The sequence below is a fragment of the Eulemur rufifrons genome, chromosome 2 (genome assembly GCF_041146395.1).
Source record: "Eulemur rufifrons isolate Redbay chromosome 2, OSU_ERuf_1, whole genome shotgun sequence".
In the NCBI taxonomy this organism is placed as follows: Eukaryota; Metazoa; Chordata; class Mammalia; order Primates; family Lemuridae; genus Eulemur; species Eulemur rufifrons.
The window spans coordinates 14,447,875-14,511,305 of record NC_090984.1 but is presented as its reverse complement, the minus strand read 5'-3'; the positions used below and the strand labels follow the sequence as shown (position 1 = coordinate 14,511,305).

At 45.6% G+C, this 63,431-nt stretch overlaps 1 protein-coding gene and 1 pseudogene across 1 annotated transcript; both read left to right on the top strand.

Annotated features, from left to right (window-relative positions):
- Positions 1-6,952: 6,952 nt before the first annotated feature.
- On the top strand, positions 6,953-8,048 carry LOC138397523 (elongin-C-like; annotated as a pseudogene).
- A 7,993-nt stretch (positions 8,049-16,041) lies between these two features.
- LOC138401267 (adhesion G protein-coupled receptor E1-like) lies at positions 16,042-62,088 on the top strand. The gene is made up of 25 exons (XM_069496679.1): positions 16,042-16,075; positions 18,513-18,575; positions 30,694-30,840; positions 31,472-31,627; positions 31,751-31,870; positions 33,426-33,581; positions 33,705-33,824; positions 35,286-35,441; positions 36,368-36,514; positions 37,234-37,383; positions 39,371-39,514; positions 39,603-39,749; positions 40,843-40,931; positions 42,237-42,320; positions 46,353-46,530; positions 48,975-49,094; positions 49,517-49,716; positions 50,183-50,353; positions 52,204-52,398; positions 53,674-53,909; positions 54,931-54,997; positions 56,485-56,576; positions 59,557-59,725; positions 59,833-59,937; positions 60,882-62,088. The coding sequence occupies exons 1-25, from the start codon at positions 16,042-16,044 to the stop codon at positions 60,885-60,887; spliced, it is 3,252 nt and encodes a 1,083-aa protein (XP_069352780.1). The 3' UTR covers positions 60,888-62,088.
- The last annotated feature ends 1,343 nt before the right edge of the window (positions 62,089-63,431 follow it).

Below are 63,431 nucleotides of genomic sequence, written 5' to 3'. Positions count from 1 at the left end.
GCATGCACACACATGTACTGAGTGCACGCACGCATACACACATGCATGTGCACACACGCATGCGCACACACACTGTATTAGTTTGCTGGGGTTGCTCTAACAAAGTACCACAAACGAAGCGGCGGAAACAATAGAAATTTATTCTTTCACAGTTCTGGAGGCCAGAAGTCTGAGGTCAGGGTGTTGGCAGGGCCACGCTCTGTGTGAAGGCTCCAGGGGAAGATCGATTCTGCCTCTTCCAGCTTCTAGTGGTGGCCAGCAATTGGTGGCGTTCCTTGGTTTGTAGACGCATCACTCCAATCTCTGCCTCCGTCATCACATGGCGTTCTCTGCGCCTTCCAAGTCTCCCTCTCTTTTCTTCTATAAAGACACCCGTCATTGCATTCAGGACCGATCCTAAATCCGGGCTGATTTCATCTCAAGATACTTAACTAATCCCATCCGTAAAGACCGTATTTCCAAATAAGGTCATGTTCTGAGGTCCTGGGCATTAGAGTTTCAACATGTGAATTTTTGGAGGGATGCAATTCAACCCGTAAGACAGACAGACAGACAGACACACACACACGCACACACACACTCTCTGTATACAAAGACCCTCATAAAAATAGAAGCACAAATGGCTAAAACAGTCACACAGATGTTCATAAAGAAAACAGCCCCAAAGATACACACAAACACACGCAGTAAATAGAGACTCACAGATATAAAGATTCTGTCCCTCTCGGGTGAGAAGAAGCACAGAGGGACACGGACCCAGACAGACGAAGAAAAAAAATATTTGCCCACCTACAACAGGCAAACACAGCAGACGGAAAGCTGTAGAGACACACAGACAATGTGGCCCATTGCAACATGCCAACAGACCCCAGACCCAAACACTTCTCTCTGCCCCCCACAAAGCCAAGAAAAACACTGAAAAATGAATAGAAACACATACACATAGATGCAAAAATACACACACCCTCTTCCAGCAGGCAATTGCATGTGTACACACACACACACACACACACACACACACGCATACACACAACACACTCACAATGCTGCCTGCATGAACATCAGGTAGTCCCTGTTAAAGACAGTCTCTCTCTCTCTTTCTCTCTCTTTCTCTCAAACAGACTCACTCTTACACCCTGTCCTAGGAATTTAAAAACTCTGATAAACACATGAAATGGGTGGAGAGAGAGTTCAAACACAGGCAGACAGACAGATACCCACTAGATCAAACAGGGACATTTGTGATCAAGCATCACAAAGACAGATAGGCAGGCAGACTGTCTTCCCGCAGACAGCCCCAATGTAAATCCATGCTTGCCCCCTGGTGGACAGTAGCAGTAGTGAGCCAACCTCAGCATACCTCCCCAATTATAATATATACCCCCCATTTATTCCCCCAACAAGCCATAGAAAAGGACCCACCCAGAGGCACCACATGGGGGTCTCATTCAAGGGTTTTGAAGAGGAAAAAAAAAAAAACCTCACTTCCTCATAATGGGGAAGCACAGGGTTGGAGGAGTCTAGAGGACTGAAAGTTTTCCTGGAAGGGGAGGCAGGATCTGGGTCTTTGAAGGCGAAGTAGGAGTTCCTGTTGTTGAGAAGGCAGAGAAATATGGTGTAGGTGGAAGGGGCTCTCTGTGGCCTGAAGGTTCTTCCAACCTCTTTTAACCTCTAGTGCTTTACAGAAGTCTCAGCTTGGGCTATTTAATTGGTACCCTGCCTTTTCTGGAAGAGAAATATTTTTTATCCAAAGGAATGAATCCCTAATGGTGGAATTCCAGGCAGTGAAGTAAGGTCTGGGGCAGATTTTCACATAGGGTGCCGTCCTGTTTCATGGGGACCATTCACTCAAGGGAAGCTTGTCCTCAAGGAATTCTGCACACTGTTTTCCCTGGTGTTTGAGCCTGGGGTGGGGGGTTCAGGTTCCAAGAGATCATTTTCCATGCTGTCCTCTGAGCACCGATTTGAAGTTTTGTGATGCCCTCTCGTGGCCTTTGCTGATTTGGCTTCAGCACCCAAAACGCTGCCTAGGCTGTTCTGAAAGATCAGGTTGGAAGGGTGGGCTTTGACATTTGAGAGCTCTAAGCTGCAGGACAAGGGGAGCTTAGAGTGGGGGGATTGAATCAACAGATGTTGACATAGCATCTGCCCATTCCCATGGTGTAAATACTCCCCCCACGTCTGTGTATTTCAAGTCATTGGTGTTGTTATCATCACCTCCCTTTTTTTTTTTTCTTTTTCTTTTTTTCTTTTTTTGAGACAGCGTCTCACTCTGTTGCCTGGGCTAGAGTGCCGTGGTGTCAGCCTAGCTCACAGCAACCTCAAACTCCTGGGCTCAAGCGATCCTCCTGCCTCAGCCTCCTGAGTAGCTAGGACTACAGGCATGTGCCACCATGCCCGGCTAATTTTTTCTATATATATTTTTAGTTGTCCATATAATATCTTTTTATTTTTAGTAGAGATGGGGTTTCACTCTTGCTCAGGCTGGTCTCGAACTCCTGAGCTCAAACGATCCACCCGCCTTGGCCTCCCAGAGTGCTAGGATTACAGGCATGAGCCACCGTGCCCCGGCCTATCATCACCTCCCTTATCTCTAGTTTCCCCCACTTCCACTCCACCCAGCAAAAGCACCACCAGCGTCAGAGAGCACCCAGGCACCAGGATAACCACAAGACCTTGCGTAGTTTGCATCTTTTTTTCTGCCCTGGCCACACTGGCCTAATAAAGCAGGAAGGGGCAGAGAGGGAAAGAACCGAGCAAGGATGTGGCCTCAGCGGGAGTTTATTTAGAGATCAGCTCCACGAAGAAAAATAAAGCAGTGTCACAGGCGAGAGAATATCTTTTTAAATTTTTTATTATTTTTTTTTCAAATGGACAAATAAAAATTGTATATATTTATGGTGTCCATCATGGGGTTTTGAAAATATGTATAGATTGTGGAATGGTGAAACCGAGCTAATGAATATATGCATGACTCATATACGTATTTTTTTTGTGGTCAGAATGCTTAAAATTTACTCTTAGTAATAGTCAAGAATGCAATACATTGACTGTGGTTTTTTTTTTGGGGGGGGGGTGTGGACAGAGTCTCACGTTGTTGCCCAGGCTGGGGTGCAGTGGCATCATCATAGCTCACTGCAACCTCCAACTCCTGGGCTCAAGCGATCCTCCTGCCTCAGCCTCCCAAGTAGCTGGGACTACCGGCGTGCACCACCATGCCCGGCTAATTTTTCTATTTTTAGTAGAGACAGGGTCTCGCTCTCGCTCAGGCTGGTCTCAAACTCCTGACCTCAAGCAATCCTCCTGCCTCAGCCTCCCAGAGTGCTACGATCACAGGCGTGAGCCACCGCACCCAGCCCTCTCACTGTGGTTTTGATTCCCTAATGATTAGTGATGTTGAGCATCTTTTTGTGTAATGGAGGGTTTTGAGAGAGAACAATGATTCAGACCTAAGAGTAGAATTGTTTGACTTGGAATTAGCATCAGATGTCCTGTCTACAGTTTTCAGGGGTGACCTTTGAAAACTGGGACAGGACAGCTAGAGAGGGATGGATTTGGGTATTTCCCTTCTCCCATGTCAAGGCTAGAGTTGAACAGAGTTGGGTATTTATTTTCTCCCAGATCATTTAGGTTTTAATATAATCTCAGCAGCGGCCGGGTGCGGTGGCTCACGCCTGCGATCCTAGCATTCTGGGAGGCCGAGGCGGGAGGATTGCTTGAGGTCAGGAGTTCAAGACCAGCCTGAGCAAGAGCTAGACCCTGTCTCTACTAAAAAAAAATAAAATAAAATAAAAATTAAAAAAGAATGTAGATCTGTGTTGTTCAAACCACCCAGTCTGTAGCACTTTTTATGGCAGCCCTAACAGAATAATGTAATGCAACTAGTTCTCTGCATGTAACAGGAAAGGGAAACCTCTAAGCTGGCAGAACATATTGCTCCTTATTTAGGCTAATTTTTGAGGCCCCTCTACCTTCTAGAACCTTCTTCCTTCTCAGAGGCTTAAGGCTAGAGACCCATTTCCTTTTTTGTGTAGATTCTTTTGAGATAGGAAACTAGCAGTCCCTGTTGGATAAAGAGTCCTAAATCCCAAATCAAGTTCTCTGATAAAACAAGAGACAGTGGTGTAGAAACCAGCCAAAATTAGCTAGAACCCAGATGGTCGGGAAAAATGAACTCCCCTCGCTGCTCATTATCCACTAGTTTTAATAGCATATTAGCTTACTAAGAAACTCCCTCCAGGGCCATGATCTGTTACAACGCCATGGCAACTCCCGGAAGTTGCCCTATGGGGTTCAGAAAGAGGAGGAACCCTCAGTTCTGGGAACTCCCCACCCCTTTCCCAGAATTTTTGTAAATACTTCTCCCTCTGCTCAACATAAAATTAAATAGAACATATAAAAGAAGACGTCAGAAACTCACAAGGTGCTACTCTCTGTTGCCCTGAGAGACAGCAGATGCCCAGTCTACGGGGCAGCCTCCTTTTTTTTTTTTTAAAAAAAAATATAATACTTTTATTACTTTAATAAACTTGCTTTTGCTTTGCATTGTTGGCTCGCTCTTGAATTCTTTCCTGCTTGAAGCCAAGAACCCACTGGGCCTTCAAACAGACTCCAGTTTGGGGGTCCACTTTCCTATATTTCTTTGAGACTCACTTCCTTCAAATCCAGGCCACTGTTTGCCTGGGCTCAGGGACCCTGTTTTGGGGGAGCAAGTCTGATGATGTATCATTTTGCTCTTTAGTCTTTGACACTTCTATATCCGCTTCTGGGTCTACTTCTGGTAATGTCCAAAGGCAGTCTAGAATAGCAGTTCCTCTAGCTGTTTCTTCTGCCCCTTGTGAGATGAAGCGATAATCAAAACCACTTAGGGAACTGGCTTGGAGCTCTGCCAGAAACCCTTGCAGAAATTTGCAGAGGGAGAGTACGTGCACAGTCATGCTTGTGCAGACACCCGGCATCCACTGCACGGGGGTGTGGACGAACAAATTGCACACAACAGCATACTGTATCACTTCGAAAGGATGTGGCCCAAGCTGTAAATAGGGATAGGGAAGGATTTCCAAGATATATTTTCAAAGTATATTTCTTATCACTCAGGGTACAGTCAGGAAACAGAAATTGCACCAGTTTTTGTGGCTTTATTTTTGTTTTTAAGGAAGTACATGGTTAGATTGTTGCTTAGTTTTATAAAGTTACATGCATTTATCATTGTGTAGTGAGATCAACTCTATATGAAAATGAATTCGAGGCCACATTTCATAGGAGAAACTCAAAACACATGATGTCTTTAGGTCCCTTTATATAGCATGCACCATAAAATAATTTGGTCACTTTATATAGCATGCACAATGAAATAATTTGGCAGGATGGTGGGTGCCCTTTGTTTTGGGGCCAGTCTCTTGGACGTTATTGAAAAGTAATTTATGTACGACACACAGTGTTCTTTTGCAGCATAAGATTTGATGTTTTGACAACCACTACCAGGGTCAGAATACAGAACATCTCCACCATCCCCCCAAATTTCTTTGAGATCTCTTGTAATCCACCCCTGGTCCTAGGCTGATTTGCTGACTTACTGATTTGCTCTTCCCACCCCCAACTATATGTGGTTTTGATTTTCTAGAGTTTCATATACACAGGATTGTGGGGATGAATTTTATGTGTCAACTTGGCTAGACCATGGGAAGATATATTTTTAAAGATATCACGAACGTTTATAGTCAGTTGACTTTAAGGAAAGCAGATGACCCGTCATAGTGTGGGTGGGCCTTGTCCAATCATTTGAAGGCTTTGAGAGCCAAGACTGAGGTTTTCTGAAGAAGAAGGAATTCTGCAACACAGAAATGTCGAAATACTGCCTGAGCTTCAAGCGTTTGGACTCAGGACTGCAGCATCAATTCTTACCTGAATCTCCAGCCTGTCAGCTTGCCTAACGGATTTTGGACTGGCAACACCTATAATTGGGAGCCAATTCCTTAAAATCTCTCTCTCTCTCTCTCTCTCTCTCGTTAGTTTTCTGTCTCTGAAGAACCCCGAATGATACAGGATCCTTTTACTTTTTATTCTTTTGTGTCAACTTCTTTCTTTTTCAGCACAATGTCTTTGAGATTCATCCCTGTTCTTGACTGTATCAGTGGTTCATATCTTCATTGCGTAGACTCATCATCTGTTGATGGGCACTTGAATGTTTCCCTGTGTGTGGCCATTTTGAACAAAGCTCCTGTAAACATTTATATATGAGTCATTTCGTGGGTCTATGTTTTTCTCTCTCTTCAGGTAAGCACTTAGGAGGAGGATGGCTCAACTACGGACACATTTTCACTCTAGGTGGTAAGTGGTCATGACTCCAAGCGCCCTGAATGTCCAGCCATTACCCTGAGACTTCCCGAGATCCAGCTACTAATGGGTTAATTAATGCCTGGCATCTCGCTTAGGGAGCGTAGCCAGCGTGCATTCTGATTGGTCCGTGCTCCACCTCTACCAGGTGTCCTATACTTCAGATACCACCTGTGCAGAAATGAGTTCACATAATTGGTTCTTGGTGGGGTCTGGGAATTTGGATTTGGGGATGTTTCCTACCATTTCCACACTGTTAGTGCAAACCCGAAGGAAAGACCTGCCGGGCTTTCCTTGGGCCCTGAGTCTCTAATGAGCTGTCCCGGTAGACCACGTTTCACACCTGCTGTTGCCAATAGTTGCTGGAGGAATTAATTACCTAATTGATTAAGTCGTGACTCAGCTGGGAGAGGACTCTTGGGTGCTTACCTGGTTTCCCCTGGATTTCAACCCACGTGCATTTTCCTCATGCTGATTTTTGGTTTGTATCTTTCTGCGGTGATAAATCCCAGCCTGACTGAGCCTGCGGGTGGCCTTGGGGACCGCAGGCAAACCACCCCTGCCTTCGAAGAGCCGTAGGGGCTGTGGGTAAACTACAACCTCTTCTAAGGAAAACATGGCCGTGCCCCTCAGCATCCACCTCCCTCCCAGGGCATCTGACCCTTCTGTCCAGCCAGAGGGCAGCTCCTGTTCAGCCCCCACCTCCTCAAAATCCTGGTCTGGGGCGGTGGGGCAGGGGTCCGAGGTCAGGAGATTCATCTGTTTCTCTTTCTTCCTTCTCTCTCATCTATTTCTTCATTTTCTAGGACATGGTAGTAAACAAAATGACTCCCCTGCTCCGAGGAAGCTCCCAGTCTTTTGAGGGAAACAGACATTCGAACAAGCATAGATAATACTGAGTGTGGTGATGGGAAAGCGTAGAGGAAGCCCCTTACCTTAAAGTGGGAGTCAAGGAAGGCTTCCTGGAGGAGGTGATATTTATGCCAGAAGGATGCATAGGATTTGGGGTGAGTGCTCATTGCAGATCTGGATTTAAGAAAGAGCTAGAGGGGAGGCTGAGGTAGGAGGATCCCTTGAGGCCAGGAGTTCAAGACCATCCTGGGCAACATAGCAAGACCTCATCTCTACAAAAAAAAAAAAAAAAATTTAAAAATTATCCAGGCGTGGTGGCACACAACAGTAGTCCCAGCTACTCAGGAGCCTGAGGTGGGAGGATGGCTTCAGCCCAAGAGTTGGAGGCTGCAGTGAGCTGTGACCATGCCACTGCACTCCAGCCTGGGTGACAGAGAGAGACCCTGCCTCTACTAAAAAGAGAGAAGTGGGGGCTGTGGCTGTACGCGGGGGGCCGGCTGTGATGGCTGCGGTGTTTGCGGGGCTGACGAGAAACTACTAAAGTTCCTGGGGAAGAAAGTAGAATTTCCTAAGAGCATAAAACGAATGGAGAGGGAAAGCCTATGGTGGCTGTGAAGGCCCTGATGCCACGGATGCCAAATTGGTATCTTCTGATGGGCGTGAATTTACTGTAAAAAGAGAACATGGACTACCATCAGGAACAATAAAAAGTATGCATGTATTTTACCCGCAAGCTTCGCTGCACTAACAGCTCCATGGAGAGTCCCGAATTCCCAACTGCACCTGAAATTACGCTGGAACTGCGGATGGCTGCAAACTTCCTAGACTGTTCAATCAAATACGTTATAATAAACTATTAGTTTTTTCAGTATTTACTACCTGTAGTTCAGCGAGTAAGTTTTTCATATGTAGCATGTTGCCTGTGTGCAATTAACTATGAAGTTCATTGCCAAGCAGATTCTCTTCTGTTTTTTTTTGCATAGCAATCAGGGTTAATATTTGTTTGCTACTTCAACAAATTAGGGACGTTTTCACAACTGGAAATAAACACATATGCCAGTTCAAAGAGAGAGAGACAGGGAGGGAGAGCGGTTGAAGCAGAGCTTGCTGCTGAGGAGTCTTGTGCATGGGGCTTATTGAGCAGAAAAGGCGTGAAGGAGGGGAAGGTGTGCAGGGCAGCGAAGAGGTGGTCTGAGCTGGAGCCCAGCCTCAGCCGGCTCCCACTGAGCACGAATGGCACCACCCAGCTGACCTCCCCTTGAAGGCGAGGGGCTGGCCTTTTGCACGCATGGGGTGGGTCCGAGGGTTTGTGCAGCTAAGTTCGGCTGAGGTCAGTCCTCCGGAGAAGGGGGAAGCTGTGAGCTATCAGTAGGCAGCTCTTGCACCAGCAGGGGGATGGGTGCACCAGCTGGGAAAGGGTGGCTGGGCAGGGCGTCGACCGCATTCACTACAGGGGCCTCAATTATTTTAGGATCACTAGAGTTTGGGGTGGGGAATGGAAAACAATGAAGCAAGATGGGGAGACCAGAGTAAGGCTAGGTAGGGTCTTGAGTGCCATATTAATTAATGAGGCCAGACTTTATCCTGAAGGCGCTAGGGAGCTATAGAAGAGTTTATGGTATAAGAGGGACATGGTCAGGTGAGGTAGGGGCTGCCCCGGAGCCCCCTGGGGTTTCCCAGGTTTCCTGCTCCTCCTCCACTCAGTGTGACAGGCAGTGATGTCCCTGAGGCTCCTCTGCCGGGCTGACTTCTTCAATCCTGAGCGTCCCTTGCTTTCCCCGTTTGCCAGGAAAGTCATGAGCGGTTAGACTTTTGCAGAATGGTTCATTTCCTCCACCCATCCTTCCCCTTCTTGTCTCCCATGCCCACCCACATCCCTGCAGAATCGCTGCAGTCTGGACTTTATAGCCTGAGTAAGCTCTCGTGGGTCTGAAGGGAGTCTGGAGTTTCTGGGTCCTCAGTTACTCACCGGGGACCCAAGCCCCGCATCTGTGGTAGGTGGGATCATGCGCTCCCCTCACCTCTGCAAGTCGTCCCCAGCCCACCTGATCCCTAAAACCTGTGGATGTGTTGCCTTCAATGGCAAAAGGGACTTTGCAGAGGGGATTCAGTGAAGGATCCTGAGAAGGGCAGGGGATCTGGGGTCACCTGGGTGGCTCTGTGTCGTTACAAGGGTCCTGATAAAATATGAAAGGCAGGAGGGTTGGGGAGAGAAAGAGAGATTGAGAGACAGAGAGACAGAGAGAGATTGATTGGAAGATACTACATTGCTGGCTTTGAATATAAAAGAAGGGGCCACAAGCCAAGGAACGCAGGTGGCTCCCAGAAGTTCTAAAAGGCAAGACATGGATCCCCCGCTAGAGCATCCAGAAGGAACACAGCCCTGCTGACATCTTGGTTTCAGCCCCATAAGACTCATGTAGGACTCTGACCTCCAGACCCATCATGTAGTAAATCCACATTTTTTTCAAGCCACCTAGTTTGTGGCAATTTGTTGTAGCAGCCGTAGGAAGCTCATCCCGTCCCCATCCCGAGGAGGGATCTGGGCTTGACTGCAAAAATTCTAATTCTTTAGCCCAACCTCCACCTTCCAACTTCTGTTTCAGACTCTCCACCCACATGCAGATGATCCCCAAATCCTGCTGTTCTTGCCTCCTGTGAAACTCTGTCCCTCCCCCACAGCCCCTGCCCTAGACCGGATAACCATAAAATAGCCATCACTCTTTTCTTTATCCTGGGAGCAGTCCCAGCCTCCTCCCCATCTGCTCACCCCTGGCCCCACCCTGTCCTTTACCTCTCTGCATGGCACAAGTGTTGTAAAATACGAGCCTGTGACTCCCTTGCTGAACTCCCTTTTGTTGTCCTGAGGGTAAAGTCTAAACTCTTTCACTCGAGATAGGGAACTGGCAGGCCTTGCACAAGAAAGAGTCGTAAGACCCGAACCAAGATCTCTGATAAAACAGGAGGTGGGGTCGGGTGTGGCGGCTCACGCCTGCACTCTGGGAGGCTGAGGCAGGAGGATGGCTTGAGCTCAGGAATTCCAGACCAGCCTGAGCAAGAGCGAGACCCCATCTCCACTAAAAATAGAAAAAATTAGCTGGGTGTGGTGGTGCGTGCCTGTAGTCCCAGCTACTAGGGAGGCTGAGGCAGAAGGATCACTTGAGCCCACGAGTTGGAGGCTGCAGTGAGCTGTGATGACACCACTGCACCCCAGTGTGGGTGACAGAGTGAGACTCTGTCTCCAAAAAAAAGCAGGAGGTGGTGGAAAACCCAGCCACAACCAGTTAAAGCCAAGATGGTGAGGAAAACCGACCTCAAACAACCTGCACTGCTCATTATACTCTAGTTATAGTGCGCTAACATGCTACAGGAAATTCCCGCCAGCGCCACGACTGTTTCCAAATGCCATGGCAGCTCCTGGAATTTGCTCTACGTTGACTGCCACACTAGAAAAAAAAAAAAAAAATTCCACCCCCCTCCCAGGACCACAGTGTTTTATCATGAAGATAGAATAAAAACTTTGAAAACACAATGAGCCTTTCTAATGTAATGAAAAATTTCTGATTTTTTATTGTTTCCTGTGTGTGAGTTATGTGCAACTCACGCGGGGCTAGAATCAATTTTTACACTGCACACCACTTGAGTTGTATGTGACTCACGACATACTTATTGATTTTGTTTTGGAGAATTGAGTCTTCATAGACTTCACAAGGCCCTGGGCTCAAAACTAGCATGAGTTAAATACAACTCACATGGCAGTTAATGTGTTAAATGGGAGAGGGACCCAGGGTTCTAGAGTCTCTCTACCCCTTTCCCAAGACACTCATGAACAATCCTTCCTTTGTTTGACACGCCGCCAAGAGATAACCATAAAACAGCCAGCCAGCAGCACAGAAATGCTCCTTCGTGTATAGGGCAACTATCTTTTTCTTTTTTTTTTTTCTTTTTGAGATGGAGTCTTGCTCTGTCGCCTTGGGTAGAGTGTAGTGGTGTCATCACAGCTCACTGCAGCCTCAAACTCCTGGGCTCCAGCAATCCTCCTGCCTCAGCCTCCTGAGTAGGTGAAACTACAGGTGCACCATGATGCCCAGCTAATTTTTCTGTTTTTAGCGGAGACAGGGTCTCGCTAATGTTGCCCAGGCTGGTCTTGAACTCCTGACCTCAAGTGATCCTCCCACCTCTACCTCTCAGAGTGCTAGGATTACAGGTGTGAGCCACTGTGCCTGACCTCTTTTTTTTTCCTTAACTCAGTAAACTTGCTTTTATCTTACCCTATTGGCTTTCTCTTGAATTCTTTTCTGCGTGAAGCCAAGAACCCACTTGGCCTTCAGGCCAGACCTCAGTTTTGGGGGTCCACTTTCCTGTATCACACCCACATTTTAAAGTCCTGCAGGATATGAACTTTGGTACCTTTTCCAATTCAGTTTTTGCTGGCATCAGGACTTCTTCCAGGCAGAGCTGGGACCATTTGGCATCATGGAGTAATTATAATAATAAATAACAACAATAACTGATAGTGTTAAGCATTTAATTTGTGCCAGGCAGGGTTTTATGATTGTACCACATTAAACCTCCAAATCCTGTGAAGTAGACACCTTATTATTTTGTTGATGGTAAAAACTGCTTCTGGGTATATTCATTGTCTCTTGCTATGTAACAAAATTACTCCCAAACTGAACAGCTTAAAATAGCAAACTTTTATTTTCTTATAGTTTCTGGGAGTCAGGAATCTGGGGGTGGCTTCATTGGGTGGTGCTGGCTCAGGGTCCTGCATGAGGTTATAGAGAAGCTGTTGGCCAGAGCTGCATCATCTAAAGCTCAGCTGGGGCTGGAAGATTTGCTTCCAAGGTGGCTCACTAGCATGGCTGTTGGCGGGAGCCCTCAGTTCCTCCACAGTGCTGCTTGAGTGTCCTCACAACATGGTGACCGTCTTCTCTCCAGTGAATGGTCCTGGAAAGACAGAATGCAAGGAGGAAGCCACAGTGCCTCTTTCCATCTGGTCTCGGAGGTGACATATTGTCCCATTTTCCTTTTTCTGTTCATGAGAAGCAAGTGCCGCCCACGTCCAAGGAGAGAGGAATTCGGCTCAACCACTTGGAGGGAGGAGGATCCAATACTTTGTAGATGTATGTTACAACCACTACACGGGGCCATCTGCCTCTAGGAGCCACAGTCCTGGATCTATTGAACAAAGATTACAGAAGAATGTGCAAGTCCCTGGTGGTCCCTCCTAGTTGGTGACATTACCCCACAGGGAATTGTCAGGGGAGAGAATTGGGGGGTCATATTACTAGGAGAAGGGAGGTGGGAGGAGAGAGCTACATCTGTGGTTTCTGCAGAGCTGATACGTGCCAGGGGAAATCCTCTTCACTCTTTTTGTGAGTCCCCAGAAGGCTATCTGGCCATCTGGGGCCTTCCCCTATACTATGATACTTCCTTCCCCTACAATCAGAAGCATCATGAGAGGACATGGGTGGGGGGATGTTGGTTAAGGCTGTGGTCCCCACCCCCAGCCTGTTAGGAACTGGGCTGCACAGCAGGAGGTGAGTGGTGGGTGAGGAGAGAGGCTTCATCTGTATTTACAGCTGCTCCCCATCACTGGCATCACCGCCTGAGCTCTGCCTCCTGTCAGTGGCATTAGATCCTCATAGGAGCATGAACCCTACTGCAAACTGTGCATGTGAGGGATCTAGGTTGCAGCTCCTTATGAGAACCTAATGCCTGATGATCTGAGGTGGAGCTGAGGTGGTGATGCTAGCGCTGGGGAGCAGCTGCAAATACAGATTATCATTAGCAGAGAAGTTTGACTGCACAATAAATATAATTTGTTTGAATCAGCCCAAAGCCATCCCCCCATCCCCACCCCCATCCACAGAAAAATTTTCTTCCATGAAACCGGTCCCTGGTGCCAAAAATGTCGGGGACCCCTGGGTTAAAGGATACAAAATTTCAGTTAAACAGGAGTAAGTTCAAGAGATCTATCCTACAACGTGTTGACTATAGTTAAGAACAATGTATTGTATACCTGAAAATTGCTAAAAGAGTAGATTTTAAGTGGTCTTACCACCAAAAAATGATGTGCATGTGAGGTTAAAGATATGTTAATTCTCTCGCGTTGGCCAGCCATTCCATATTTCAAAACCTCATGCTGTCCCCCATAAATGTATACAATTTTGATTTGTCAATTAAAAGCAGAAATTAAAAAAAAGAAGAAAAGGGAAACAAATGGAAAAAAAGAACACATAGATCTCATATCTCAACCAGGGGAAATGAGAAGTCAAAATAAACCAAGTCGGAGCTGGTGTTTCTGGTTGGTAGAAACCATGGAGGGAATCGGAATTATGGAAGTATGGAGAGATCCCTTGTTTGGAAAGCAGCTTCCGTTGAACTTTGTGGGCCTTTGCACGTGCTTTATTTACTTCTTCCCATGTTGTATTTTCTCCAGAGCTCGGGTGGCTACCGCTCATTCCTCAGGTCTCAGCTTGGATCAGACTTCCTCTGGCCAAGTCATACACCCCTCACCTCTGGCTTTCTGTTTCTCTCAATGAGGAGAACCAAACCTGTCTTTCTCCACCACCCTGGGGTGTTGGGGGTCTGCCGTCATCCGTGCCTAATAGCCACAGCCGATACTGGGGACTGGGCTCTGGCTACACTCTTGCCTGAAAGGCTATGTGCTGAGCACTTTAATACCTCCCTGGGCATAAGGATCTTGTGGGACGGGGCTGATTGGCTATCCCCGTGCTCCAGGTAAGAAACTGAGACCCAGAGAGTTGAGTCACTTCCCACAGACACTTTGTGAGCACCCTGTAGAGTCACGAGTTGAACCCATGGTTGTCCGACTCCAGTTTCTCCCGCCGTTATAGCTGACACTCCACTCGGAGCGTTGGCTGTGTGCTAGCCTCTGTTCTGGGCATGTCGTAGACACCAACTCCTCTGAGGCTCGCATCAGCCCCATAAAGTAGACCCGTACTCTTAATGGGCCCATTTTACAGATGAGAATGTTAAGGCAAGTGGAGGCAATGGGATTTGAACCCCCAGCAGTCTGGTTCCAGAGTTTGGGTTCATCCTCCAGCGCTTCTATAAACCATAATGCAGCTCTGTTTATCCTCCTCCCTGGTGGAATTTTTTTTTTTTGTATTTTCATGCCGGCTCTTCACTGTGGCCTCACCAGGCAGGGTCCCTTCATGCGCAAACAGGAAGCGAAGCCCTAGATGCACCTTCTTCAGGGTGATGACTCCAAGGCGGCTACTTTGCCTGGCAAAAGAGCAAAAAGGGAGACTGCAAAAGCAAGTGGAGATTTTTCTTTCCAAGAACTTAGGGGTGGCCCTTGCAACCTCCCTGGGAGCTTGTAGCAGACGCCGTTGGCGCTCCATGGCCCTGAAGCCTTCGGGAGACTCCAGCCTGATCTCTTCCGGTTGCTGCATTTTGTGGTCCACGGAGTTCTATCTACTGGAGCCCACTCGACCTGCGAGGCCAGGCCCCAGTGTCATTGGGTTGACGTCTGTCCCCCCACCCCCAACCAGGGAGCAAGCCCCAACCAATGACTGACAGTGGTTGGGGTAAAAATACTCCAGCTCTGCCACCCTTCAGCCGCAGTAACTCTAAGGAGTGTGTTCCATGCTGCCTCCCGGATGTCCCTGGAGAAGTTAAGCACCACTTTCTCACTGCATAACCTCTTTGATAACACACCCATTATCGATTCTTCCTTTCTCACTTTCCCTCACCACCCAGCTGGTGTCTTCTGGGGTCACCTCCTTATCTCAGGGTGTACATTTGGAAGACCTTTTTTTTTTGTTTGTTTGTTTGTTTCTTTTTTTTCTTTTTTTTTTTTTTTGAGACTGAGTCTCGCTCTGTCACCCAGGCTGCAGTGCAGTGGTGCGATTACAGCTCGCTGCAGCCTCCAACTCCTGGGCTCAAGCGATCCTCCTGCCCCAGCCTCCTGAGTAGCTGGGACTACAGGTGTGCACCACCAGCCCTGGCTAATTTTTCTATTTTTTGTAGAGATGGGGTCTTGCTATGTTGCCCAGCCTCGTCTCAAACTCCTGGTCTCAAGCAATCCTCCCGCCTCAGCCTCCCAACATGCTGGGACTACAGGCGTGAGGCACCACACCCAGCCATTTGGAAGACCTTAAGATATTACTAGATCTCCTTATTTATGAGAGAGAGAGAGAGAGAGAGAGAGAGAGAGAGGCTGGGAAACTGAGCATGGGCTGAGAGGGGTCAGATAGAGTTGAGCCCTGAAGGAAGATGAAATGGTTAAAGCTCTTGATCCTGGAGTCAGGGGGTCTTCGTTTCATATCTTGGATTTGAGTGACCTTGGACAAGTTATAACTCCTCTGCAAGCCTCGGTTTCCTTTTTTTGGTGGAAGGAAGGGAATTCCTACTTAACAAGGCTGACATGAGGATGCAATTAAATTTTGTTGGCAATGTGCCAGCACGGCGCCCAGTACATGATGGTTACGACGGTCGTTCGTTTTCATGGGGCAGGCTGGGAAGAGACTCTTAAGTCTGGGACTTGCTTCATCAGGGGCAGGAGGTGGAAGCTCATTTGCTGGGTGCAGTGAAAGAGGGTGATGAGAGATGGGAGATGGATGTCAGAGAGCAAGAGAAAAAGAGAGAGGGGGGAGAGAACAGCACACGTTAGCCAGATTAACTTCTCCTTTTTATGGAGGAAGGGGGAAATTAGGAGTTTTCCAGGATGTCCTATGGTGCCAACGACTCAGCAAAAAGGGCTGTGATGCGCTGGGGCCATTGAGCAAGCCTGGCCCCGCCTTCCTCTCGCCCCACACCTTCCGTTACTGAAAACCCTGCGGGAGAAGAAAAGGTTCCCCTGTAGGGATGGCAGGACGCGACATGATGTGGCGCTTCAACCTGCTGCTCTTCTGGGGTGAGTGTGCGGCTGGGTGGTGGGGGCTGCTGGGGGCAGTCTGGGCTGGAGATAGGCTACAGAACAAAAGGCAGAGCTACAGACAGTCTCCAGCCAGGGAGCCACAGAGTGTCTCCAGGCAAGAAATCCTAATTCTAGGCTGGATGTTGCAAACACCTTCCTTGGGGCATCTTTGACAGAATTCCATAGGGAAGTCCATCTGTCAGAGCAGATTTTCTTTGTAGTCATTCGCCTGCCCTGAGCACCTTCTGTGTGACAGGTGCTGTTCTAAGCACCAAGGGTATACAGCAGTGGACAAACAGACGAGGTTTCTGTGCTTGTGAGGTGAGAGCAGACAGAGAAGAAGACACGGAGGGTCATAGTGGTTACCCACTGAACACACTGCTCTAAGTCCTTTAAATGTAGAATGTATCCAGTTGCCACATACGATTTCTGTGATTTTCGGTCATTATGAGTCCTGTTTTGCAAAGGTGAGGAGGGAGGCAAAAGAGAGAAAATAACTTGACAAGACCACTTAGCCAATAGGGAGTAGAGCCAGGGTTCCAAGCCAGGCGATGTGATTCTAGAATCTCTATGCTGTATCATGTACACTATGTTGCCCCCAAATAACAAGCAAACGAAAGTAATTAGGGAGTGGTAAGTGCTATGGAAGAGGTTGTTATAGAATGTGACTGGAGGTTACATTGAAGGGGAAGTCAACAGTGGGGGTGAAATTTGTGCTGAGACCTGAACAATGAGATGGAGCCTTCCTGTTTGTTCTTCATTTCTCTTTCACTGGGCATCAGTTTGTCCTGCCTGGCTTTGTTTATCTCTCATGTTGCTGGATTTCCGTCTCTGTCTTGTGAGTTGGGGTCATTAGTTCAAACATAAGAATAAGGGACATATTTTTAAGTAGCAAGGCTGGGTTTCCTCTGCTGTGGCACAATGGATCTGATTCCCCTGTTTTACCGAGGAGGAAACTGAGGCACAGAAAGATTAAATCGATTTCCTGAGGCTACCCAATCAGTAACTGGTGAAGCCAGATTTTTATTTTATTTTATTTTATTTATTTTATTTTTTGAGACAGGGTCTTGCTTTGTCACCCAGGCTGGAGTGCAGTGGCATCATCATAGCTCAATGCAACCTCTAACTCCTGGGCTCAAGGAATCCTCCTGCCTCAGCCTCTCGAGTAGCTGGGGCTACAGGCGCGTACCACTGTGCTGGGCTGATTTAAAAAAAATACTTTTTGTAGAGATGGGATCTGGTTATGTTACTCAGGGTGGCCTTGAATTCCTGGGGTCAACCAATCCTCCTGCCTCGGCCTCCCAACGTGCTAGGATTACAGGCGTGAGCCACCGTATCCAGCTACTGTGGGACTTGTTGACGGGCAGGCTTCGTTAGAAGAAATCGTTGGCTTGTGGACATCAAATGTAGGGACGCAGAGTTGTTACTTTGGGGCGTCGGCACTGGTGTTAACCATTAGCAGCCCTCAGTCTGCCCTGAAGCTGATCAGCAAAGACTTGTGGTGATGATATTGATGATATTGGTGATATTGACGATGGCAGTGACGATGATGATGGTGTTGGTGGTGCAGCGAAGCCAAACGCTGCAGGGCTGCGCTGCCTTTTAAACATTAAAAAAACCAAAACTAATCACCCTACCCTCTCATGAAATTTTAATATCACAGATATACTGTATGTCTATATATATTATATGTAAATGTCCACATGTGTCTTTTTTTGTTTCAGCATATTATGGGGGTACAAATGCTTAGGTTACACGTGTCTTGTACATAAAAGAGCAAGACTTTTTTTTTTTTCTTAAATCTCTTCCTAAGAATCAAGTTTGGCTCCCTTGGGGGAGATATCACCCCCTCTGATAATGCATGCTTTAATGTGTGTGTGTGTGTGTATATATATTTTTTGAGACAGAGTCTCACTCTGTCACCCTGGGTAGAATGCAGTGGTGAGATCATAGCTCACAGCAACCTCAAACTCCTGGGCTCAAGCAATCCTCCTGCCTCAGCCACCCAAGTAGCTGGGACTATAGGCATGAGTCACCATGCCCGGCTATTTTTTTCTATTTTTAGTAGAGACGGGGTCTCACTCTTGCTCATGCTGGTCTCGAACTCCTGACCTCGAGTGAGCCTCCTGCCTCAGCCTCCCAGAGTGCTGGATTACAGGCGTGAGCCACTGCACCTGGCCCTAATGTGTTTTTGGGGAAAAAAAAAAAAAAAAAAAAAGCTGGAACTATTTTTGTAATTGAAAAGAAAACAAACAAAATGAAAAACAAAAACAAAGTGTAGAAAACCAGGAACAGTCGCTGGGGAGATTATGTGAAATAGTATATGTTTGTCCCTCTGAGGCCAAGCCTGGAGTCATTCTGCAGGTTGAGACCAAAGGGTTATTTAATTTTTTTTTTTGGTGGTTTATGGTGTTTTTCTTTTCTGTCTACACAGGGTGTTGTGTTCTATTCAGCTGGAAAATGCACACAGTGTCCACACTGGATCTAACGACAACGGGTAAGTTAGCTGAAGAGAATCCACATGCCTAATGTGGTGGAGGATGTTCCTGGGGAGAAGGGGTCCTCCATCTGGATGCTTTCTGGGAGCTCACTTGGATGCTTGCTGGGAGATATTTAGTGGCAGAACAAGGGTTAACATGCAGGTCTCCTGATTCCCACTCCCAGCTCTTTCCTTTGGAAGCGCTGTGTGATCTTAGGCAAGTCACATAACTTCTCTGATCTCCAGCTTCTTCAGCTGTGAAATACAGATAACATTGATTCCTATCCCCCAAGGATGTTGTGAAGCTTTAATTCAAAAGAGGTAACTTTGTAAACCACCTCGCGAGTAGTATGAGCTTTATAAACGATAGTGGAAGAGGAGTAGGGATGGAATTTACTCATACTACAACTCCATGTAAAAAAAAAAAAAAGTGGCCCCTTTATGTGTCATTAAATGTTCTCATCTCTACATAAGCTCTGGAAAGAGGGAGAAAGACACTGTCAGCTCTTAATTGCTCTCAGCATCTCCAATTCGTGGTTCAGACAGTCTCATTTGGGCAAGTCCGTCTCCACTGTGTGAAAAACTAATTTTTTGAACTTTCTCACCTTTCCCCTTGCTCTTCCCCAAGACAGCATCTGAATGTTTGGTGTAGGGGCAGCTGATGGAATCTCGTAGCTATGTGGCAGGGGAGCAGGTGGGCTCTGAAGGGGGTGTCTTATCTACGGGTGGGGTGTGGTGCCACCTCATTTACCCAGCAACCTTTTCGGAAGCTCTGCATCTCCCAGGGGTCCATGCAGGAGACCCTGGTCCCACGTTCAGGCTATGAGAAACCAGAAGTCTTTTTTTTTTTTTTTTGAGAAAGAATATTGCTCTGTTGCCCGGGCTGGAGTGCAGTGGTCTCAGCCTCACTCACAGAAACCTCAAACTCCAGGGCTCCAGTGATCCTCCTGCCTCAGCCTCCCCAGTAGCTGGGACTACAGGCATGTGCCACCACGCCCGGCTAATTTTTCTATTTTTAGTAGAGGCGGGGTCTCACTCTTGCTCAGGCTGGTCTCGAACTCCTGAGCTCAAGCGATCCTCCTGCCTCAGCCTCCCAGAGTGCTGGGATTACAGGTGTGAGCCACCACGCCTGGCCACCAGAAGCGTCTTGTTGGGCCACTTCCTAGCCATGTCTCGCTACTGATTCCAAAGCTCTGCTCCCACACCACGTCGGATGCAGCAACTGAAGAAGGCAGGCTTCTCTCGCAGTCTCAGGAGTTCCACCTGCCCTTTACTGGGAGAAGTCAACCTTTGGACTTTGTGCTCCTGGATTCATCCATTCCTATCTGGAAGTTTCTAAGGTCACCCATCTCCATCTGGGTTTAGCCCTGAAGTGAGGTGGTTGAGGAACAAGAATCCTGCGCTCGTATCTCCCTAGATTAGCTTTCCACAGCTGCTGCTTTCCCCCTGCGACAGATACTACTCTGAAATCATCTCCCGCCTCCTCAGTGAAAACTCTACCTTCCTGTCCTGCAAGCTTGGCTCTTGAAACCTTAATAAATAGGGACTTGGATATCTGTTTATTTTTTGCGAGACTTTGCTTTCGAAACTATTGTCTTGCTGAGAACTCCATGATCCAATCTGGCAATTAAAGCACGCACCTGACTGTTCTGTGCTTGTTGTGTGTCTGCTGCTAAAACGTCTTCATTTTTCTCTGAGTGAGTAGAAATCCTTTGGCGGACTGTTTGGGAGTGGTCACAGCCCATAAAAGTGGAAAAGAGAAAAATCACACTGATATGTTTCCAAAACAGGGCAACCTTAATGAAATAGTTATTATTATCATTGTTGTTGAGCGCAGAAAGTGGAAGGTGGGTAAAAGGCTGTATTAATCTTGACAGCCCCGGACCCAGCCCAGGCCTGGCACAGTATACACAAGTAAGGTAGATCAATAAAAGGAGGAGTATATGCTACATAGAGAGAGTGTATAAGGAACTTATAAATGGAAATTCAAAAGGCTTAATATTTGAGCAAAATTTGGCACTACAAGGATTAAAAATGCAAACACACAAGTTTTCCCACTTAGTGAGAATTCATTTATTGCACGATACACTTACAGTATCTTTTCTACACATATTACACTTAATAAAATATTATAAAAATGCACATACAGTTGTACACATCAGCGGCTCATCCAGAAATTTACTCCAAAGAAATGTTCCTGTAATGTGGAGAGATATCTCCCTGTGCATCTAAGGATATGCACCATAACACTCCCCTCGAATAAACTAAATGTTTATTTATACAAGGGGATTGGTTAGATAAATTGTTGAGTTGGTTCCAGTAACCCTAGCTGCTGTAACAAATAAACCCCAAGCTGTCAGTCCATTACTAAAAAGAAGTTGCTTCATACAAAAAGTTTAATTCTTGTTCATGTGGGATTTCAGTGACAATGTTTCTGGCTAGTGGGTGGTTTTTCTCCATGCAGAAATTCATGCACCAAGCCTCCTTTTGTCTTGTAGCTAAGTCATATCGATGTTTCAGAGTCTTCTGCAGACAGTGACAGAAGAGGAAAGAGACAGTGGAGAAGGCACAGCCACTTTATAAAAACCCAGAGCTGGTAGTCACACATGGCGCCGCCACTTGTGGTCACATGACCATACCTGGCTGCAATGGGATCTGGGAATTGTAGTCCATGATTGGGTGGCTGCCTCCTAGTGACAAAATGATACCACGGAAAAAGGAGTGTAAAATTTTTTTTTTTGTTTTGATATTTGGCTGCCTAGATATTTTGGCACAATTCTAGTCTATGGATGGATACAATGGAATATCATGCAGCTGTTAAAAAACATGAGGTAGGTCTATAGAAACGGACTTGGAAAGATGCCCCAAACATATTCTTTTCATTTATAGAACTATTTAAATATTCAAAGGTAGAGAAAAACAGTACAATACTCCCCCCAATTTATTCCTTAACCAGTTACAAAACTTGCCACGTTTTGCGGTTCTTGTTCTGCAAGACATACTATGAAATGAACGAGCAAGTAGTAGAACAATGTTCTCCAGCAGGACTCTCTGTGAGGGTGGAAATTTTCTAGGTCAACGCTGACCAATAAATACAGTAGCTGTCTTGGTTTGTTTTGTGCTGTTATAACAGAATACCTAAGACTGGGTGATTTATAGAGAACAGAAATTTATGTGCTCATAGTTTTGGAGTCTGGGAAACCCAAGACAGGGTGCTGGCATCTGGCAAGGGGCTTCTTACTGTGTCACCCCACGGCAGGAGGTAGAAGGAGGAAAGGGAGAATGTGTGAGAGAGCAAAAGAGGACCCAACTCCCTTTTATGACAAACCCACTCCCATGATAATGACATTACTCCATTCAGGAGGGCTCCTTCTTTATAATCTAATAACCCCTTAAAGCTCTCATCTCTCAACACTATTGTCTTGGGGATTATGTTTCCAGCACATGAACTTTGGGGCATGCATTCAAGGCATAATGTTTTGCTCCTGGCTCCCAAAAGTCATGTCCTTCTCACATGCAAAATACATTCATTTCATTGCAACAGCCCCAAAGTCTTTTTTTTTTTTTTTTTTGAGACAGGGTCTCATTCTGTTGCTCTGGGTAGAGTGCAGTGGCATCATGATAGCTCACAGCAACCTCAAACTCCTGGGCTCAGGGGATCCTCCTGCTTCAGTCTCCTGACTAGCTGGGATTACAGGCGAGTGTCACCATGCCTAATTTTTTCCTATTTTTGTAGAGATGGGGTCTCACTCTTGCTCAGGCTGGTCTTAAACTCCTGACCTCAAGTGATCCTCCCGCCTTGACCTCCCAGAGTGCTGGGATTACAGGCGTGAGGCACTGAGCCTGGCCTGTGCTAAGCTTTTGACAGTAATTACCTCTGTGTATAAGGATGAGGACTGAGGACTTTTAATTTTTTATATACTTCTGCATTATTTGAGTTTTTTTTCCAACAAGCAATTATTACCTTATTAAAAAAAAATAAAAACAAATGAAACAAAATGAGCAAAAATAAGGATTACCATCTGTTTTTCGTTAGTTTTCTTAGAAGCAGAGCCCGAGATGAGGCTTCTTTTGTTTTTTTCATGAAAACGTTTGCATTTTATTTATTTACTCTTTCTAAAAAATTTATTCCTAATTGACAAACCACACACACAAAAATGAGAAGTATGTGTGGCGATGGATATATGTTCATTAGCTTGATTTAATCATCCACACTAAATACAAATATCAAAGCATCCCACTGTACCCCTTAAATATACAGAATTAGTATTTCAGGTGAGGATCCTCGTGTGAGTCATTTATTAAGACGGGGCCCTGCAGAGACACCTGCTGGCTGTCCAGCCACCGTGATCATTGACACTCGGAAATGCAGAGCCCGGCCGGGCGAGGAGATGGCTCATGGCTGGATCTCAAAGAGATCCAATGGCTTCTCTCTCCTCTGCTTGCTGATTTCCACTTGCGGTCTAGGTGGTGGACGGTTTCTGGTAAGAGGCTTCCTCGAACTGAAAGTAATTAGAGCTTGGGCCAAGCACCTCCGTCTCTAAGTGTCGTCATCTGATTCACGGGTCTCGCAGGGGCACAGTTAGGAGAATTCGACTCCACGGTGGTGCTGTTAAGAGGTGGACTCTGGACTCGTGATTCCTCCCTGGGCTCTTGGAACCTTGGTGCCAGTACTTGCCACGGTGACATCAGGCTTTCTCAGTCAATTGCCTGAGACCTCAGTTTCCATGAAAATGAGGATAGGAGAACCAAGGATTCCATGAGATAAGACACAGACAGTGCCTCGACTGGTGCCTGGAATATAGCAAGTGCTTACGAATGTTAACACCCTCCTCCCCCTCCTCTTCCCCTTTCCACTCTCTTTCCTTCTCTTCCTCCTCCCTTGTCTTTAGGGTCTTTTATTTTTATTTTATTTTATTTTTTTGAGACAGGGTCTCACTCTGTTGCCTGGGCTAGAGTTGCAGTGGCATCATCACAATTCACTGTAGCCTTCAACTCCTGGGCTCAAGCGATCCTTCTGCCTCAGCCTCCCGAATAGCTGGGATGACAAGGGCATGCCACCATACCTGGCTAATTTTTTCTATTTTTAGTAGAGATGGGGTCTTGCTCTTGCTCAGGCTGGTCTTGAACTCTTGATCTCAAGTGATCCTCCCTCCTTGGCCTCCCAGAGTGCTAGGATTACAAGCATAAGCCACTGTGCCCAGCCAAGGGTCTTTTAAAAAATTATGTTATCTGGCCAGGCATGATGACTCATGCCTGTAATCCCAGGGCTTTGGGAGGCCTCGGCAGAAGGATCTCTTGAGCCCAGGAGTTCGAGACCAGCCTGGGCAACATAGTGAGACCCCCATCTCTACAAAAAAAATTAAGAAAATTTAGCTGGGGGTCCTGGCATACACCTGTGGTCCCAGCTACTGGGGAGGCTGAGGCAGGAGGATCGCTTGAGCCCAGGAGTTGGAGGCTGTAGCGAGCTATGATCACGCCACTGCACTCCAGCCTGAGAGACAGAGCAAAAGACCCTGTCTCAAAAAAAAAAAAAAAAAAAAAAATTATAGCATCCTACAAGAGTGGATAATAAAGAAGGCTGAGTCAAAACAGGGGCAGGGATCTGAAAAACTTACTTTTTCAGACAATAAAAAACCTAAATGCTTTATTTACTCTGTCTGGTAACAGAGCATACTATGAAGTATGGTGAACAAAGGTACAGAAAAAAGTTGGATCATTTAAAAATGTTTCTTTACCCCAGATATGTGTGTTTGTTGCTTTTTTCCTCCCAGACTTGCATTTGATAAAAGAGCTATTGTTTTTCTTTATTTATGATACACTTCAGACTTACCCCAACTTATTTTTCTTCTGAAAATTATTTAGGTTCTATTATATTTTTTTAAAGATGTGAGCTATCACTTGTGGGGATTTTTAAAATTTTTTTTATTTCTGGGGTACATATTAGGGGGGTACAAATGTTTAGATTACATATATTGCCTTTGCACAGCCCAAGCCAGAGCTTCAAGCATGTCCATCCCCCAGACGGTGCGTACTGCACCCATTAGATGTGTATATACCCATCCCCTCCTCCCCCTCCCAGCTGCCCGACACCCGATGAATGTTATTACTATATGTGCACTTAAGTGTTGATCAGTTAATACCAATTTGATGGTGAGTACATGTGGTGCTTGTTTTTCCATTCTTGTGATACTTCCCTTAGTAGAATGGGCTCCAGCTCCATCCAGGATAATACAAGAGGAGCTAAGGCAATCACAGCAACAACAAAAATAAGCAAATGGGACTTGATCAAATTAAAAAGCTTCTGCACAGCCAAGGAAACTATCATGAGAGCAAACAGACAACCTACAGAATGAGAGAGAATATTCGCATGCTACACATCCGATAAAGGGCTGATAACTAGAATCTATATAGAACTCAGGAAAAGCAGCAAGAAAAAAAACCAAATAATGCTTTGCCCCAAAAGTGGGCAAAAGACATGAACAAAAATTTTTCAAAAGAAGACACACTAATGGCCAAGAAACGTATGAAAAAATGCTCAACATCTCTAATCGTCAGGAAAATGCAAATCAAAACCACAGTGAGATATCGATCGCTTATCTCCAGTGAGAATGGCTTTTATCAAAAAGTCCCAAAACAGCGCGGTGGCTCACGCCTGTAATCCTAGCTCTCTGGGAGGCCGAGGTGGGCAGATTGTTTGAGCTCAGGAGTTCGAGACCAGCCTGAGCAAGAGCGAGACCCCATCTCTACTAAAAATAGAAAGAAATTATATGGACAGCTAAAAAAAAATATATATAGAAAAAATTAGCCGGGCATGGTGGTGCATGCCTGTAGTCCCAGCTACTCGGGAGGCTGAGACAGGAGGATCGCTTGAGCCCAGGAGTTTGAGGTTGCTGTGAGCTGGGCTGACACCACGGCACTCACTCTAGCCTGGGCAACAGAGTGAGACTCTGTCTCAAAAAAAAAAAAAAAAAAAAAAGTCCCAAAACAATAAATGTTGGGATTTTTTTTTTAAAGGGGGGTTTTATTGAGATGGTTTGGAAAACTTTCTTGAGGCAGTGATATTTCCGTGGGCACAGAAGGATGGGTTGATGGACGCCACCCAGGCAAAGGAAGAGGGTAGGGGATAGCGGGCCTGGCCAGCTGGAGCAGCAGGAAAAGTTCCTGAGTCTGGGAGGACTTCGGAGACCTGAGCAAAGGTGGGCTGATGGCACAAGGCAGGTGACCAGTCACTCAGGACTGGGCTGTTATTCTGGTTTTGGGCGAATCTGAGTCGTGAGGGATTGGGCTGGAGGAAGAGGGCGGTGTGTGGGAAGCTTGGATCAAGATACCACACACAGTAAATTACCGGAAGTCTGCAAAGAGAAATATTGCCTCTGCAGATGGAAGGGGAAGCTGAAATGAGAAGAGAGATATCATCGGAGCCCTCACGCAGGCAAGGGAAATTAACAAGGCACGTTGGAGGAGCCAGGAGCCTGGATCTCAAAACCAGCGTTACAAAAACAAGAGTAGATGTGGAGAGATAGGAACACTCATACACTGCTGGTGGGACTGCAAACTAGTGCAACCCCTGTGGAAAGCATTATGGAGGTATCTTAAACAGATTCAAGTAGACCTGCCATTCGATCCAGCAATCCCATTATTGGGCATATACCCAAAGGAAAAAAGGTCATTCTGTAACAAAGACATATGTACCCAAATGTTTATAGCAGCGCAATTCACAATAGCAAAGATGTGGAAACAACCCAAATGCCCATCAATACATGATTGGATTATAAGCTGTGGTATATGTATACCATGGAATATTACTCAGCTATAAGAAATAATGAAGATACGACATCTCTATGGTTCTCATGGAGAGAGTTGGAACCCATTATATTAAGTGAAGTATCCCAAGGATGAAAAAACAAGCATCACATGTACTCACCAGAAAATTGGTTTCCCTGAACATCACCTAAATACAAATCTGGGAACGACACCAATCGGATATCAGACTGAGGTGGGGGGTGGGGGAGGGGATGGGGGTATGCCTACACAATGAGTGCATTGCGCACCGTTTGGGGAATGGTAATGCTTGAAGGTGCTGACTCGGGAAGGGGGGGTGGGGAAGGGAGGGATATATACCTCATGATGGGTGCAACGCGCACTGTCTGGGGAACAGACACGCCTGGAGCTCTGACTTGGGGGGAAAGGCGGTACATGGGCAACATATGTAACCTGCAATTCTGTATCCCCCATAACAATAAGATGAAATAAAAATAAATAAATAAATAAAAAAACAAAAAACAAAAAACAAAAACAAGAGTGAAAAATGTCATAATATTACTACTAATAAGCCATCCTTTCCATTTTTGTCCTGGTATTTTATAAAGAGTTTTCTCATCCTACCAGTGGATGTTGGCATCATCACTGGTTCTATTCTTTTTGAACCTCACATCCAGTCCACTGGCAAATCTTGTTAGTATCACTTTCAAAAATAAATCCAGAATTTCATGCTCTCCATGCCCGCCTCCGGAATGTATCTGCCGACATCGTTCACCAGGACAAGCGCAGGTCACCTCCTCCTTGATCATTTTGCTTCTGCCTTTCTGTAGTTCTGACGAGTGGTGAGAAGGATCACGTTAAAACCTAAACCACGTTGTGCCCCTCCTCTGCTCAAAAGCCTCCCATGGCTCCCATCTCTCTCTGATAAAAAGGTTAACGTTAACTATAGTTGCCCTATTGTGCTACTGAACATTAGATCTTATTTATCCCACGTAACTGTATTTTTGTACCCATTAACTGTCCTCTCTTTACCCCCTACTCCCCTTCCCAGCCTCTGCTAACCATTATTCTTCTGTCTACCTCCATGAAATCAATTTTTATTTTTAAAGAGACAGGGTCTCACTCTGTTGCCCAGGCTGGAGTGCAGTGGCATCATCATAGCTCACTGCAGCCTCCAACTCCTGGGCTCAAGCGATCCTCCTGGCTCAGCCTCCCGAGTAGCTGGGACTATAGGCACATGCCACGAAACCTGTCTAGTTTTTAAATTATTTATAGAGCTGTGGTCTCACTATCTTGCCCAGGCTGGTCTCAAACTCCTGGTCTTAGGTTATCCTCCTGCTTCAGCCTCCCAGAGTGCTGGGATTACAGGCTGGAGCCACCGGGCCCAGCCCAGAGTTCAATTTATTTTTAGCTCCCACGTATGAATGAGAATACGTGATATTTGTCTTTCTGTGCCTGGCTTATTTCACTTAATATTACATATTCCGGTTCCATCCATGTTGTTGCAAATGACAGAATTTTGTTCTTTTTTTATGGATGAACAATATTCCATTGTATATATGTACATTTTCTTTATTCATTCATCTGTGGGTGGACACTTAGGTTGATTCCATATCTGACATGACACTTCGGATTTTTAAAGGCTTGGCTCTGTTGCTTACCAGCTGTGTGTCCTTGGGCAAGTCACTTAACCTCTCTGAGCCTCAGTTCTTCCTATCTGGATACTGGGAATTATATTCATTTTCTATGGCTGCTGTGACTTGTTGGCTTAAAACAACAAAAACTTATTATCTTACAGGTCTGGAGGTCACAAGTCCAAAATGGGTCCCACAAGGTTAAAATCAAGGGATTGGCAGGGCTGCACTCCTTTTGGAGTTTCTAGGGGAGAATCTGTTTTCTTACTTTGATCTTTAAAGCTACTGTTGGTTGATCAAGTCCTTCTCACATCACATCACTCTGACAGTGCCTCTCTTGGTTTCATCTTTTGCTGACAAAGACCTTTGTGATTACATTGGTTGCACCTGGATAATTCAGGCTACTATCGCCATCTTGAGGTCATCTGATTAACAACTTTAATTCCACTTGCAACCTTAATCCCTCCTTGCCACGTAGCATAATGATTTTGCAGGTTCCAGGGATTAGAATGTGGTTATCTTTTGTGGAGGGGTCCCAATATTCTGCTTCTCACAGGAAGGATAGTATCCAATGAGCATCTTCTCTATCACCTGGGAGCCTGTCCCCACCTGCAGCCTTGTCCTCCTGAAGTGCACAGTGCAGTGGAGCTGGTGGCCTTGGAGAAGCTAATCACAGAGACATTCAAGCAATTATAATGCCGTAAAGGGGGAGCTCAGGGCACTGTTGGAGAATCAAGGAAGGTTTCTTGGAGGAAGTGACATTAAAGCAAAACCTGAGGAAGGGGTAGGAGCGGGCCAGGCAAAGCAGAGGCTAAACAGGTAAACTGAGGTATAGAGAGGTGAATTAATTGACTTCCAGGCACCTTCCATCTTTTTGTCTGTCTCTAGGTGTGAACCGTATTCCCATGGCTGAGGATGGATCACCCCACTCTGTCCACCTTACAGCCCAGGTGAAAGGGGGAAGAAGGGTAGAGCATGCCCCTTCTTTTTAAAGAAGGTGCACACATCGCTTTTGTTCATTCCCATTGGCCAGAATTCAGCCATGTGGCCACACCTAGCTTCAAGAGAAGCTGGGAATACAGTCTTCAATTAGGTCGTCATTTTATTAAAAGGAAGAGGGCGGAATGAGTCTGGGGGAACAGCTACCATTCTTGGTTTTGAGGTTTACTGTTGGAACTTGAACCCAAGTCTGTCTTGCTTCCAAAGCCTGCAGTTTTGACTGTCATCCTTTTCTGTCCAGTGCTTGCATGTGTACAGTGTGGTCCATGAACCAGAACCATCCTCCAGTGACTTGTGGGAAATGCAGAATCTCAGATGCCCACCATCCCCAGATCTGTGGAATCAACATCTGATTCACGATCTCCTCGGAATCTAAGCAGAGGCAGATGCTGCTGGACCACACTTTGGGCAGCAACAGTCCAGAGCAGCATTTCTTTCTTTTTTTTTTTTTTTTTAATTTCAGCATATTATGGGGGTACAAAAGTTTAGGTTATGTATATTTCCCATGCCTCCCCCTCCCCGAGTCAGAGCGTCGAGTGTGTCCATTCGCCAGACAGTGCACATCGCACTCATCATGTAGGTCTACATTCTCAAACTTTCTTGTGGGCACAAATCACCTGGGAATCTTGTCCAAAATGCAGATTCTGATGCGGTCCATCTGAAGCTGAACCTGAGATTTTGCATTTCCATCAAACTCCCAGGCAGTGCTTATGGATCACACTTTGAGTAGCAAGGATCTAGGGTCTTTGAGGTACTTGATAAGCATAGTTGGTTGACATTTCAGAGTCCTAGGACTACCCTAACAAACACCTACAAACTGGATGGCTTAGAACAACAGAAATTTATTTTCTCACAGTTCTGGAGGCAAGAATTCTGAAATCAAGGTATTGGCAACCCCATTATCTCTCTAAAGGCTAATAGGGTAGAATCTGTTCCACACCTTTTTCTTAGTGTCTTAGTCCATTTTGTGTTGCTATAAAGGAATATCTGAGGCTGGATAATTTATAAAGAAAAGAGGTTTATTTGGCTCACGGTTCTGCAGGCTGTACAAGAATCATGGCACCAGTATCTGATACTGGCAAGAGCTTCAGGGAGCTTCCAATTAAGGTGGAAGGCAAAGAAGAAGCAAGTGTGTCACATGGCGAGAGCGGGAGCAAGAGAAGGAGGAGGGAGTGCCAGGCTCTTTTCAGTAACCAGCTCTTGCATGAACTAATAGAGAGAACTTACTCATGACTGTGGTGAGGGCACCAAGCCATTCATGAGAGATCCACCCTCATGATCCAAACATCTCCCTCCAAGACTGGGGATCAAATTGCAACATGAGATTTGGAGGGGCCAGACATCCAAACCATATCATGTAGCTTTTGGGGTTGCTGGGAATCCTTGGCATTCCTTGGCTTGTAGACACATCACTCCAATCTCTGCTTCCATTGTGACGTGGTGTTCTCCTGGTACCTGTCTCTCTATCTCTTCTTATAAGGACACCAGTTATACTGGATGAAGAGTTCACCCTACTCTGGTATACGTCATCTTCACTTCTATCTGAATTACATCTATGAAGACTCTATTTCCAAATAAGATTACATTCACAGGTACCAGCGTTTAGGGTATCAACATATCTTCTGGTGGGGGACACAACTCAACCCACAGCAGTCACCTCCACTGTTTTATGCTGGGTTCCCTTGCACCTCACTCTGATGCTCTAATCTTGTCCAAACTCTCCCTTCTGTGCTGCCTAGGTTTGAATGCGTGTGCTTACACCACCACATGCCCAGCTTATGCAACTTGCACCACCACTACGGACAGTTACTATTGCACTTGCAAAAGAGGCTTCCGGGCTAGCAATGGACAAATGCATTTCAAAGATCCAGGAGTAAAATGCAATGGTGAGTTCATAAGCCCCTAAAAACCCTCAAGCATTTGGTAGGAAAATCAGGTGAAAGCTGGCTGGGTAGTGGATGTAGGTACTGCCCCCTTTCCTCCAAACATGAACCCAACCTAACCTTTCCTTTCCTTTCCTTTCCTTTCCTTTCCTTTCCTTTCCTTTCCTTTCCTTTCCCTTCCCTTCCCTTCCCTTCCCTTCCCTTCCCTTCCCTTCCCTTCCCTTCCCTTCCCTTCCTTTCCTTTCCTTTCCTTTCTTCTTTCCTTCCTTCCTCTCTCACTCCATTCCCCCTCCTCTCTCTTTCTGATTATGAAATATGATGGTTGGGCTTCCTCACAATATGGTGGCTGGGTTATAAAGATGAGCATCTGAAGAGAATAAGGTGGAAGTACGAGATATTTTTATGATCTAGCATGGTATGTTTTTGACCTAGTGTCACTTCCATCATAGTCACAAGTATGCTCAGCTTTAAGAGCAGAGGGGACATACACCCCACCACTTGATGAAAGGAGTACCAAAGTCATGTTTAGGGAAGAGCATGTGGGATAGGAAATATTGTTTCAACCACTTTTGGCAAATACAATCTGGTACCTGGGATGAGGTATATTTGTAACTCCAGCTCTTTCTCTGTCCAGATATTGATGAATGTTCTCAAAGCCCCCCAGTATGTGGTCTTCATGCAGTCTGCGAAAATATGAAGGGCAAATACAAATGCAGCTGTTTGCCTGGTTTCTCTTCTCCCACTGGAAATAGCTGGAACCCAGGAAAGCAAGGCCATTTTGCCTGTACAGGTAATGCTCTCGGGCTCTCAGGCATGAGTCTTTGGTGGACATCTTCCATTGGGTTGAGTTCCTGTGTTTCTAGACTTCCACAGCCAATCTCTTGTCCACTCAATCTTCTCTACTCCTTCTCAGACATCGATGAGTGCCTCACCAGTGGGGTCTGCCCTGAGCATTCTCACTGTGCCAACTCCGTGGGAAGCTACAGTTGCAACTGCCAAGTTGGATTCATTTCTAGCAAGTCCACCTGTGAAAGTATAAAGGATCAGCTCTTCATTATTTACCTACTTAATTAATTAAGGATCACGTCATTAGAAGACCATATGAGGAAGGGATTTTCTCACTTTATTTTATTTTATGATTGTCTGAGACAGGATTTCACTCTATTGCCCAGGGTACATGCAGTGGCATCATCATAGCTCACAGCAACCTCAAATGCCTGGGCTCCAGTGGTCCTCCTGCCTTAGCCTCATGAGTAGCTGGGACTACGGGCATGTCAATTATGCCTCGCTAATTTTCCTATTTTCTGTAGAGACAGGGTCTTGCTATGTTGCCCAGTTTGGTCTTAAATTCCTGGCCTCAAGCAATCCTCCTGCCTTGGCCTCCCAAAGTGCTAGGGTTACCAGCATGAGCCACTATGTCTAGTCTGAATTCTCTTATTTTAGGGAGAAAACTGGGGCTCAAGGAGGTGAAGTAACTTTCCCAAGTGTTTGCAAGTATTACATGGAAGAGCTGGGACTTGAATTCTTTTTGTGGGCCTACTATGAATCAAACACTGGGTCACGCTGTACTTGAGTACAATAGAAAGCTCTTGTTACTGAGCAAATCAATGGGCTTGCGGTCCAATGTACATAGAAGCCAATACTATGGCACCAGCCTCTGAAAAAAGAAAAGTTTTATTGCAAGTTGACTGGTGACTGGGAAGGAGAGAGGAGGAAATGCTCAAATCTGTCTGCTGGACCTGGGGCTGCCTTGGTTTTATGAGCATAGGTTACTGAGGTGTGATGTGATTGGATCTTGCAATTAGGTGATGCCAGGAGGCATGATCTGATTGGGTCATGCCATGGATGATGCCAGGGCTCGATCTGATTGGACCCTGGATCCTGCCATGTGGTGTCCCCTTCTGAAGTCAGTCCCCGCTTCTCAGTCTGAGCACTTATGTTCTGCCCACCGTTGCATGCTTGGTTCAGCTGGGGGTAACATTCAACCTGGAGGTCCATGGCAACTGCAAAACTACTCATGATTTTATTACATAAACAAAGACCCTATTTCCAAATACTAATACATTCACAGATACCAGGGTTTAGGACTTCAACTAATTTCCTTCCTCCCTCCCTCCCTCCCTCCCTCCCTCCCTTCTTTCCTTCCTTCCTTCCTTCCTTCCTTTTCCCATTACTTTTCCTTCGTCTCTCCCTTCCTCCCTCTCTCCCTCTCTTTCTCTCCCCGTTTCTTTTTCTGCTTATGAAAATATGAAAGGTCACTGTAGAAGTTCATGGATAGTTGAGCTTCCTCACAATATGGTGGCTGGGTCTAAGGATGAATGTCTCAAGAGAACGAGGTGGAAGTACAGATATATTTATGACTTAGCATGGTATCTTTTTGACCCAGTGTCACTTCCATCATAGTCACAAGCATGTTCAGATTTGAGAGCAGAGGGGACATATATCCCACCACTTGATGAAAGGAGTACCTCAGTCATGTTAAAGGAAGAGCATGTGGGATGGGAGCTACCGTTTCAATCGCTTTTGGAAAATGCAATCTGCTAACCAGAATGAGGTACATTTGTTACCCTAACTGTTTCTCTGTCCAGATGTTGATGAATGTTCTCAAAGCCCCCCAATATGTGGCCATCACTCAGTCTGCGAAAACATGCCGGGGACATACAAATGCAGCTGTTTGCCTGGTTTCTCTTCTCCCACTGGAAATGGCGGGATCAGGGGCAAGCCAGGCCATTTTGCCTGTACAGGTAATGCTCTTGGGCTCTCAGGCATGGGGCTTTGGTGAACATCTTCCATTGGGTTAAGTTCCTGTGTTTCTAGACCTATGCAGCCAATCTCTTGTCCACTCAATCTTCTCTACTCCTTCTCAGACATCGATGAGTGTCTCACCAGTGGGGTCTGCCCTGAGCATTCTCACTGTGCCAACTCCTTGGGAAGCTATAGTTGCAAATGCCAAGTTGGATTCATTTCTAGCAAGTCCACCTGTGAAGGTATAAAGGACCAGCTCTTCATTATTTACCTACTTAATTAAGGATGGCGTCATTAGAAGAAGATATGAGGAAGGGATTTTCTCACTTTATTTTATTTTATTTTATGATTGTTTGAGATAGAATTTCACTCTATTGCCCAGGGGTAGATGCAGTAGCATCATCATAGCTCACAGCAACCTCGAATGCCTGGGTGCCAATGAACCTCCTGCCTCAGCCACTTACCACCGTAGTGGAATAATTTTTCTATTTTCTGTAGAGACAGGGTCTGGCTATGTTGCCCAGGCTGGTCTCAAACTCCTGGCCTCAAACAATCCTCCTGCCTTGGCCTCCTGGTACTTTGGGAGTGCTAGGATTACAGGCATGAGCCACCATGTCCAGCCTGGATTTTCTCATTTGAGAGAGAAAATTAGGGCTCAAGGAGGTGAAGTGACTTTTCAAGGATATGCAAGTGTTAATTGGAAGAGGCGGGACTTTAACTGTTGTTGAGGACCTACTAGGAATCAAACAGTGGGTCAGGTGTATTTGAGTGTAACAAGGAGTTCTTGTTACTGAGCAAATCAATGGGCTTGCCTCCGGTGTGCATAGAAGCCAATACTGTGGCACCAGGCTTTGAGAAAAGAAAAGTTTTATTGCAAGTTGACTGGTGACTGGCAAGGAGGAAAGGCTCAAGTCTGTCTTCTGCAGCTGGGGGCTGGGTCAGTTTTATAAGCATAGGTTAATGACGTGATTTGATTGGCTCTGACGATGAGGTAATGCCAGAAGGCATGATCTGACTGGGTCATGCCATGGGATGATGCAAGGGCTTGATCTGATTGGATCCCTGATGGTGCCATATGATGTCGCCTTCTGAAGTCAGTCCCCACTCCTCGATTTGAACACTTATATTCTACCCACCATTGCATGCTTGGTTCAGCTGGGGGTGGCATTCAACCTGGGGTCTATGGCAAGTGTAAAACAAATCATAATTTTGTTACATAAACAAATAAGATTACATTCACAGATGGCAGGATTTAAGACTTCAACTAATTTCCTTCCTTGCTTCCCCCCTGCCTCCCTCCCTTCCTTCCTTCTTTCCTTTCCCTACCTTTCTCCCCACTCTTGTTTTTCTGATTATGAAAATATGAAAGGTCACTGTAGAAGTTCATGGATGGTTGGGCTTCCTCACAATATGGTGGCTGGGTCTAAGGATGAATGCCTCAAGAGAATAAGGTGGAAGTACAGATATATTTATGACTTAGCATGGTATCTTTTTGACCCAGTGTCACTTCCATCATAGTCACAAGCATGTTCAGATTTGAGAGCAGAGGGGACATATATCCCACCACTTGATGAAAGGAGTACCTCAGTCACGTTAAAGGAAGAGCATGTGGGATGGGAGCTATCGTTTCAATCGCTTTTGGAAAATGCAGTCTGCTAACCAGAATGAGGTACATTTGTTACCCTAACTGTTTCTCTGTCCAGATGTTGATGAATGTTCTCAAAGCCCCCCAATATGTGGTCCTCACTCAGTCTGCGAAAACATGCCGGGGACATACAAATGCAGTTGTTTGCCTGGTTTCTCTTCTCCCACTGGAAATGGCTGGATCAAGGGCAAGCCAGGCCATTTTGCCTGTACAGGTAATGCTCCATGTTTACCTATAGGGATGATGACTACAGACTGTGAAAGGCCAGGAGTGATCAAGCCCTTATCACATGTCCCCTGGCTTAGTCTAAGAGATGTTGGATGTCATCTCTGCTTTTTCTCATGTATTTGTAACAGTGAGTTATGGCTGAGTAACAAAACACTTTGAAAATTAATGGCTAAAAACAACCACATTTATTTAGTTCTGGAGTCCATGGGTTAGCAATTTAGGTTAGGCTGTCTTGGCCAGTTCTTTTGGTCTCACCTGGGCTTGTTCTGTTGTTTGCAGTCAGCTTATCTTGGCTGGACTGTTTCACATGTCTGGGACTCATCTGGAAAGGTTCATTTCTCTTCCACTTGGTCTTTCATTCTTCATCAGGCTAGTCTGGGGTTTGTTCCTATGGAAGAGGCAAGAGGCCCAGGAGAATGAACAGTAGGAAAAAGATTTCTTAAGTCTCAAGTTTGGATTTGGCTTTTGTCACTTCTTCTGCATTCTACTGGCCAATGCAAGTCATAGGGCCAGCTATATTCAAGGCATGGGGAAACAGATCCCACCTCTTAGTGGCTGGCGTGGCAAAGTCACATGCATGCAATCTACATTCCAAGGTGTGAATACAGAGAAGAGTAACGGACTATGGCCATTTTTGTAATCTCAGTTAATTATGTTTTGAAATTATTTGCCACCCTTCTTCTTACATATCATTGGCCAAAATTTATTCTCATGGCAACGGCTAAGTGTAGGAGGCGACTGGGAAATATGTCCCACTGTGTGCCCTGGAAAAGGGGAGAACACAGATACTGGAGTGCATCAGCCCTGTCTGCCGCAAATGAACATGCAGAGTGAATCTCCTGTCTGCCATCTGCAGTCTTCCTTTCCTCATTTACCTTACCTGGGTTTGGGGTTTTCTCTTCCACTCCTCAGAGGTGAATGAATGTGCCAACCCCAGAGCTTGCCCGGAGAATGCGACTTGTTATAACACTCTTGGAAACTACTCTTGCGTCTGCAACCAAGGATTTGAATCCAGCAGCGGCTCCCTGAGTTTCCAGGGTGTGGGGGGATCCTGTGAAGGTAGGCGGAGATGTCTTTTGGAGACTCAGGTCCACGTCTGTTTGCAAAGATGCCAGTGACAGGGTTGGGGTGAGTCTTGGCTGAGTTCAAGACCTTCATCTGAAAATCTGGAGCCTATAACCATTCTTTCTTTCAATCACTCACTCACTCATTCAACAAACACCTCTTGAGCACCTATTCTATACTCTATAATAGTTAAGGCACTTGGGATAGAGCAGTGAATAACATCTCCAAATACCATCCTATTGGGGGTTTGGGCTTCAACATGTGAATTTGGGAGGGGGGCCACCATTCAGACCATCGCACCCAGGAACACCAAGCCCTTAAGTGACAGAGCCAGGCTTTGAACCCAGAAGAGAGTTCACTAGGAGAAAATCAACCTGTGTGGACTAAAGTTAATCTATGCACCTGCCTCATAAATTGCAAGGAGATTAGAAGCAAATGAATCAGTAGGTGAGCTTGGTTGGGGCCAGGTTCTCAGAGCCTTGCACATCTAATGAGGAGTTTGGATTTTATCCTGAGCTGTGGAGAGTATTATCAAAGTAGTTTATGGGTCATGGATATGCCTCTAACGGTTGCTCTCTGAATGGTGAAAATGTGGTTCAAGAAGGTGAGATTGGAACCAGGGAAACACGTTGGCTCCAGTCAGCAGTGAGGCTGTGAGGGGCTGTAGCCCCAGTGTCCTTCCTTCTTTTGACTTAGACTGGTTTTCTGCTTAGATGTGGATGAATGCTCCAGGAATTCAACTCTTTGTGGTCCCAATTCCATCTGCATCAACGTCGCGGGAGCATACAGTTGCTCCTGCCTGGCTGGCTTCTTTTCACCTGATTTTCGGACCCTCAAGGATCCAGGGGCTTTTGAATGTGCAGGTAAGTCTCCCAGCCATGCTGAGGACATCTCAATGGATATCCAACGACCTTGAAACATAGCGGCTTCAGAACAATGACCCTTTATTCTGCTCACTATTCTACAGGTCGAATGATTTTTAGGGCTCTTGGATGGCTGGCACATCCAAAATGGTCTTGCTTATGTGACTGGCAATTGGTGCTGGTCTCTGACTGGGATCTCCACCGGGACCCTGAGCTTTCCTCATGAGTCTTTCCACATCGCTGCTTGGGCTTCCTCATAGCATGGCAGCATCTCTAAGACAGAACATTTCAGGAAGAAGAAAGCAAAAACTGCCAGTCTTTTTATGGGATGGGCTTGGAAGGGACTTGGGACGAACATTCCTTCTACCACATTCTATTGGCCATGGGGCCAGGGCCCGTATAGATTTCAAGGAAGGGGAAATAAACTCCCTGTCTCACTAGAGGAGCAACATGTGCCTACAGGAAGTGGAGGAATTGCTGGAGGCCATCTTTGGAATATCTACTCTGTTGCATTTTATATTCTTCAACTGTGAAAAACGCATGCTTCTCTTCATTAAAAAGGCTGTATTTCTTGTTATTTGTTGATCTTCGCTAGCTGCTGATAGTGTTAGAAGCAGAATAATGGAGGGGTCAAGTTGAAAGGGACCTTATAAATAAGTTAGTACAGGTTTAGGTGCTCCCAGGAACCCAAGTGGGATCCCATCGAGACCAAGGCAAAAGCCATGCAGCCAAGGCCATGGGCTCTCCCATCCCGCTTTTGTCAAATTATCACCTGTTTTATTTGTTTTATGTATGTGGGTTTCACTTCACATAAAGAAAAGCTTGCTGGGCGAAAAAGTTTTGAAAATAGTGCATCTAGCCCAACTCCATATGCAAATTTCAGCCACTAGACCACCAGGGACATACATGCATTTCATCCGTGCTCCCTGTGAGCAGATCTCACCTAGTTTATGCTTAAATGTTTCTGGAAGTGGGGATCTCTCTCCTACTAAATGAGGAGACGTCTTCCGCGATACCAACAGGAAAGCCACTTCCCTTTACCTTCCAACGATGGCCCTTTCTTGTGTGTCTTTGGGGGCCTTCAAATTAATCCACATTCATGTCACAAAGACTTTTTATTCCAATTCTCCACAGTAATGCCCGGTGCCAGACAGCATATACTGGCTTGGGTCACTAGTCACTGTTGCCTGTTTATTCCTCCTGTTTTGTGAGTTGTTATAGAAATAAGAAAACTTTTGTCTTTACCACCTTCCTAATCATTTTTATCCCCTATAACATTCACTCCATGTATCTGCTGCAATTCAGAAACCCTCCAAGGGAGACCTAAGCCTCTGTTGGCATAGTAACCTGGCAACCCCCCGGATTAGTTAAGTCAGGGTGTCTCAACCTTAGCACTATTGACATTTTGGGTTGTATAATTTTTTGTTGCTGTGGGGAGGGTGTTCTGTGCATTGTAGGATGTTTGGAAGCATCGTTGGCCTTTACTCACTAGATCTCAGTATCACTCTTTGTTGTGATAACCAAAAATGTCTACAGATACTGCCTACAAATTGCCCCCCCCATTATAGCTTAATATAATAGAAATTTCTAACTCTTATAACAAGACAATATGGATATACCTGGCCAGTGGGCAGCCTTCCTTCACATGGTGATGAAGGCACCAGGTCTTTCTCCATCTTTTGGTCCTCCTATCCCTTAGAGCCTTGGAGTCCCTTGTTCTAGCCAGTGGAGGGGGAAGAGAGAAGAGAGAGGTCACACCTCCTTCTTGACCACTGTGGCTCACAAGGGACGTGTATCTCCTAAGTTCTCCTATTCAACGAGTGAAAACTAGTCACGTGGCCACAACTAGATGCAGAACGTTCTGGGAAATGTATTCTCTGGCAGGGACGCCATTGTCTAGTGGAGCATGACTCTATACTTTGGAAGAAGTATGGCTTGGTTGGACCGTTGGCCCACCTCTGCTTCCCACCGATTCCGTACCCTACAGATATCGATGAGTGTGCTGTCAAGACATGCCCCGTCAATGCAACCTGCACCAACACTCCCGGGAGCTACTTTTGCACCTGCCACCCTGGCTTCGCACCAAGCAATGGACAGACGAATTTCACAGACCAGAAGGTGAAATGTAGAGGTGAGGGAGAGTTTTCCGGGACAGCCCTGAGAAGTCATTTCTCCTGCTTGTTCCTCTGGGTTTCCTGATATTCCCCAGTTCCTTGCAGATATCGATGAGTGCTTTGGAGATCCATCGCTGTGTGGTCCACATTCTGTCTGCACCAATGCCTTGGGCTCCTACAGCTGCACCTGCATGGTGGGCTTTCGTCCTGATCCAGAACACTTCCAGAAATACGGCAACCTCAGCTGTAAAAGTAATAATCTCTTTGTATGTCTTGGCGATGGAATCTGTGTCTTGCTTTCGTTCTAAAATTTCTCACTCTACCCAACCCCTGGATCCTTCTCTTACTTCCACCCCATTCACTAGGTACTGAGGATTCTTCAGCTCTGGATATTATGGGCATGATTCTCATCCTCAGAGGGCTTATGATCTGGGGAAGGAGGCAGGGAGCTCCTTCACACACAATTATGTAATATTTAATAATTATTAGGATGAGTGCAATGATTGAAAATGCATAGTGTGCTTTGGAGTGGTCAATGGGATATTGAATTTGCTCCATGCAAAGGATATTTAAGTGGAAACTTGAAGGAGGAGTAGAAATTCTCTAGATGAAGAGAGAGGATCACAGTGTTCTGGGTTATAGCATGTGCAAAGGCCCTGAGGCTCACGCAAAGTGAGTACAAGAGGAAGTGGCATTAGATGTGTGCGATGAGGTGGAGAGAGGTCAGAGTCTGCAGGGCCCTGTGTGTGTGCCATGTGAGGAATTTTGGAGTCTTTTTTCCCCCCCAAGAACAATGGGGAACCACAAAAGGTTTAAAGTTTTAAAATTATGGATTATGGGATACATTAAAACTATGTTATTAATACTTATAGGGAAGCAATGAGGTATAACAATAAAATGAATATACCTGAGGCCTTTCCCAACATAAGAAAGAGAATATCGTCAATGCCATTGTGTCTTCTGCATGTTCCTTCCCACTCTGTCTCCTCCTCTGAGGGACCCACCTGGAATTTTGGGTTCATTATTCTCCTACTTTTAAAAAATATTCCCTCCTGGGTATGTATCCCTAAATAATATATCTGCTTAGTTTTGCTTGCTTTGGAGCTTTGCAAAAATGGTATCACGCTATATATGGTCTTCTCTGATCTGCTGTTTTTACTCAATATTGCACTCTGTAGAATCCCTCATGTTGTAGTGCACAGCTGTAGTTTGTTTATCTTCACCATTTTGTGTTACGGCCATGGGCCATTGTTAAGCCGGAGAGGGGGAACGAAATCTGACTTGCTTTTTTATCCTGCCTTGCTGTGGTTGATGTTTGGTTTGGTTGCTTTTGTTTTCTTCCTAGGACTTCCCTTCAAGTGTAAGGAAGATGCGATACCCAATAATAAACAGGTCCAGCAATGCCAAGGGGGAGGAGCAGTGAAACCTGAATATGTAAGTGTTTTTGAAGTTTCCTAGTTCTTGAGATTTTCCTAGAAGCCACTTAGGTAGGATGTTGTGTTTGCAGTTTTAACAAAGGAAAAAACAACAGTGGCCTAAACCAGATAGAAGTTTATTTCTCTCTTCTGTAACAGCCTGAGTGTAAGATGTGCAGAGCTGATAATGATGGGTCCATAAAGCTCCCATGGTGTGGCCCAAGATGGCTGCTCCAGCTCTTGCCATCACATCTGCATTCCAGATGGTAGGAAGGGGAGAAGAGGAAATGGAAGGCACAGTCTTTTCTCCTTTAAGTGCATGACCCAGCGTCACTTCTGTTTGTACCTGACTGGCCAAAAATTAGTCACATGGTCACACATAGCTGCAAGGGAACCTGGGAAGGAAGGATATTTGCTTATCTAAAACTTGAGGAAGAAGAAGTGGAGACTGTATTGGAGTCTCCCCACCAGGGAAGGTGTTGTTGCTGCATCCGAGTGATATGGGACGGGCGATATGCTCAGCCAGCCTGGCAGTGAGGAATTTGGACCTCCTGTCTAATGACGTCATTGCGGTGTGTAAAGACTCTATCGTCTCTTTAGAAATTGATGCTACTATTCTAAATATGAGCTTGTAAATTAGCTTTGGAACTACCACACACCTTGGACCACTGTTTTTATTTTTAAATTGTAAAATACACATAATATAGAATTTATCATTTTACATATTTTAAAGTGCACAATTCAGTGGCATTTAGCCCATCCAGTGTTGTGCAACCGTCACCACTCTCTGGTTCCAGAACATTTTCATCCCCCTAAGAAGAAGCCCTTCCCCATTAAGCACTCACTCCCCAGCCCTCCCTTCTCCCAGCCCACGGCAAACACTAACCAGCTTTCTGTATTCATGGATTCGTCTATCCTGGACATTTCCTATACATGGAATCATACAATATTAGTTCCTTTGTGTCTGGCATCTTTCCCTGAGCATGATGTTTTCAAGCTTCATTCACGCCATAGCATGTATCAGAAATCCTGCCCTTTTCAGGGTTGGGTAATATTTCATTTGAACCACTGTTTGCTTACACATTTCCCCATCTTTTTGTACCACTAAATAGTTTTGCTGTTTGTTCATGTTTGCTTCTTTTATTCATGGAAGAGAAAGGTGATGTGATTCTCATTTTGATCAAAGAATAGTTTTATTTTCCTGGGAATTCTAGATACTTGGGGATTCAGGACTACGATGGGCTTGGTGGCTCAATTTGTAGATTATGTGCTTGGAGGAATGGATGGGTCAGTGCTTACAAACGCTCTTTCTTCCGGGGCACAGGTCTCCTTTTGCGCACTGATAAATGGCATCTTCAGCATTCTGGATGATGTGTGTGAAAACAAAACCACTGTGGTTTCTCTGAAGGTAAAAATAAAATTTTTGTGTCTTGAGTTTCAAACATCTTGGGTACATTTGGGGGGTGCAGAAGGTCCTCTTTGCAATTCACGAGTTGTGAGTTAACATTTAATGTATTATAGTTGTAAGGTTTTAAAAATTAACATGAGGTAAAATTACCTTATTTATTTATTTGTTTTCTTGGTGTATAGTTCTATGAGTTTAATCATGTGAATAGATTTGTGGAACTACCACCACAATCAGAATACAGAGCAGTTTCATTTCCTCCAAAAATTCCATTTGGCTTTCTGTTTATAGTCAGATACCCCTTTTACCCCTAACCTCTATACATCTCTGTCACTGCAGTTTGTCTTTTCAAGAGCGTTATATAAATGGCATCACAGAGTATATGGCCTTTTGAGACTGACTTCTTTCACTCAGCACAGTGCATTTGAGACTCAAGGATGTTGCATTTATCAATAGTTCCATTCTTTCTTCTTCTTCTCCTCCTCCTCCTCCTCCTTCTTCTTCTTCTTCTTTTTCTAAATTTTTACCATTAGTGACATTTAATGTATTCACAGTATTGTGCAAACCATCACCACCCTCCGTCTCCAGAACTTTCTCATCTTCCCAAACTGACACTCTGTCCCCATGAAACACTCACTCCCCTCCCCATTCTCAGCCCCTGGCACCCACCATCCTACTTCCTGTCTCTGTGGCTCTGACGACTCTAGGGACCTCCTATGAGTGGAACCAAACAGGATTTGTCCTTCTGTGTCTGGCTTATGTCATGGACCATGATGTCCTCAGGGTTCATCCATGTTGTAGCGTGGATCAATGCTTCATTTCTTGCTTCATTTGTTTTTTATTGCTGAGTAATATCCCATTTTATAAATGCACTGTGGTTTGTTTATCCATTCATTTTTGAAGAATATTTCAGTTGTTTCCAGCTTTTTAAAAAAATAATTGTGGCCTCTTTATTTATGTAAATTTTTGTTACGTATATTGCTTTTGGTGGTTCTCGATAGAGCGGCTATAAACTCTCCTGTGCAGTGTTTTTGTGTGTGTGAACATGAATTTTCATGTCTCCAGGGTAAATACCTAAGAGCAGCCCAGTTATTACAGTTGCAGACATGGAAACTCAGTTTTTCTTAGGCCTTTAAGTTGGACTTAGGGATGTCGTTTTATTTATAAATCTGGTTATTTTTGTATGAAAATAAGAATAACACATTTACTTGTAATTTTACCAATTAAAGTTAATTTAACGTGTTTATTCATTAAGTTTTCAGATTACATTTTCATGAATGGTCGACCTTGTTTACACACTTAATTAAATTTTCTCAAATGTTTTATACTGTCTTTACAAATATCCTAATTTCCCCCCAATTTCAAGTACCTAAGGAGGAAGATTTCCAAATCTAACAGGCAAAGTCACTAGAGCCCTTGAATGACCTATAAATCCAATTGATCAAACCTATTAATATATTAATAATAATTCAGATTCCCTTAAACATTCAATACAGTTTATAAACAGCCATGTCGTCTGAAATTGTTCATTTTAAAATCACAAGTCTAATTGTTTTTTGCAGCAAAACCATGTGGTTAACTGGTGAGCTTCTCCAATGTGCCAAATTGTTCTAAACCCTTTAAATAACAGATGTTTCCAGATTATGCTAAAGATCTCAAAACTTTGTAAATTTCCCACAAAAGTATTTCCACTAGGGATATTTAATTTGCCTAATTTTTTATTTTTTTTTATTTTTTTTTTTTTACTTTCCTGAAGGTATGAAATAACCTTCCCAACTAAGAAGAATAGAGTCAACATTTCAGGGAGTGGTTTTGATGAGATTTCATCAGCTGTAGAATCGTGGACCACGTTTTTCTAGGATGCTTCTAGTTGAGATTTTTTTCTGCCGTGTCAGAGTTGTGGCGGGTGTGGACTCCAAAGCCGTGCCTTTCGGGGATACGGTTACAGAACTCAGGGCATCCTGTTCCTCCTGGACAAACACCGCTCAAATTTCACCCATATCCCATAACATGAACATTGCTATTATTATTACTGCTTTTCTTAATCCTATCCCTCCAGACATAACCAATGTTAACAGTTAGATGCTATCTTTCGATATCTTTTTGTGAGTGTGTGTATACACAAAAACATTTTAGAATTTTTTTTTTTTTTTTTGAGACAGAGTCTCACTCTGTTGCCCAGGCTAGAGTGAGTGCCGTGGCGTCAGCCTAGCTCACAGCAACCTCAAACTCCTGGGCTCAAGCAATCCTCCTGTCTCAGCCTCCCGAGTAGCTGGGACTACAGGCATGCACCACCATGCCCGGCTAATTTTTTCTATATATATTTTTAGCTGTCCATATAATTTCTTTCTATTTTTAGTAGAGATGGGGTCTCGCTCTTGCTCAGGCTGGTCTCGAACTCCTGAGCTCAAACGATCCGCCCACCTCGGCCTCCCAGAGTGCTAGGATTACAGGCGTGAGCCACTGCGCCCAGCCAACATTTTAGAATTATCTATTGAGCATTTACTATAAGAGGTTCAGGGCAGTTACTAGTGAGTCAGCCTCGGGTGCTGGTCTGCCAGGATTCAGGTCATGGGTCTCTCACCTACTAGATACACGTCCTTGTTTCCCTATCCAAAAATGAACATCATAATGGTCTCTATTTTATAGTTATCTTCACCAAATCAAACAAGTTAATATATATGTAAGATACTCAAAACAACACCTGGCTCTTAAAAAGTGTGTGTTATTTTTATTTCAATATGCCAGTACATAAATACCATAAATATAACTTAAAAATTAGAATTATTGTTTCTGAACTAAATGGGATAATACATACATGTCACTCTGTAATTTCCTTGACTTAACAATAGCCCATTTGCAAGGGTTGGTCACTGTCAAAAAAAACAAAACAAAACACAAAATGATAGCCCATGGACCTTTTTTCCCGTTAATACGTATAGGTATGCTATGACATTCTTTTTTTTTTTCAGTTTTATTTTTATTTTAATTTTTTTATTTCGGCATATTACAGGAGTACAAATGTTCAGGTTACATATATTGCCTTTGCCCCACCCGAGTCAGAGCTTCAAGCATGTCCATCCTCCAGATGGTGTGCACGGAACCCATTAGGTGTGAATATACCTATCTCCTCCTCCCCCCTCCCACCTGCCCAATACCCAGTGAATGTTACTACTATATGTGCACTTAAGTATTGATCAGTTAATCCCAATTTGATCAATGACATTCTTTTTTTTTTTTTTTTTCGAGACAGAGTCTCACTCTGTTGCCTGGCCTAGAGTGCTGTGGTGTTAGCCTAGCTCACAGCAACCTCAAACTCCTGGGCTCGAGCAATCCTCCTGCCTCAGCCTCCCGAGTAGCTGGGACTACAGGCATGCACCACCATGCCCGGCTAATTTTTTCTGTATATATTTTTAGCTGTCCATATAATTTCTTTCTATTTTTAGTAGAAATGGGGTCTCGCTCTTGCTCAGGCTGGTCTCGAACTCCTGAGCTCCAAAAATCCGCTCGCCTCGGCCTCCCAGAGTGCTAGGATTACAGGCGTGAGCCACCGCACCCGGCCCAATGACATTCTTTTTAGCAGCTGCATACTATCCCATGATTTGACTGTTTAATCTTCATTTATTTAACCAATCTAGTGGGCATTTAGGCTTTCCACAAACCATCCCAACATGAACATCACTGGACAAGATCCTTGTACAAATTTTAAGTATTTCTGGAAGGATTAATTCCTGGAAGGGAAATTGCTGGGTCCAAGAGCATGTGCAGTTTATGTTGTCATAGGTGCTAAATTACTGAATTCTATCAGGACAACACTAGTTTGTATTCCCAGTGGAGCATCTTGAATTGGGAAGAGAGGCCTGAGTGAATGGTCTTTTCAATTTGCCTTTGCTCTTGACTTCCAAACGTGTCTTCCTAAAGAGAGAAAGGACGGCTGATATTTCATTAGTGTGAGTGTGTATGTGTGTGTGAGAGAGAGAGAGAGAGAGAGAGGGAGAGGGGGGAGAACACTAACAAACACATCTTTCCTTGCAGAGTACGGCTAAGAGTCTTTCCCCTGTGCTTGAACGAATATCTACATCTTCCAAATTCGCCAAGGAAAAGACGTCTGCCCTGGGCACAGTCATCCTGGAGAGTGTGGAAAGCACCATATTGGCAGCTCTTCTGGACCCCTCGGCGAACGTCAGTCAGACTATTCGGACGGAAAACCTGGGTAGGATAAACCACTCATGACAGGGTTTGATTTCGAGGAGTGACTCTGGCAAAGGGATTTTCCGGGACTCTCCCACTCACCTTTTCCCCAACTGTTTCAAAACCCTGACCTCCCAGCAAAGCAAGTCTAATCATAATAACATTTCCCGTTTCTTGAGTGCTTGGCAAGGGCCAGGCACTGTGATAAGAGCCTGTCATTAATTTATTCAGCCAATATTTGTGCTGGGTTAAGGTACAAAGTGGTTATTTGCTGTGTTCAAATATTTCCAGCTCCCCCTGCTGGGAACATGGTAGGACTGCACTTCCTGGCTCTCTGGGATTAGCTGGGATTTTGTGACTAGTTCTGGCCAATGGACTGGGGAAGAGAATAATTGCCGGCGTGAGACATTCCAGAACCTTCTTTCCCTCTGACATAGTGACTGGCAGTGTTTCAGGTCACAGCTGCTCCAACTGCCTGGGTCCCAGAGTAAGGAAAATACAGAGCATGGCCCCCAGTCAATCCATGGCAAACACAAAGCATTAAGGAGCAATACCTCCTTGTTATTTTCTAATCTACTAAGACTGGGGCTTGTTTGTTACTGCGGCATGACTAATCCTTTCCTGACTGACGCATGCTTGATGGGTGGCCACTTGGGAATTCTGGGTGCTGTGGATCTTTTACAGCAACAACCCACTCCTGGTAGTAGTTCCTGTATCAGTCACATAAACCTAGGAAATTCCATCCTAATGGATGCCCAGGAAGCCAAGATGTAGAGTTTGAGTATTTGGTGGACTCCCAACAGTAGTGAACACAACTGGCCTCACCAATCTTTTTTTTTTTTTTTTTTTTTTTGAGAGAGTCTGGTGCTGTCACCCAGGCTGGAATGCAGTGGTGTCATCATAGCTCACTGCAACCTCAAACGCCTGGGCTCAAGCGATCCTCCTGCCTCAGCCTCCCGAGTAGCTGGGACTATAGGGGCATGCCACCATGCCCGGCTAATTTTTCTATTTTTTTGTAGAGATGGGGTCTCACTCTTGCTCAGGCTGGTCTTGAACTCCTAACTGGAAGTGATCCTCCTGCCTCGGCCTCCCAGAGTGCTAGGATTACAGGTGTGAGCCACAACACCCAGCCACAAATTTTATAGTTTAGTGAGTTGAGTCAGACAATAAACAAAACAGACATCTGGTATAACAGATAGAGATAGCTCTATTGAGGAAAATACAGCAGGCTAGGGAGGTTAGAGAGGGTCTGGAATTAGCGGGGGAGTTGCTATTTTATATAGTGTGGTCAGGGGATGTCTCATTGGGGCAGGGACCTCAAGGAAGGGAGCTGTGTAACTATCAGGAGAAAGAGCAAGTGTAGAAATACTTGGTGAGTTCAAGGAACAATGGGGTGGCTGGTGTGGCTGAAGTGGCATATGGCAGTGGTCCCCGACATTTTTGGCACCAGGGATCAGTTTCATGGAAGACAATTTTTCCACACACAGGGTGAGGATGGGGGGATGGTTTCGGGATGATTCAAGCACATTACGTTTATTGTGCAGTCAAACCTCTCTGCTAATGATAATCTGTATTTGCAGCTGCTCCCCAGCGCTAGCATCACCGCCTCAGCTCCACCTCGGATCATCAGGCATTAGATTCTCATAAGGAGCCACAACCTAGATGCCTCAGCACACACAGTTTACAGTAGGGTTCATGCTGCTATGAGAATCTAATGCCGCCACTGATCTGACAGGAGGCGGGGCTTATGCGGTGACGTGAGTGATGGGGAGTGGCTGTAAACACCGATGAAGCTTAGCTCTCTCACTTGCCACTCACCTCCTGCTGTGCAGCCTGGTTCCTAACAGGCCATGGACTGGTATTGGTCTGTTGCCTGGGGTTTGGGGACTGCAGGTGTAGAGGATGGTGAGCACAGTAAGAGAAGGGGTCAGAGAAGAAAGGAGGAGGCAGATTTTGCAGATAAATTAGGGACTTAGGGACTTTGAAGGAAGATGTGGGGCACTGGAGAATTTGGAAATAGGCATGGCATTATTTAATTTATATTCTGAGAAGACACTTTTGGTTCCATTATCTGTTTTATTTTCATGAAGAGTCAACGGGATAGGTCTTGCAATTGATCAAATTTGCACAGCTGGTGAGTGGCAGAGCTGGGTGCTCTAGTCACCACCATGTGACGGCACAACCTGAGCCCTTGTCCACTGTGCTCTGCGTGCCCCAGCCACTTCCTGTTTCCTCTGGCTTTGGAAAACTTATCTAAATTTGGAGTAGCCAGACGATCATGACTCTGTTGCTTTTCATTGCTGTTGACTTCAACTTCCTGTCTCCCTGGTGCACCCGCTACGATGTGAGACCTTTCTGTTCTTTCCTTTGCTTGCAACCGTGTCTGTATACCTTTCTTGGACAGACACTAAATTTGGGACCCGCTTTCAGGGTGATCTCATACAAAGTCTCCCTTTCTCTTTTTAGACATTGAGAGCAAAGTTATCAATGAAGAATGCACGAAACAGAATATAGTGTTCAACCTGAAAGCCAAAGGGGATGAGATGAAGATTGGGTGCTCCACCATTAAAGAATCCACATCCACAGGTACTGACCCCACTTCCTAGAATCCAGGCTGGGGCCCATTCCCTCAGCAAATATTTACCTTCTAGATGCCAGGACCAGCGCCAAGGGGTTGAGAATCCATGAGAGTGGAGGCAGAAGTGGCCCATGCCCTCAGAGCGTTTTCCACCTGCTAGGGAATCAGGCATTAATTAAATAATCTTACAATACAATTTTTTTATGGTTGCGGGAAGGGTCATCAGTCTGGAAGTTCACTGTGATTTCAACCCTCAGAGCAGCCCAGTGAGGTGCGTGGGATATTAAAGTGTGTCTTTGTGTGTGTGTGCCTGCATGTGTGTGTTCGTGCATGTGTGTGCGTGTGCATGCGTGTGTTGAGTCATCTATAATAACTATTCACCAAACGATTACCCGCCCCCCCCCTTTTTTCCACTGTGGGGAATCTGCAGGGACCGCCGGAGTGGCTTTTGTCTCCTTTGTGGGCATGGAGTCTGTTTTAGATGAACGTTTCTTCCATGACCTCCAGACCCCCTTGGCCGACTTCAAGACAAAACTGAAGATCAATTCTCGAATTATTGGGGGCATCATGACTGGGGAGAAGAAAGAGAACTTCTCAGACCCAGTCGTCTACACTCTGGAGAACATCAAGGTTTGTGAAATTCTCTACTGAGACCCCTGTCGACCTATCGAGAACTCCCCGACCCTCCGGGGCCTGAACTCCCATTTTTGATGGGACACCCATAAGGCAGCAGCTTCCGTCGTTCCCGGCACCTCCAGCCAATTCCCAAAATCCAGCTCCAGAGGGATGAGCTCTCCTGTTTCCCTGCGGGGCTCTTCCATTCAGCAACCGGCAGGATATTTAGGGTGGGTGAAGTCACATCCATGCAGGAACCTTTATGGGTAGTTTGTTTACACGAACTATGTTCAAGTCAGTGGTGGAAACATGTCTGGCCTCTAAGACATTTCATTTCATCACTGCATTTTGAAATATCAGCATTCTCCTCCATTCCCTACAGAGCACACCTTATATGTTCTTGCCTCTAATACTCTTGAGGTTGGCCACATCAACTTCATTTTGGGGAGATTCTCAGGTGACCAGGGCCTTTGTTTTTCAGCCAAAGCAGGAGTTAGAGAGTCCCATTTGCGTTTCCTGGAGCACAGATGTGAAGGGCGGGAGATGGACAACCTCTGGCTGTGTGGTTCAGGAAGCTTCCGAGACACATACTGTGTGCAGGTGCAATCGGATGGTGAATCTTGCCGTCATCATGGCTTCCGGAGAGCTCACGGTCAGTACGGATGGTCTGTTCTCTGGTTCCCTGAGTACCCGGCGCCAAATCCAACGGGGAAATATTGACTAAACATCAGTTGCGTGTCCCCCGAGGTGTCGGGTGTTGTGGGAGGGAGTCCTAGGGACTGAAGGGGTGTGTGCCACGCCTTTGCCCCGGCAGAATTCGCAGACCAGTGGGGAAGCCGTGATGCTCAAGTATAAAATGAGAAACAAGGACCCAAAACAGGTGTGGGCACCACAGCAATCACAGATCTTATTTAACGAACACTTGCAGTGTGCTGGGCTCTGTATTTTAAGGGAAGTGTTTTTGGACCCATTTCACAGGATGGGAGACTGAGATTCTTTAGCCTGCCCAGTCATGAAGCTAGGAATGGGTGGAGGTGGTGTTCGAACCCAGGGAAGTCTGGCTCCAGAGGTCTCTTCCCACCAAGCCATACAAATGGAGCAAGAGCTTGTGCTGTAGGAATTCAGAGATGTTTCAGGGAGATCTGATGGTAGGTCAGGGAAGACATGGGATATGAAGCGAGCCTGGGTGAATGAGTAGATTTGGTAGAGAGGAAAGACATCCTCAGGGTGCTGTGGAGAGTATCTTTGCCTGTCATGCTTTACTGGAGGCTCGATTCCCTGCCAGGATGTCTTAAATGCTGCTTAGAGGACCATGTGGCTTAGCATTGAAGACAAGATCCAGAGAAAGACTGATCTATTTTCAAATCCCATCTCTAGCCCTTCCCAGCTGTGTTTTCTTGGACACGTCACTCAACCTATCCGAGCTAAGCCCAGCTCTCTCATCTCAGAAATGAGAACAAGAAAAATAAAAATAACAATGACGCCTAACACTTATGTAGTGCATAGTATGTTTCACGCACAGTTGTGCTTTTAAGTATATTTGTTTAATCCTCCTAAAACAACCCTCTAAAGCAGTTACTATGAGCATTCTCATTTTAACAGATGAGGAAACTGAGGCACAGACCAGTTGAGTGTCTTGTCCAAACTCATACAGCTAGAAACTGGCAGAACTGTAGCCTGTTTTCTTAACCACTTTGTTGACAATACTATGAAATGAGGTCATGAGGTGGTGCCTGGCATATCTTTAACACAGAGGAAGCACTCAAATAAATTTAACATTAATTTTAAAATGAATTATGAATGAATGGCATAGGGGAAGGGCTGAACACGTCATGTTCCATGCCCAGAAGTTGAAGCATTCCTGAATGTTTGAGTGTCAGTCAGGATTCAGTGCAGGAAGCAGAAACCACTCCAGGTATTTCAACCAGAAAGAGATTTAATCCAGGGAACTGGGTGCTCATAAATCGCTGGAAGGTGATGAAGGAGTTGAAGTCAGGGAGCTGCCACTTGGATTTTGCCTTCAAGGTGACAACCCCACCTGCAGCTGTAATCCAGTGGTCAGATATTGCTACTGTCATGTCCCTGCCCTACCCCATAAAATTGGGAACTGAACAGTTGGGATATGAAATTTAGCCACAGCTGATTCCTGTCTGAAGAAAGCTGGTACTGGCTTCCATTCTGCCTTCCAAACCTTTCACAGTGCATCTCTTTGGAGAACCTCAATTACACCCATGACCTTATTCCCAAAGGATTCTGGGAGATGTAGTTTGTGGACATCCAGCCCCAGGATACACAGAGCAGAGCATAGGACACGGCTGGGAATGCGTGGATTGCAATGCATTGCAAAAGATGATGATGGACCTAGCTCGCTCTGAGTGTCCAAGGAAAAAAATGCTCTGTGTCCTTTCTACTCAAGCCAGGGATCTGGATAATTTTTTTTTTCCTGCCTGGGGAGGATTTGGATCCCATTCTGAGGCCAACAGCGGAATTTCTTCCTGACAGATGGAGTTCTCCTTGTATGTCATCAGCCACGTGGGCATGATCATCTCCCTGGTGTGCCTCATCTTGGCCATTGCCACCTTCCTGCTGTGTCGCTCCATTCAAAATCGTAACACCTACCTCCACCTGAACCTCTGCATTTGCCTCTTCTTGGCCGAGATTCTCTTCCTCATTGGTATAGACAAGACCAACAACCAGGTGCACATCCCTTGGGCTGTGTCCCCATCATCTCCCCATCTGCCTCAGCTCGTCCCTACTCAACTCCCTTGATGCTTGTTCCGACCTCAGGGCCTTTGCACGTGCTGGGCCCTCTGCCTGTAACACTCTTCCCCCAGGTCCTCAGTTTAAAATCACTTTCCTGATCATGTTATGGAGTTGTAGTCGTCCTCCTGGTTACTTTCTAAACAGTGGCTGTCATCCCTGGGGGATTTTGTCCCTCCAGAGGCAATGTCTGGAGACATTTTTGGTAGTCATGACCTGGGGGAGGGTGCCACTGACACCTAGTGGGTAGAGGTCAGGGATGATGCTAAACGTCCTATAATGCACAGGACAGTGTCCCACGACAGAGGGTGATCCAGCAACAGTGTTACAAATGTCAATAACAAGCAGCTGAGAATCTACTCCATTCTATCACTGTGTCTTGTCCCCCCCGCAGCACTTATGTGAAGCCATATTGATTATTCATTGATTTATTTCCTTATTTCTACCTCCTCCACTCGACTGTGAGCCCCACGAAGGCAAGAACATTGGCCAGTTCACGCCCTATAACCTTACCAGACACACAGGCTCTCAGGTTTCCCAAAAGGAGCACTATTCACATTTGGGGGGAGACGGTCATTCTTTGTGCAGAACTACCCCTCTCCCTGTGGGATGCTCAGCTGCTCTGGTGTCTTGAAAACCAAATGCTGGTAGGGACCCTCAGCCCGCAATCCTTTGGCTAGAGGTGGGCAAAGGTTTTCTGTAAGAGCTAGACAGTAAATATTTTCAACTTTGCAGACCACACAGTGTCGTGATGACTCAATGCTGCTGCTGGAGCGTGAAAGCAGCTGTAGGTCACACACACACACACACACACACACACACACACATATGCATGGGTGTGGCACTGTGCCAATAAAACTTTATTTACAAAACAGGCAGCCAGCCCCTGGGCTGCAGTTTGCTGAACCCCCACATCTTCAAACACTCCCTAAAGTAGGGTGATCAACTATCAGTTTTCCCAAAACTCTTCCAGGCTAGCACTGAAAATCACATGTCCTGGGAAACCTCAGTTCCAGACAGACCAGGACCATGGGTCCCCCTTCCAGGATCCGGCGCCGCCCCTGGTTAGGAACCACCGTGTGCCCATACATGTCTGTGAGGCAGGTGAATGGGCCAGGGTTGGGAAACTCCAGTCAAAGCAGTCCCTCCCCTGCCCGCTTCTCCTCCGTCTGCTCTCGGGGCGGGGGTTCCTGACGTGCCTCTCCTCCCCAGATGGGCTGCGCCATCATCGCGGGTGCTCTGCACTACCTGTTCCTTGCCTGCTTCTTTTGGATGCTGGTGGAGGCTGTGATGCTTTTCCTGATGGTCAGGAACCTGAAGGTGGTGAATTACTTCAGCTCGCACAATGTCAAGTTGCTGTACCTCTGTGCCTTTAGCTACGGACTCCCGGCACTGCTGGTGGTTGTCTCCGCCAGTGTGCAGCCGAAGGGCTACGGGATGGATGACCGGTGAGTGACATCTCTTTCTCCCCGAAGACCCTGCTGCCAGGGTTCCGGATAATTATTACTGAAGAACAACAAGAGTAATAACAGTAGCAGTAGTTGTGGCTACCATTTATTGAGCTTTTACTTTCTGTGCTGTTGATCCCAGGGCTATCATGTACAGCAGCACAGGTTGTGCACTGTACAAATCCAGAAGTCACTACTATAATACTTGAGGCTCACATTCCAGGGAGAGAATATCTGCTTGGCCTAACTTCATTATTTTCCTTCTCTCATCTGTGTGTGTGTGTGAATGGGGAAGGGGGAAGAATACTTCTGCTAAAGGAATATTAAGATGCTGTTATTGAACATGGAAAAATGGTTGTTGTATGGTAAAAGCAGCAAGTACGCACCAGCAACATGATAGAAAGAGGCAACCCAGTCTTCTTTCCTTCCTTCCTTCCTTCTAGGAAACGAGTACACAAGCCTTGTCCATGCCAGGCTTTGCCCTGGATGCTGGGCACACGGGGATAAACATTCAAGGTCCACATTCTTACGTAGCTCCTGGTCTAGCAGGGAAGCCAGTCTGCAAGTCCACAGACAGTTGTGTGAGATGATACTTACGATAGTGATAGCTGCCATTTGAAAAGAAGGCCGTGAGTTCTGCTAGAGAGTGGCCAGGGGTAGACATGGGATATTTTAGCTAAGGGCAGTCAGGAGTGGCTTCTCAGAGGAGGTGAGATTGGAATGACAATGTGTACCAGCAGGAAGTTTCGCATGGGGGGAAAAGGTATCACAAAGGTTATGAATTGAGGATGAACTCAAGATCGGGCACCAGGGGAACATTTCAGGAACGTTTTCCCAGGGAAAGTCTGAGAGAGGGAGAGCTGTGGTCCACAGGAAACCGAAACGCAACCTGAACCATCAGGAGAACCGTCTGAGTCTCACCCCGCAATGTGCTCCTCAATTCGTGCTGTTGCTGGGGCGTGAATAAGTGTAGGGTCAGGACTCTGAGACCAGCGCTGACTCCTCCTGTTTCTCTCCATAGCTGCTGGCTGGATACGAAGACGGGGTTCATCTGGAGTTTCCTGGGGCCAGTTTGTGTAATCATAACGGTAAGCAAATTGCTTGGCGAAATGTGTCCTGGAGCAGGAGTAAGGGGTCCCGAGGGATCAGGAACCGCCAGAGAAGTGCACAGCTGAGGTCACTTACCGCCTCAAATGTTCTCCTTCTGATCCTTGGTTCTGGGGATTTCCAAGTTAGAGAGTGATTTCTTTGACTTGTGATTTGTTTTTTTCATGCTGAAATGCAAATGCCTCTGAGAGGGACACCAATCTTATCCGTCGCACTTGTTCTTTGTGCTTCAGTGAGAATGGGTCTGTCAGTCCCTCCTAGATGTAGATGTTGAACAGTGCTAAGCCTGACACCTAAGGTCCTCCCCGACCAGGCCCTGCCCAGCTTCCCGGGTGTCCCTTTCTTCCCCAACCCTGCGAGTTCAGCCCTCCGGCCGTACCACTGTCTCCTCCCTTGGAACACTAAGTTCTCTCTTGCAGACCTTCCCCACAGAGGTGCTGGGGGGGTTCAAGCCACCCATGTGCGATGCTTAGTACAATGTCTGGCCTCGACCAGAGTGCAATAATATTAGGACTGAGCAACAATGGGAAAGATATTCATACTGATACTGATAATGACATGTTTATCTTGCCCATTCTGAAATCTTCACGGACATTGAGCTCTCCTGGAAGTTTTACTCACTTGGAAAAAACAGTCCCCCTGGAGCAATTGTTCTCAGCTGGGACAGTTTTTCCCCTCAGAGGAACTTGGCAAAGGATGGAGATATTTGTTGTTGTCACGAGGAAGAGGGTGGGTGCTGCCGGTATCTAGTGGGTAGAGGCCAGCGACGCTGCTCAATGGCGTGCAACACCCGGAACAGCACCCCCCGCCCCCTGCCACGAGCACACACCAAGAATGATGGGACCCCACATGTCAGCACTGCCAAGGTGGAGAAACCCTGCCCTGGGAGCGTGTGTGTCCCAGGCTCCGGTGGTTTTGAGGGAGAGCCTGAGAAGTTAACAACTCTCCACTCAAGCTCACAGTCTGTGTCCTAACTCATCAGATGCATCCTGTGGAAATAAACAAAGACCACGCAGCTGAGAACAAGTAAAGGCTATTTACTCAGAGACTGCGAGGGCACAGCAGTAAGGGAGTCAGACACTGTCATTTGCGTTTGTCTTAGACTCAAAGGCGGGCAGAGGAGTGGGATGTCTTTACAGTGGAAAAGAGAGAGGGCTTCAGGCTTGCCCTGATCAAAGCTGTTGGCACCGGGCAGCGGCAGGTGGCTAACTAGACGCGGGCTGTCCTACGTGATGGGTTAGGAGTGCATATTGGCTTCCCCCTTTGGGTCTTAAGTTGGAAGCAGGGATAAAAATTAGGAACGTTATCAGTTATTAAGCAAGACCTGGTTGTCCAGGGATGATTGCCACCGGGGTCAATGTTTGGCTTGCTGGGTTGGACTGTGGGTCAGGGTTCTCTTTGTATAGACGGTCTCGCCATTGTGCATTTGTATATTCAGTCTCTCGAACTTTTCTGCTTGACTTTGTAGGTCAACTTCGTCCTCCTGACTTGGACGTTGTGCATCCTGAGGCAGAAGCTTTCCAGTGTCAATGCCGAAGTCTCGACGCTAAAAGACACCAGGTGCAGTCCCCTTTCCTTTCCTTTCCTTTCCTTTCCTTTCCTTCCTTTCCTTTCCTTTCCTTTCCTTTCCTTTCCTTTCCTTTCCTTTCCTTTCCTTTCCTTTCCTTCCCTTCCCTTCCCTTTCCTTTCCTTTTCCAGCTTCCACGCCTTCTTCCCACAAAAGTTCTCTGTGCATCTTTTGTATGCTGGATCCTGTGCCCAACACAGAGGTGATGAGGCCTACTTAGAACAGCACAGGGTCTAGATCAGGAGGCTCCAACCCCAGTGCTGCTCCCTAATAGCTGTGTGACCTTAGGCAAGTTACATAACCACTCTGAACCTCGGTTTTCTCATCTGTAGAATGAGGACATCAACACTGCTTACTATATGTGGCTTATGAAGAGTTTAGCACAGTAACTAGGCGCAGTGAGTGTTGCATATATTACAACTATTCATAAATTTTCTAGTTCTTCTCTATGTATACTTATATGTGCATATTTACAAGAAATAGAAACATACTATTTTTGTAATTTTTAAATCTTAATAACATCATTAATATTTTACCACTTAATTAGAAATTATTCCACAATAATTTTTTTCCATAGCATTTCAGTGTAAAGATGCAGTTCATTATATTTATATTATCTCTTATTCATAGACATTTAAGTTGCTACTGTATTTGTTTTTAATAAACAATACTGCCTTGAATACCCTCGTAGGTAAATCCTTCTACATGGTGGTTATTTAATTACAGTGCTATGTGCAAAACTGCCTGGATATAGGATAGGTTGAATTAGAATGCTTTTAGTATATACATATGTATATCTTCCGAACTGGTTTGCAGTAAATTTGTTTCTAATTATGAGAGTGCTTGTTTACCTGCAGCATTGCCAACACTGGAGTTTATCATTGTTTTTGTTTTTTTTTTTTTTGGTTTTACTGATCCAATAGGTAAAATATACTATCTTATTATTTTAGTTATTAATACATATACATTATTTTATATTAAAGATGTGAGACTTCTTCATATTCCTATGTATCATTTGTATTTCTTAACTTTCTTACTCTCCTACTGTTCATTTTAAGAACCTACTACAACCATAGTCTAGGTTTTATTGTCCATAACTTGATCATATTCTTTGCTGTTTATTTTCTTTTTTAATTGAGACAGTGTCTCACTGATTCCTGGGTAAGAGTGCAGTGGCATTATCATAGCTCACTGCAACCTCAAACTCCTGGGCTCAAGTGATCCTCCTACCTCAGCATCCTGAGTAGCTGGGACTACAGATATGCATCACTGTGCCCAGCTAGTTTTTCTATTTTTTGTTGAGATGGGGTCTTTCTATGTTGCTGAGGTTGGTCTTGAACTCCTGGCCTCAAGCACTCTTGCCACCTCGGCCTCCCAAAGTACTGGGATTATAGTCATGAGCCGCTGTGCCCAGCCTGCTGCTGCTGCTTTTTTTTTTTGTCAGTATCTTATCCCATATCCATTTTAAATATTTTTGAAACATCAGTATAAAAGTGAAGAAGCTGAAACAAAGTTAACACACACGAATGGCAAAAATTTAAACAGCTCATTTCACATAAGATGAAATTTACCATTTTAACCACTTTCAAGGGTATCAGTGGCTTTTAGTGCATTCACAATGCTGTGCAACCACCACTGCTATCTAGTTCCAGAATATTTCAGTCATCCCCAAAGGAAGCTCTGCGTCCATTAACATTTCTTTACTTCCTGGTATACACCCAGGTCTCCTGATCTGCCCCAACCTGCAGCAACCATTATCACTCAAAGTGTGCTTCCTTCCAGAACATTTTATGGCTACACATCCACCTAATGTTGCATAAATGATAGGGTACCGTACATGTTGCTCTGCACTTTGCTTTTTCCAAATAGCATAGAGCTTGTTTCATATCGATACTTGTGGCCCATAACAGCTAACAAAAATGCTTACTTTGGGCCAGATACTGTTCTAAGCACCTTAAGGGTCTTGCTATCTCATCCTCTAATCTGGAGAACAAGTTGATCATACAGGTATTGTATTATTATCCCTATGTCAAAGTGAGAAAATTGAGGCACAGTGAGGTTAAATAACTTCCTGAGGCCACATAGTTAGTGAATAGACCAGCGAGACTTAGAATGCAGGCAGTCTGACCCAGAGCCTGTCCTCCTACCTGCTATAGCATATTGTCACTCTCATATTATTTTTAAAAATGTCTTTATCATCTTCTTTCAATCTCCATAAATTTGCCTATTGTGGAAATTTTATATGATTGAAATCATACAATATGTGGTCTTTTGTGTCTGGTTTCTTTTACTCCACATTAAGTTTGCAAGATTCACCCATATTGTGTCATATATCATTGTATCACTCCTTTTTATGGCTGTATAATATTCCATTGAACGGATATACTGCCTTTGTGTCTTCATTTATCCGTTGTTAGGTATTTGGGCTGTTTCCACTTGGGGGAGGGAGGGATGAGGAACAAATGCTTAATAGGTATGGCGTTTCTCTTGGGGTCAGTGACGATGTTGTGGAACTAGATAGTGGTGATGGTTGTTGAACACTGGGAATGTACTCGATGCCACTGAATTGCACACTTTACACGGCTAAAATGGTGAGTTTCATGTTAGGTGAATTTCCCATCAATACAAAGAAAGGCTTCATTGTGTTTTATTCTATGGCTTCACCATTTATTTGATGTGCCCCAAATTTCTGGACATGTGGATCCTCCTATCTTTTCATGACCACAAGCAAAAGTTCATTAAATACACGTGTCCGAGCAGCTCTGTGCCTGTGTGTGTCTGCAGCCCGCCTGCGTTTTCATTCCTGTAGCATTCACTTCCCCTGCATCTTGACTCGCAGACTCCACTCCACATTTGTCCCCACCCAGGTGGCAGGTCACACGGTGGCAGCCTCAGAGGGCTCCTAGCAGCGTGGCCCACAAGGACGACGGCCACCTCCTAGAACCATAATGCTCTGCAAATCTTCTCCCCCAGGTTACTGACCTTCAAGGCCTTCGCCCAGCTCTTCGTCCTGGGCTGCAGCTGGGTGTTGGGCCTTTTCCAGATTGGACCCATAGCCGGTGTCATGGCCTACCTGTTCACCATCGTCAACAGCCTGCAGGGAGCCTTCATCTTCCTCATTCACTGTCTGCTCAGCCGCCAGGTGTGTGGCCACTGCCTTCCCTGTCTCCCCGCCGCAAGCCCTCCACCCAACATGCCTGTACCAGCACTGTTTCGCTTCATCTGCAAACGATTTGTCTCCGTCTCCAGGTACGTGAGGAGTACAGGAGGTGGGTCACCAGGAAGCCCAGGCCCAGCTCCCAGTCGCAGTCCTCGGTGATCTTGCTGTCCTCTGTGCCATCCACGTCCAAGACGGTGAGGGACCGCGTGCTTCCCGCAGGCACGGGGAGGGAGGTGGGCTCGCTGCTTAGCGAGGCTCCGTGCTGCCAGGTGTCGAGCACCCCCTGGGAGCTGAGTGTGCCCACCTTAGTTAGTTCATGCATTAAAGTGAGGGTGGAGCACTGTGGGTTTGGAAGCCGGGCTTCCCTTACAATCTGTGTGACCCAAAAAAGGATAAAATCGTGACTCATACAGATATCAAATGAGCACATTAAGGATTTTATTCTATTCATTAATCAGTGAAGGAACCAGACAGGTAGATGTTAATAATTGGCTCAAAAGAGAATGCAAAAAACAGGTGTCTGTGTGTGTGTGTCTGTGTGCATAAACACATATACATACCCACATATATGCATACGTGCACACACATATACATTCAGCTCTCCATATCCAGGGGTTCTACATCCATGGATTCAACCAACTGGGGATCGAAAACATTTGGAAAAAATACTGGGTATGCACAGGCTGTTTTTCTTGTCATCATTCTTTAAGCAGTGCAGTTAACAACTATTGACACGCCATTTCCATGATATTAGGTATTAGAAGTAATGATTTAAGTATACAGAAGGGTATGTGTCAGTTATATCCAAATATTATGCCATTTTATGTCAGAGACTTGAGCATCTGCAGACTTTGGAACATCTTCCGTGGACGTAGGGATGGTTGTGTGTGGCTTTCTAGCTTTTAGAATAGGAGCCGTTGAGGGTGAAGCGACCGGGAATGGTTTTTGGATTTGCCAACAGTATCTGCCACCCTAGAGACAAGCACTTCTAACATTTCAGTGTTTATCTTTCTAGTCTTTGTTGTTACATTTATCTCTGTGTATTTTTAAGACCCAGACCCCGGAAGGTATGACCCTTGGAATCACATTGGTATTAACTGCTGCTGACTCTGAAAAAACCCTCTTTTCTCTCTCACAGGGTTAAAGTCCTTTCCTGCTTTCAAATATGCTATGGAGCCACCATTAGGACAACACGTGCCTACTCAGAAGTCTCTTCGCAGCTTAACCTGCAAATGAAGAATCCCGTCAGCCCCAGAACTCGCTGGGCAATTTAGAGCTTGGATGTACGGGGCCGTCTTCCCACGGTTTTACGCAGTGGTGAGAAACAAGAGTTTCTGCTCCAAAGAACCATTTTGTCTTCTGTGTTCTGCAACTCTATGAATTTCCAGAGTTTTGGGAAATGACAGATCCCAGTTCAATGACATGACTGAGAACATCTGTCTACCGTTTTGTTTTCTCCTGCATTCGTTGGCGCGAGGTTTCGAGCATGTCTTGCAGCATCTGTTGGCGGCTGACACAGAGCAGCTCTCAATAAATCAGTTGTCGTGTTTGTGACTGAGTTTCCCCAGGACAAAGATTCTTCCTGCTTTTAAAGAAATGGCCAGTGGAACTGTAGTGAGAGCCCCAAGGAACCGATACAGCACATAGACGCATAGGCTACTTTGGCACAAACTTCCCCGTGATGGTGGTTCCTGTGCCTCATGCCTGCCAAGGTCCATAATGGTTTGCACGCAGACAGGAACAGTAGACAGGGTGGACAGAGACAGAAGATCGGTAACAGTGACAGCCAATGTTAAGTGAGCATTTACCTTGTCAATCACCTTCCAGGTTCTATCTCATGGACCCCCCCAACACTCCCAAGAAACAGTTGCTGTTCTCAGCCCTGTTTTACAAGATGAGGAAACTGGGGGTCAGAGTGGCTCCAGGGCTTCCCCAAGATTATACAACAGCTAAGGGGTAGAGCCCAACATCTCGCTATGCTATGCTGCTAGTCTAGCACTTTTCATGAAGGGCTCCTACCCAATTTAAATTGTTGTCATCTTGCTCCTTTGAGTGACACCATGTTTGCTAAACCCAATAGTCTTGAGTGCCAGAAAGTGGTGGTCTGTTTGGTGCCACAGAGAAAGAGAGGGAGTGATTGTGGTAAGACTCCACCATTGCCTATTTGGAATGAATTACATCGATATCTTCATATACACATGCGCGTGAAGTCAAATAAGAGATATACTCAATACTGAGAGTTAAAAGAAAATAGCCATCCCAATGGTCAAGAATTTCACGGAGATTTTGAGTTTTCTGCAAATGAATTTACCTATGAAACTTTTTTCTAATTTGATTTTATTATCTTTTTAAGACCATGTCTCATTTTGTTTCCAAAAAAAAAAAAAAAAAAAATCCCACACCTTTCCTTTACATCTGGGTTTCTCAGCCTTGGCATTATTGACATTTTGGGTGGATAATTCCTTAGTGTAAGGGAATGTTCTTTGCATTGTAGGATGTCGAACAGCACCGCTGGCCTCCACCCACTAGATGGCAGTAGTACCCTACCTCTTGGTCGTGACAACCAAAAATGTCCCCGGACATTGTTGAATATTCCCCTGGGGGTCTCAGAATCACTCCTTGTTGAGAACTGCTGCTTTAAATGTCCTTTTTGGTTCCAAAGAAATTAAACATTGCATCTAGAAACAAATCGAAATGGCAACAATATGGATTGTGTTTTATTTCAACACACCCTTGGAATTCAGATCCGCCACTCGTAGGACATGCGCCTCACACCACCAGCCCTGTGGCCGTCCACTCCAGCTGGATAAGATTATATTATAACTTTTCTAGAACCAAAGAAAGTAAGATGTTTAACACTCACCACCTAGGAGAAGGGTTGTCCTCTTAGCGCTGGCTTCCCCGGCTTCTAACTGATAACAGAGAGGGAACTGTAGAATCTTATCTCCTATTTCTCAAGCCGTCTTGGGGGTTTCAAGACAGCCACTCCTTGTGGGTGTAACTTCCATAGTTCAACCCAAGGTGGAATGAAAGGCAGTGTCATGAATACAAGATTTTGTAAGACTTTGGGGTCTCCATTACTCTCCTTGGCCAAGAGGGGGTCCATTCTGTCAGCTGGTGGGGGAAGCCTTAAGATTTTATTTCAGTTCACATACAGTATGCCTAAAGCAGTACCTGCCAGTTCCCTGTCTCAGTCAGGAGTGTGAGACCAGCTTGAGCAAGAGTGAGATCCCATCTCTACTAAAAACAGAAAAAAATTGGCTGGGCTTTGTGGTGCACACCTGTAGTCCCAGCTACTCAGAAGGCTGAGGCAGGAGGATGGCTTGAGCCCAGGAGTTTGAGGTTTGATGCAGCAGTGAGCTATGATGATGCCACTGCACTCTACCTGGGGTGACAGAGTGAGACTCTATTTAAAAAAAAAAAAGAGTGTGGGGCGATGTTTTAATATCACATCAGGCGTGAAGCACACTTGGCGTAAGAGGTTTGTTGGAAGCAAAAGTGACGGTATAAGTTAAGGGCAAGATCCCTCTGACTTCCAGTGAACCAGGCAAGAAAGAACATTTGTAGGAGTCACTAAACAGAACCTTTTGGCCTCAGGTCTGGGCTGCCATCCGGATGGGGCACAGCTACTGGGCTCTATCCCGTTCCTGCAGGCTGGACCACTGGCACTGTCTTTCCAGCCAATCCG

Coding starts and splice junctions, on each gene's coding strand:
- LOC138401267 (XM_069496679.1), top strand. CDS start 16,042: ATGATGTGGCGCTTCAACCTGCTGCTCTTCTGGG. Junction 37,384..39,370: donor AGGGGCTTTTGAATGTGCAG/GTAAGTCTCCCA, acceptor CGTACCCTACAG/ATATCGATGAGTGTGCTGTC. Junction 54,998..56,484: donor CAGTTTGTGTAATCATAACG/GTAAGCAAATTG, acceptor TTGACTTTGTAG/GTCAACTTCGTCCTCCTGAC.